We start from the raw sequence: 72,089 nt of genomic DNA, 5'->3' as shown, positions 1-72,089 counted from the left end.
AAAATGTGTCCTAATACTTAATGTGATACAAATGTTGTACTCTAAGCCTAGATTAACCTATATGTATGCTAATTAAACCATTAAAATCAATCTAAACACACTAAAAATAATAAATTAAACAAGAAATTAAGCTAAATGACATTCTTTTCAAAAGAAAAAGAGAGTAATCAAACCAACTCTTTTTTTGTAGAAATCCACTACTAGAGAGTATGGACAATGGGTTATTCCTAGATTTAGATCTTTGTGAGCTACAACAATTGTGGGGATCTTTCCAGTGGGGTCGACGAGCTTAAGTACACTGGCTTCAAGAGCTCCACACCTCCATGGGTAGAACTTTCTGTCACCATCTCTCACGAGCATTGTCACACCATCTCGCTAAACTACAAGTCCCCGTCCCTCCTCTCACCTCAAATCACTCATAAAAAATTACTAACATGCATTAGGGAAGGTAATTAGCAAGAGGGTTAGCCAGAGCAAGGCTTAATTGCACAATGGGAGAGTCTCGGGAGAGTATATTGCATTCTGGAGAAAGTGACACATATAAGGCCATAAGTGTCCGCACACACTTAAACTATAGCCAATCAGGTGCACTCATAAAGTGACATATATAAGGCCATAAGTGTCCGCACACACTTAAACTATAGCCAATTAGGTGCACTCATAAAGTGGCCTATATCTTGTACAATGCTTAATCTCATATCATATGTGTGAAGTACATTCATAGGAAATTCATTCTAGCTTGTCACCACCCACTCTTGGAGTGGGAATCGCCATAAGTATTTTGTCTAAGTTGTACGTTTGGACAACCGTTACTTCATAGATTGATCATACATGCTTTTGGTGTCTCTTCATTCACTATTTGATGTAGAACTATAGTGGCCACTCCTGTTAAGCCCAAAATGGGGTTAACATTCCTAGAACACTCTCTGTCCGAGGGATGTGAGACACGTTTAGGATCCTAGATGAGCTTAGAAGCTTCTATTAGGATCTAGAAGCTTTTAGACCTAGATAAGCTTATAAGCTTCTAGACCTGGAAGGACCTGGAAGCTTCTAAACTTAGAAGGATCTAAAAGTTTTACATTTGGACACCATTTCTTCATAGATTGATCATACATGGTTTTGGTGTCTCTGCATTTGCTATTTAATGTAGAACTATAGTGGCCACTCCTGTTAAGCCCAAAATGGGGTTAACATTCCTAGAACACTCTCTGTCCTAGGGATGTGAGACCCGTTCAGGATCTGTTAACCTATGACGGACAATGAGACGTACTATGTTTTACGTCATGTAATTAGTTTAATTATTCTGAGTCATGGGCCAGGCTTGTCGGCACCATATGCAAAGGATAAAGGGATCGGGTGATCGCCGATGAGAGGCGCACCTTGAATATCAGTAGGATAAGGGTTAGGGTCGACCGGCCATGTATGGGCGCCCAAGTGTAAACGGCCAAGTCACCTATAAGAGTCAAATGTAACCCTAAAACCCTCATTCTCATGTGTTGTGAATACAAGAGTGCTCTTGCCTTATCTCTTTGGTTTCCTTCTCCTGCGTGTGTGTGAGAGAGAGAGAGAGAGTGAGAGAGCAATCGAGCACTGTGTAGCGGCACGGCGGCGGAGAGGCGGTAGAGCGGCGAGACGGCGGCTCCTTCTTCACTGCGACGCGGGAATCCTTCAAGGCGGCGGTTGAGCGGTGAGTGACACACCCTTTGCATTCTATTTGAGCTTCCTTCCCTGGCTTGCAACCATTCGTGGCTCGCATACGGTGTTCGGCAAGTCCCCAGCTACGACCTGTGCGGCAAAAGCGCACATTTTTTGCGTCGCTGCCGGGGAATTGCCCTACACCAAGCTCCTGTTTGCAGCTCGGGCTGCTGCGTGAAGTTTAATTTACACTGTTGGAAAGCGACTGTGTGTTTGTTGTCTCGGTCTTTTGATATATATATATATAGGAGAGTGAGCCTCCATAGCTTTCTTTCAAGTGAGAGCTTATGGGAAGTCGTGCCCTATATGTAGCCCACTCCCCAAGGAGTAAAGTGAGCATGTGGGATAAAGCCCTCACCCTTTCCTCCACAAGCAAATAGGCTTTTGCCCCTTCCCCCATAGGGAAACGGACTGTTTTGAGGACCACAGGAGCTCTGGATAGGCGAACATGGTGCTGTAAAGCACGCTAGGATCCTTTGAATGATACGCTCGTTTCGAGCTATCACACGCCCTAGTCCAAGCTCGACCGTAAGTAAGGGGGTCAAAAATGAGTTAAAAACAATCTAAAAACAAGTAAAAATGGGGTGCGAAATACCCAAGAAACCACTTGTGTGGACTTCAAGGGTAGCTACCAACGCACGTAGGATACCCACGTCACATGCATCTACGCTCTGGTCGGGTGCTGGAGTCTGAGCCACTAGAAAGCGTTTCGATTTACGCAGGCTCACACCATCCCTCCACGTTAACATCTTGGCCTTCCGCTGGAACCCAAGGAAGTGCAACCCAAGATCCACGAATAGCGGCTAGTGACTCGTCCTCTAACTCAGAAGCCATGGAAGGACACCCTACCAAGAACCCTGAGGAGACAAGCCAAAACATGCCAGTGTGGGTCCCACAACCCGGATCTAGCATGTTTAGTCGTCTAATAGAGACCTTTAGTAGAGCTACACGCTCTGAGCATGCGACAAGCAAAGTAAATGAAGAAGGAGGGGTAGTAGATTCACCATTCACATCTTATGTAGACCCTACCCTCCCAAAGAGTGTCCATGTGGATATTCTACCCACTTCGTTTAATGAGGGCCCTACTGAGCTACCAACTTCCGATGCTCTCCCTAAAGTAGAGGTCCCTAGAAGCCAATCCATAAGAAGTGACATTGCGTCCACTTCAAGAGAACCGTTTGGCACACCAAGTCTAGATGGGATATTTCTCAATGAAAATTGGGAATATGATCTACACATAGAGACTCTAACTGACCTATACACGGGTTACACATACCATGTGGGTTGGTTAGAAGTCCTACGATCTACATCTAGCGCCACTAATCTAGAGGAGCAACAACAAATGATATGTGAGGTTATTCATAGAATTATCCAATTTGAGAGGCAAAATAGGGGAGTGAACTTAGTTTCCACTGGCCCTATGAGATTTTTGGATACGGGCAAGGCCAAACAACCAACCCTATCACAATTGGAATCGGTGAGTCCCATAGACCCTTCATATGTTGTTTCGCCTGGAGTCTCAATGCAGGTTGAGCCCACGAGCAGTAACTTTAGCTTTCCAACCTTGGCTCAACTTTCCATTAGGGAATCCATAATGCCTACCCCAATGATGAGCATGACAGAAAGCGCACCTGTTACCACTGTAGTTAGTACGACGCCGCTACCTAGTGGAACAGTACCTATAACAGTGCGTGCCAGTGCCTATCGACCCTATGTACCTATCTCTACTCATGCTCATGTAGCTTCTATGCCTCTTAGTATGCCAATGGTGTATGCTCCACGACCACCTTATCACCACCCTTATCCAAGAGGAGCTAGGCCTAGCCATATATCATATCCTACATCATTTGCTAACATACTCAGACCAACGCCAACTCCTATCAGCCAGGCTATCCCAGAAGTGCCTCCACCAACTATGCCTGCTCACCTAGGTGATCTCGCAGCGTTTGCTCAGACGATCGGACGATCCATTGCGGAAAACATGCGGGGCATGTCTGAGAGAGAACCTAGAAGCAAGGCAGTACAAGTGGCTAAGCTCACTCAAAACTTCAGTGGTTAACGAGGATGTTAGGAAGCACATTGAAGTCTTTGAACACGTGTGTGATTCCTTGGAAGAGCACAATGAGCTGCATAAGTGTAAAGCCTTAGGCTTAACCTTGAGTGGGAAGGCCGGAGATTGGTATCGAACCTTAAGCGTTGAAGAGCGCACTCACTACCCCACTCTCAAGAGATTGTTCTTGAAAGAATACATACGTGAGGGTGTGCTTTGGGGAGTAGCATCTCAACTCCAAAAAGCTGAACGCGAGGAAGGGGAGTCAGTGAGAGACTTTATAAGTCGATTGAAGCATCTAAATTCTCGCTGCACTCCCGATGAACACTTCAATAACAACCAACTCCTCAATAGATTCATCCGAGGATTGCGCCACGAGGACATTTACAATGGCCTAGTCATTAGAGGTCTTACAACGTGGGAAGCAGTCACTGCCAATGCAATCCAGTTAGAAGACAACTTGATGATTGCAGGTAAAAATGTGTCTTCAGAAACAAAATCCGTTAGTTCGCAAGTATCTGGGCACGAGCCAATGACAGTAAAACCGATTGCCAAGGAGCCCAAGATATCCGAAATGTCTGTGACCGACCTTACTAAGGCTCTCCAAGAATACTTTAGGGGTAATCGAGCTCCTCAGAATAGCCATATGTACCCAAGAAGAGAGCAACAATGGTGTTCGGTGTGCTTAGGACCACATAGCACGAGTGAATGTCCCACATACAGAGTCAAATTCAATGGGAATTGCAATGCATGTGGTAAGTACGGCCATCAATCTAAGGATTGCCTAGTACTTAAGCGAATGTTGGCAAATCAGGCACCACTAGCCTGGTCAAACACACCTCAAGTACCACTAGCCTGGTCAAACACACCTCAAGTACCCGCGCTAATGCCTGCACAACCTGTCGAGCAACGTCACAGCACATAGTTCCAAGGAATCCGAATGCAGTCCAGTCTGTGGCATTACCACCGCCAGTGTTAGGACCACAACCTCCAAGGATTACCCCAATAAACCAGATGGGTTGTGAGTCACATAGTGCGTGTGGGGATTATGAAGAGGAGATAGATCCCACTGCTCCATACGAAATTGATACGTTTGAAATGATTCCCCAGTACTACATGGAGGATCATTTCGGGTAAGTCAAGCCTGTATATCAAGCGGCTGCTCTCGCCACAAGAGGGCAAAACCTTAATACCTTGGCGAGGAGACCACCTCTTCAATGCTATGAGTGTGGTGGACCGCACCGTGTAGCGGAGTGCTCTAATAGGCTACAGAAGATCGCTACTCAAATGCAACCAAATCAAGGGAGCACATCGGGAATGCCGGTTCTTACATGTAATCGTTGTGGCGGCATAGATCATTTGATCACTCAATGTCCACATAATCCTAATGCACCCAAGATTACGCCATTGAATTTGGTTGAGGTCACCAACCAAGCACGAGGAACCACACCCGTTGTACCCCCGCGAATGTAGTTACACGATCAATGCTTCAAAATCAAAACTATATTCTTGAAGAGAGGGATACTGCATCAATCGCTCAGGCAAAGAAAAAAGAAAACACGGTGGAAGAGATCGCTTAATGCCACGAGCTCCAAGCCTAGTTCAAAGACTAACATAGGGACAAGAGACGACCCCGTGTATATGAATGATCCTGAAGATGATTCCGATTCAATAGAAACCATGGGGACCAAAGCCACTACCTTAAGGGAGGAACCCACTTGGGAGCTCAATGAAGGAGAATCAAGCGAGTACATAAATAAGGGAAAACAGAAGGAAACTTCCTCGGCCCCACAGCCAAGTCAGTTAATGCCCTCTCGACCACCCAAACTGACTGAGACTCCCCAAGACAAGCCACGTGAGCCAAAACCCTCAAGAAAAAGATTGGAACTTACCCAAACCCAGTTGAGGAGATTGAACAAGTGCAACACTTAAGGGGTTTGGTGGAAGAAACACAAAGAGAACTGGAGCCAAACCCGAGAAAAATCAAAATTCCAGACACCATGTTTCCTAGGCAAGTTCAGCCTCACAGGAACCATAAACCGTTAGCTATACCGAGTATCATTCGGGAAGAAGGTGAGGATAGGACATCCGGAAGTGGGCAAACACCCTTCTTGCTAGAAAGAATGTTTAGTGAGGGAATGCCTGACCCCATCGAAGAGGAAGTGATTCCATCTTCACCAGTCTCTAGTCAAGGGGCGATGTCTCGAAAAGTACCGTTGAATGTGTCCAAGCTAATGGATTTCATGTCCTCTGAGATCAGAACCACAATCATATCCAAATTATACGAAGATCCTGAGCTATTCTTAGCTCTTCAGGCATTTCTCAATGGAGAACTAAAGGCGGGGCTACTACAATTTGCAAATATGGATAGACCTGACACGCTTCAAGATGAAGGGGAACATTGGGATCTTCAACCCAACCTAGATGAAGACTCGGTCGTTGAAATACCTGTGAACAAGTTGGGACAGTACTTTGAAGGTGATGAATCTAATGCGACCCTCCCCATTACTACCAAGGGATTATCTCTAAAGGAAATCCTTGATGGTGGTGCTGGAGTGAGCATTGTGACTAAAAACTGTTGGGAATCTATGGGAAGACCTCACCTCGAATTCACAAACATAGTGGTTAAAATGGCAAATGGAACTATTGCTAAACCTATTGGAATGTTAAGGGACCTTAAGATCAAGGTCCTGGGATACAAGGTAAAACATACCTTCATTGTAATGGATTTCTCCAAGCATCCTATGTCATATCAAATGATCTTAGGACGTCCTTTCATGAGGGAAGCACAAATGGTGCATGACTGGTCGAAAAACCATGTCTACCTACAATTCCAGGACTCTGTCATTCGAGTTGATCTTGAGAATGGTCGTGCACATCCTTTAGGAAGCAAGGTTATCATTGATAATCGATCGGATACCACTATTCACTCCGCCCCATTAAGGTATTGCTATACATGTAAAAAAGAGACTGATGATGGGAAAGATTCTCCTTATATGGATGTTCTACCGGGTATGACTGAGTCGGATAACGTGGATTGGGTACACCTAGCGGCAACCATAGACACATGGGGAAATAGAGGCACAAGTTGGGTAACACCTGAGGGGCAAGATATGCCACCGTTAGTGCCAATAAACATGATAGGTGTTATTCACTTGACTCCTGATGGCGAGAAAGCGACAAACTCCACTGACGCTGAAAGTAGCGAAGACTCTGACCCATGTAACTCTAAGTATGATAGGTGTTATGCACTTGACTCCTGATGGCGAGAAAGCGACAAACTCCACTGACACTGAAAGTAGCAAAGACTCTGACCCATGTAACTCTGAGTATGAATCTCAAGAAGAAACTAACTCTGAGCCCGATGGGGGGAATGAATCAAATATTCACCCAAATGTGGAAGCAAGGTGCTCAAGGCCTAGGACAGTGACCTCCTGCAGTCCGAAAGTGAGGGGGAGACAAGTGAAAATCGACCAAGTGAGTTTGAATCTGACAGAAACAAAAATCAAAAACTTGGTAAGAAGAAAACGAGACATAAGCACCAACGCTATCGAGCTAATGTACGCACTGCAATAAACAAGGAAAGATCCACTGCAGAATGGCTTAGTTATGTAGGAGCCATTGACGCTCATCGGAAGATAGCGGATAATTGGGGACAATACCTCCAAAGTGTCATGTGGTGTATTCCGCAACCTCATGACGTCGCCCAATTAGAAATCGAAGAGAACCCGAAACTAAGTCGTACTGCAAGAAGGCGGCAAAACCAAGAGTTGGCTCAGCAACAAAAGGAAGCGGAATTGAAAGAAAAAAGCTTGGCCCAACAAGAACCAGTAGACTTACACCCCGCACCTGAGCATTTCAAATCATTCACCACAGGGGAACGTAAAGTGGTCTACACAAAAGCCCAACGAACGCCTACCAATGGGAGTAGCGGTGTCTACGATGGCCCTGCGGGTAGTTAAGGAGATAGACTTAGCAGATCCAGGTGAGGAGTCTAAACCAGTTTTTATTGCTCAAGACCTCACCAAGGCGGAAGAAGCTGCACTTACGAAGCCTCTTAAAGAATTCAAGGACATATTTGCTTGGACATATCATGATATGAAGGGTGTTCCACCCTCGGTGGTGCAACACACGATTCCAATGATTAGCACTGCTAAACCAGTCCAGCAACGTCCCTACCCAATGAATCCTAAGTACGCAAAGATTGTACAAGAGGAAATTGAAAAGCTTGTAAAATATGGATTCATATACCCTATTGAGCACTCAGAATGGGTGTCTCCGATAGTCATCATACCAAAGAAGAATGGGAAACTCAGAGTGTGCGTTGATCTCAAAAAGGTTAATGCAGCCACCAGAAGGGATCATTACCCCCTGCCATATTCTGAACATGTGCTTGAAAGAGTGGCAGGCAAGGAGGCATATAGCTTTTTAGATGGGTACTCAGGTTACAATCAAATCACAATTGCAGTCGAGGACCAAGCTAAAACAGCATTTATCACGGAGTTTGGAGTGTTTGCCTTTCGCGTCATGGCTTTTGGCTTGACCAATGCACCTGCAACATTCCAATGATTGATAAACACGGCCTTTAAGGAATATCTAAGGGACTTCTGTGAAGCTTTCTTAGATGATCTTTGTGTTCATTCCTCTTGGGACGAGCACTTGATGTGTTTACGAAAAATATTTGAAAGGTGTAGATTATATCGCATCTCATTGAATCCTTTCAAATGCCAATTATGGGTTAAACACGGAGTTATCTTAGGGCATATAGTGTCCAAAAATGGGATTTCCACTGACGAGAGTAAAATCAAGGTCATTCTGGAATTACCCCCACCCACCAACTATAAGGGAGTCCAACGCTTTATGGGCCACGTTGGTTATTATCGAAGATTTATTCTATTCTTCGCCGAGATAGCTCGACCATTGTATAAGCTTCTCATTGAGTTTATTTGGACCGAAGAATGTGATCGTGCCTATGAGCTATTAAAGAAGGCCTTGGCGAGTGCTACAATCTTGAGAATGCCTAACTGGGATTTACTCTTCCATGTGCATATTGATGTATCAAATTTTGCTATTGGTGTGTTAACTCAACCTGGAGAACACAAACTAGACTACCCCATTAGTTGAACGATGCTGAGATGAACTACACCACTACGGAGCGAGAAGGGTTGGCAATGATATATGCAGTAAGGAAATTTTGTTATTACCTCCTTGCCACCAAGTTTGTTTTCTATGTGGATCATCAAGCATTGTTGTATCTGGTAAACAAACCATGCTCCACAGGAAGAATCACACGATGGCTATTGATTCTTCTTGAGTTTGATTTCACTGTTGTTGTGAGACCTGGCAAGAAACATGTTATGGCTGATCATTTGTCTCGCATACCTAATGGTGAGGCTCCTACGGGGGTTGATGATGACTTACCTGACACTTCCCTGTTCATGGTGAGACAATGCCTGAATGGAGTGAGAAGATTGTTAACTTTTTGGTTAATGGCTTTCCACCCAAGGAGCTTTGTAATAAAGATCTAGCTTGAAAGCTAATCAAAGAATGTGAACCCTATTGCCTGATAGCCGGGACTCTTTATAAAAGAGGAAAGGATGACGTTCTTAGGCGTTGTGTCCGAGAGGATGAGTATCTATACATTTTGCAAGAGGCACATATGGGCGTAGCCGGTGGTCACTTCTCAGGAGACTTAACTGTGCGAAAGATCTTACAATCAGGGTATTGGTGGCCCACTATGTTCCAAGATGCATCACTCTTTGTGAAGGGATGCGATGAATGCCAACGATACAAGAAACCCCAGCGGAAAGATCAGATGCCCCTACATCCGATCAAAGTAAACCAACCATTTGAAAAGTGGGGTTTAGACTTTGTAGGTCCAATTAGCCCAGCGGCCCGAAATACACAATCTCGCTATATTATTGTGGCCACTGACTATATGACCAAATGGACTGAAGCGAAGGCGACACGTAAGGCAGATGCAAGGACAACAGCCAAGTTCCTCTTTGAAAATATAATCACATGCTTCGGTTGTCCTTTTGAACTTGTGAGCGACAATGGTACGCATTTTATAAATGAAGTGATTAAGGAGCTCACAACAAATTTCATGATATCCCATCATAAATCTACTCCTTACTATCCGCAAGCGAATGGCCAAGCTGAGAGTACCCACAAGACCTTAATCTCTGTTTTGACAAAGACAGTTGAAGCTCATCGCATGGATTGGGATCTAAAGCTTACGACAGCTTTATGGGCCTATCGTACTGTGTACAAAGTGGCTATTAATTGCACACCATTCAAAATGGTATATGGCCAAGAAGCAGTCATGCCATGGGAATTTGTCATTCCTAGTCTTCGTGTTGCTACTCAAGAGGGTTGGGATGGTAATCCCTTAGCAGAGCGTCTGTATATCCTTGAGCGGCTAAACGAAGAAAGACAATTGGCTGTGTACAATGCCCTTGTGGAGAAGGATAGAAGGAAAAAATGGTTTGATCGCCACCTAAAGGACAAGGACATCAAGGTTGGGATAAAGTCCTAATATATGGAGTGCGAAACGAAAAGAAGAAGCTCAAATATGCTGGTAAGGGACCGTATAGAGTATGTGAAATTACCCCGCAAGGTACCATCAGAGTGGAGACTCTCGACGGAGTTGAAACCATTGGATTCCTTAATGGGAGTAAATTCAAAAGATACTATGACCCCCTAAGCCAAGAGGAGTTATATGCAATCCATCAAAAGAAGGCAGCTAAAGAACAAGCTGAGCTTAAGAAAATACAAGCGAGAGTCGAAGCCAAAGAATGTCAACAGCGTGCTAGGCGACAACGAGAAGCCAACTTGGGAATTATGCAAGTATTTTTCGAGGAGGCAGAGGAGGATTCACTGGAATCTGACCCACCTCTAAGATACCCAATTGAGTTACAGAGTCCGTACGGGGAGGTGCTGTATAATGCATTATTGGATACAGGAGCTCAACACAATTGCTATCATATGGCGTGTGGTGTCAACTTGGAAAACCACCTTTATCCAAGAGTGCTATCCAAGTTCAAGGTATCAACAAGAAGAAAACCCCTGTCTCAGGAATTCTGCACACTCCGGTTGCCTATGATAAGGGGACCGTAATTCAAAGCTTTTTGGTTATGCCTGCTGGTACTATGGAAGGCACTGTAAACTTAGGGCGCAAATGGATGATGGCCACCAAGTGCAATATCGATTGGGCAACTAGACAAGTCACAACGCAAGAACCAACACTAGGTCTGACTGCTCAAAATCTTGCTCTAAGCCATCAACCCTGGACAAAATGTTAGATAATGAAAAATCACAAAATCCAGTGGCAAAACCATCTTTGATTGTTTGCCACCCCTCTAACGCTTCAATGCCAAGAGTGAAAACATGCAGGGTGGTCTCTAAAACTCCGCTTACTATGCCAAAAAACACATACAAATGGGTCCCAAAAGCTTCGTTAATAGCTACTTCCCCTGCTCAATCTCGTTCAGCCACCAAGAAGCCTCGTAAAAGGAAAGCAGCTACCCACCCGAGAAAGGGCAATGTAACATCGCGATGGATCCCTAAAAAATTATTAGTAGCCCAAGGGTACTATGAGGGGAATGACCAGATTTGGGTCCCTAAACATAAGATGAATCCCTCTACATCACCTGTAAAACCTTGCAAACCAATTGTTGCCACCCCAATGACAATTCAAGACCGTGGTAAGGGAAAGGTAACAGAGTGCTCCGCACCACTTCTTCCAGAGTTAGTTTGGATTCCCAAACGATATCGATCAATACCACCTAGCTCAGGAAGGGGGGAGCCACATGAAGCTTCTAGCTCCTCATGCCAGGCACACATTGATATAGAAGTGTCTACATGCTCTACACCTACTCTTGTCAACACCCAACAAAAAATCGATGAGTCCACGTCTCCCCTTGTAATAGTATCGTCGGAAACCATTTCCTCCATTCGTCAATGGGAGCGTACAAGGGTCATAAAAAGCTATCTGCCCACATCACAACCTATGACCCGCTGGACAAATTGGTTCCAAGAGGCTGCAACATCATTGCAAATAATATGATCTACCCAAGGAAAGGGGGAGCATGTACTCACGCTCGACATTCTAATGCTTCCTCCTTAACCTTCTCCCCTGACCATGTAATTGCCAAATTCAAGGGGATGTATATATATAGCTTCATACATTTTTTATTTTTATTTTTAAAAAAATAAAGAAAAAATAAACAAAAAATAGTAAAAAGAGCAAGAGCACAAAAAGAGGAGAAATATCCGTATCCAATCAAGAACTAGATTGACCTGTCATAAACCTACTGATGCTATATCTGTGTTTGCAGATATGGCAGATGCACGATCATCATACACTTCATCCACTCTCACCTTTGGTGAGAGGTATCATCTGTACCTTTCTCAGATATTTCACATGTGCTATCCTATAATTGAAACTGAATGGGATCATATAGATGTACTAGCCAGAGAGGAAAATGTTGAGGAATTAGAATGGCTAATTCGCCTATTGACCATGACTGACCCCTACTCCGTAGAGGAAATATCCCCGATAGCCCAATGCTTTCCTTTTCCACAAGATGACTATCCTCGCATGGTTACATTCTTGATGAGTTTATGTGGATGGGAAAATGAAAAGGAAATATCTGACAATGATGAATGGACGGATGAAACTCATGGCACTACTGAGATTGACTTTATTTATTTGGATGATGCGGATAGAGGCTTAGCCTTAGGGCTAGAGCCAGGACTCTACAACATCCTCTTACCACATCCTCAGTAGTAGTGTGGTGATTGGTAGGTAGGTTAGTGTTTTCAAGTTTTTTCTAGTTTGGATTCCTTAAACGAGTCTTGAATTTTTACCCTGATGTACCTCTCGAGGTATAGTGCTTGTTAGTTGATTGTACAGGTTAAAAAGTCTGAGGTGGGTTCGCTTTCAAGTCCTGAGACTGCCGCAACGTTCATCAAAATATATCTATATCAAATTGCAAGCTGTCTCGTCAAATCAAGGAGATCTCCAATTTCAGGTGTAATTCTTCCATGCCCACTCTCTTTAATTTTTTACTGTTCAATTAATTGCATGAACTATAATGCATGACCACATGGAATTTGTCAATGTACTACTTAGTTTTTGAAGTTGCCTGACGTGCTAGTGTGAATCATTAATAAGTTTAACCTTATTGGATATATTCTTGAGAATGCATGCAGTCTTTAGTTAACCTTGGAATACGATTGTCTTAGGTCTAGGATCAAACCATCTTAATGTTTGACACCTGGCCATGTGTGTGTTGACCTCTAGGACATAGCTTTTACCCCTTTGTCGAAAGGATGCAAGACAAATTATAGTTCAGGAGAGCGAAGATCCAAAAAAAAAGCCTACAATAAATGGCAATACAAGTCTATGATTTGCTTTAATGTTGGCCTATCGCCTTATTGATACTTGGTAGGCGAGGAGTATTCTACTCCAGACCGATGCCTTGGTTGGTAGGGGGTAGCCTTGCCTAAGGTGAACTAATAGATTCCTGGATAATGCCTTGTGTTAAACATGGTACTAGGATCGATGTTAGTTTTGCCTTAGGAAGGTCGCCATTGTGTGTAAAAATTGTCACGTGCATTAAAAAAATAAAGGCAAAAGGCTCCTGTAACTCTGATGTTTCTTGTGTCCCTAGGCTCGTGGTATTAACTTGTCCTTAGAGTAACACAGTGTGGTCATTTGTTTATTTCTTAAGCTTGGTTATTTTCCTTGACTTAGGCCAGTTATAAACCTTGATTAACCTTTGAAACCTTGCTAACTCTTGATTTACTTTTAATAATTTTAAACTCCTGTTAATTTGCTACACTAGCTCATTCATGTGACCCTTAAACTAAGTTCTCATAGCAACATCCATTGTGGTCTAACATGCTTGAATTGATACACTTTATATCTTTTGAATTCTAGCATACTTTCACTCTACTTCCCTGTTTTGCCGACGGTCTACCACAACAACCCTATCGAGCTTACCATACCATAGCTTCCGAGGACGGAATCTACATCAGGAAGGGGGGCATGTTAACCTATGTGACGGACAATGAGACGTACTATGTTTTACGTCATGTAATTAGTTTAACTATTCTGAGTCATGGGCCGGGCTTGTCGGCACCATATGCAAAGGATAAAGGGATCGGGTGATCGCCGATGAGAGGCGCACCTTGAATATCAGTAGGATAAGTGTTAGGGTCGGCCGGCCATGTATGGGCGCCCAAGTGTGAACGGCCAAGTCACCTATAAGAGTCAAATGTAACCCTAAAACCCTCATTCTCATGTGTTGTGAATACAAGAGTGCTCTTGCCTTATCTCTTTGGTTTCCTTCTCCTGCGTGTGTGTGTGAGAGAGAGAGAGAGAGAGAGAGAGAGAGTGAGAGAGCGATCGAGCACTGTGTAGCGGCACGGCGGTAAAGCGGCGACGGCGGCTCCTTCTTCACTGCGACGCGGGAATCCTTCAAGGCGGCGGTTGAGCGGTGAGTGACACACCCTTTGCATTCTGTTTGAGCTTCCTTCCCTGGTTGTATGCTTGCAGCCATTCGTGGCTCGCATACGGTGTCCGACAAGTCCCCAGCGGCAAAAGCGCACAGGATCCTAGATGAGCTTAGAAGATTCTATTAGGATCTAGAAGCTTCTAGACCTAGATAAGCTTATAAGCTTCTAGACCTGGAAGGACCTGGAAGCTTCTAAACTTAGAAGGACCTAAAAGTTTTTAATCGTAGCTTTATGATAAATTCGTTGCAGCTTTATGATCAATCCACTCATTCACTTATCTTAATAGCTTTCGAACACCATTTTTGTTTAGCATATATCCTTCCATCTCTACACCTTTCCAAATTGTCATCAACGCCCTCTACCAGACCACACCAGTGGATTAGTCGTATCATTTACACTCCTCTACTAGAGCACACGAGGGGATTAGTTGTATCATCTAGTTTACTGTAATCATATTTTTTTATACGTTGACATGGGTACGTTTAGGCACTTGATCTATGCAATCTTGAAGGAGATGCAAAAAATTGGGATTCGAGAGAAGCTACTGAAGTTTCCAGAGAAGATAGATGCATGTTAGCATGTATGATGGAGTGGCAACATCGATAACCCTTTTTGCAAGAGCCAAGTTTTAGAGCAAAGGCTCCTTTTTAGTTCATATGTTGAGCTCCACGATAAGATGTCAACCATTGCTTAGGGTGAATCTTCCTACTTCATGTTACTCAAAGGAAGATATGAAGGTCGTGGCCCGTGATAAGTTCAAAACATGTCTAAGAGTTCAAGATGAGACAAAAAAGAAGCTAAAGAAGTTTTGCACAAACCAGGGTACAGATTTCACTTGCAAGGAGCGAAGAATCAAGGGCTAGCTTCTAAATGACTACACAAAAATTGTGGTTAATTAACTCCATGTTGTACGACCCCCTTTATGAGTGAAAATTAAGGAGGGGTGTTAGATATCAACGCTTCACTATCATCTAACTAACTACATAGGAATCGTAGAGTTAACTCGATGTTGTAAGAATCCCTTTATGAGAAGAAGCCTTTTTGTGTAAGAGTTTGTGTAAGAGTGGTACAGACAAGTTTGGCATCATGCCAAATTGAGCTACATGCAAGTGTAGGCAACTATAATTGAGTTAACTCGATGTTGTAAGAATCCCTTTATGAGAAGAAGCCTTTTTGTGTGCGAGTTTGTGTAAGAGGGGTACAGACAAGTTTGGCATCATGCCAAATTGAGCTACATGCAAGTGTAGGCAACTATAATTGAGTAGACCGCACTATGGATTTGGGAGGTCTTCTCAGGACATTATGTCCTAGAGATGTGAGCCCATGGTAGACATCAGCTTACAATTGGTGTATTGAGCAAGTTTGAAAGGCAAGGATATAGGTATTGAAGTACATCAAGGGTACACTGGAGTACGGCGTCACTTATGCCTTGGGAAAGACCTTGCTTGGAATATATTATGACACGGATTGGACATGGAACTAGAATAGTAGGAAATCGGTGATTGGTTACTATTTTATTCTTGGTTGAGGAAATTAGTGATTGGTTACTATTTTACTCTTGGTTGAGGAGATGTGTCTTGCATCAGCAAGATACAACCCATAATTGCTCTTTCTATAAAGCTAAGGCGAGATTGCTTTGCCTCATGTAAGGCAATCTGGCTGAGGAGGATTCTTTGGACATGGGAGTAGTACAAGAGTAGTTAACAAAGTTACACCACAACAACTAGAGTTGCATGGTGATTACAAAGAATCATGTGTTGCACACTTACATAATGAAGCACATTAAGAATCAATATCATTTATGCACAACCTTACTCTTAGTTGACGAGGCGTGTTCTGCATTAGCAAGAAACAACACATAGTTTCTCTTTCTTCTGTAAAGCTAAGGCAACATGCTTTGCCTCTCATGTAAGGCAGTTTGGTTGAGGAGGATTCGTAGGGACAGGGAAGCAGTACAAGAGTTGCACTACATCAACTAGAGCTGACAAAAAATCATGTGTTGCATGCTCGCAACATGAAGCACATTAAGATTCAATATCATTCATGTGCAAGCTTATCACACATGGAGAGGTGTAAGTGGTCTACACCTAAAAGCTTATAGATATGGAAGAATACACATAATGACACAACAAAGAAGGCTCAACTTCAGATTGTACTAACCTTTTATAAAAAAATATGGAAGCTCCCATCTAGATGTGTGATTTGTTTTTCTTCCTACCTCAAACATTATATGGCCCAAACACATTGATTGAGATATATGTTGAGAAAGAGAAAGAGAGAACAAAAGTACTCACCCATTCTCATGTGTTTGCATGATTGAACACATAATTATGCCAAACATTTAGCTAGATTACACAATGATCTTCAGTAAGAATTTTTCTATGCAATAGCCACAAATAAAAAGTCCCATGTGGGTATTAAAAACTAGCACTTCCCCCTACAAAAATGTATAGTATAAAAAAGGCAATGAATAGCTATAACCTTTAGTTTTTTTTGCTGCGAGAGAGAGAGAGAGAGAGAGAGAGAGAGAGAGAGAGAGAGAGAGAGCATCTCTTATTTAAACCTTAGTTTAGTTTGCGGACGCATGCCCACCATCAACATGGCTAGTGGCCTCATAAATGCACACTTGCGGACTTGCTCTCGACATCTTGTAGCCTCCTAAAATCAACAACTCTGTTGTAGGCCCTTCGTAACCTTCCAAGCTACCTCCTCTTGACTCTCCCATGTGCAATATAGGCATGAAACTTATTTTGCTAAAACATGAATTCGTAAATGCGAATAATTTCAGCCTTCAAATCATGGATTAAATTTGGAGCCTAAGGTAAGGTTCACTTTTTTTATTTTATATTTGAAAAAAAAGAACTTTACCTATCTTTGCGTAGAGCTTCAAATGTTGGAGATTCATCATATTGATAAATTAGATCATACATATATACACATGCACATGTATATGCATGTGCATGCACATAAATGTACACATAAAGGTACACACTTATACAAGTATTTAAAGCACACACATGTACACATAAAGGTACAAAACAGATAGACATATTTTTCTCGCTCTATCATTTGATATGATATTTACTCTTTCTATCATTTGAAACCTTACAAGTAGGAAATTTTGAAGGCGCCTCAAATTTAAGATGTTTTACAAATTAAAAGCCTAAAACTACTATTTCATCGCTCTCCACATGTGACATAGGGGATTCCCCATACTCGCGGGAGGGTAATGGCGATGGCGGATGGTGGTGGTGGCTGTGCGGACTCCTTGAACTCCCTTCATCCTTACGAGTGTTTGCCCTGGCTCGTCTGTGCCACCTCCCAAGTGCCAGCTGAATGTGCTCCTCAAATATTGTCTTCTTCAAAGTCGATCCCATCTGCGCAAACAAAACAATCAAGCTCTGTAACTATGTCTAGCAGTGGCATGCATTTCAACCCTAGCTGCAGCGAGTAGGATTCGAACCGCAGCCCACAACACCCTACCAACTCGGCTATAAGGTAGGCTATTTATTTACAATGGTTTATGACCCGTATAGACAGAAACATGTTTCTTGGGGGTTTTTTTTTTTTTGGCATTCCTATTGTAAATTTCACTCCTCAAATTAAAAAAAAACGATTCTAATTTTGTCTAGCCTTGAATTTAAGATTTGAATTTTTGAAGTTTTAGTTATAAAACCATTTAATCTATGCATTTCTTCAATAAAAACCGGTAGGCCTTCTTTCTTTTCACTGGTTAGAAAAAAAGTTTATTTCTAATGCTATTACTATTATCGCATACTTTTATACTTAAACAAAAGAATAAAAAAATTGTGAAACATGCACCCAAAATGTTTTTTTTTTCCAATTTGACTTATCTTATTATGTGGTATTAAGGGGTATTACTTAAGGATGTGTGCAGTTTTTAAGGTTTTGGAGCAGCTCCTTTAAGTTTAAAATCTAGGGAATCAAGGACTAATCAAGGTGGATTTAAGAAGAGATGAGCCATGGATTAGCATAATAATGAAGATAATGAAAAAAAGGATTAAGGTTAATCACACTAGCATAATGACAAGAGCTCAAAGGATGGAAATGCTTCACACACCTTGCATTAGATTGATGTAGGCTGGAGTATAGATCAATGCTAAATGGCATGATTAGATGATGATTAGGTGCAAAACATCCTCCATGATTCTCTCCCTTGATTGTAGGATCTGAATTCCTCCAAGTCTACTTTCGTGGGTTGCATTCAATGCTTGGCTCCATGTGCACCACTTTGGTGGAGAGTCCAATAACTCTTTCCTACTTGGCTCTTGGGTTTTACTTGGACATTTACATGGTTTTATTAACTCCAAGATTCTTACCCTTACATCTTTGGCATTTTGCCTTTCCCCAAATGCGTGTGGATATTGCTTGGTACTTTCCCAACATCTAAGACCTGGCATGCATGTGGATGAGGTGGACCATGGACTCTCTCTCTCTCTCTCTCTCTCTCTCTCTCTCTCTTTGTGGATTTCCGCAAAGCTTTTGACACAGTACCGAGAGCCAGACTGATGCGCAGACTACAGGAGATGGGAGTGCCCACAGAGCTGATTTGGGAAATCATGGCTTTATACAGGACAGTTGTGGGGCAGGTACGTACTACCCAGGGTGTATCTGAGATGGTTCACTCCACTATTGGGGTGAAACAGGGCTGCCCCCTTTCCCCCACCTTATTTGGGATGTATGTGGATGAGGTTTCGGACTATGTAGAGCGGGAGGGTGACAGAGGAGCACAGCTAGCAGGGACATGGATTCCGCTGTTATTGTATGCTGATGATATTGTGCTGATCTCAGATTCTCCAGAGGGGATGCAGCGTCATTTGGATGCATTGCACATGTTTGCAGAGGACAGTGGATTGTCTATTAACCTTGGTAAAACCAAGGTGATGGTGTTTAACACCACAGCACAGTGGGTTAGGAGGTCAATGCCCACCTTTACATATGGTCAGGAGATAGTGGAGTATACAGATGCATATACTTACCTTGGTGTGGTTTTTAGTGGCCCACTATTTTCCTTGAGGAGAGCAGCGGAGACCAGATTGACCAGAGCTTATGCAGCATTGGGGAGACTAGAGAGGATGTGTTCGCAGGTTCAATTTCAGGAACCTCGAACAAAGCTCTGGCTCTTTGACACTTTGGTCACTTCAGCCATGCTGTATGGAGTGGAGATATGGGGACCCTCAGTGGATCACCACAGCCGAGCTGGTAGCACTGATGGATGGAGACGTATGGAGAGGTCCTTGGTTTCTATGATTTCCCGGATGATTAGGGCCAAGGCCTCCGTACCACATGATATTATCCGTGCAGAGATGGCTGCCTCCCCATTGGTAGTAGAGGCACTCACTCGATCAATCTCCTTTATACATAGCACTTGGGCTCTCCCTAGAGACAGATATGCTCGCTTAGCCCTGGAGTCTTCACGACAGTTGGCATCACAGGGAGACGGATCATGTTGGTATGCACAGATGACAGCTTGGTTCCACCTGCATGGCTTTAGTATGGACAGGCTACCTCCATTTCAGTACTCCCTGGATGCACCCTCCCTCTCTCTCACACGGGCAGAGATTACCAGACTTATCAGGCAAGACTTGACTCAGCTGGACACTAGGAGGACATGGATACAGCCGACACACGAGCTTGGTACGAAGATGGCTTTCTATAGAGATCATCTTCTCTAGCTCACGAAGGATGGGTTTGTGATTAGACCCAGCTACATGGATACTCATCTTTCTCATGGGGTACGGTGTGCTATTGGTCAGATGCGCACATCCTCACACCAGCTAGAGATTGAGACTGGCAGATTCAGAGGAGTACCAGCTGAGGCCAGGATTTGTCAGCTGTGCCAGATGGAGCCAGAGACAAAGTTACATTACATATGTCACTGTCCGGTATATTATGAGCAGGAGGAGGTCTATGTTGAGCAGCCCCCAAGATTCCTTATTCCAGGTGCAGAGGATATGGTCTACCGTTTACGGAAGGCCTTATATGGTCTCAAGCAGGCACCGAGAGCATGGTACCAGCGTATTGACAGCTTTTTCATTCAGACTGGTTTTCAGAGATCGGATTCAGATCCTAATCTCTACATCTACAGAGAAGGAGGGCTGGTTACTCTTATTATTCTTTATGTGGATGATTTGATTCTCACTTGGAGCCACAGTGCGCATATTGCTCGCACTAAGGAACAGCCTGGCCAGGAGTTTGAGATGACAGATCTTGGACTTCCTCATTTCTTCCTCGGCTTGGAGATCTTCTAGACTCATGATGGTATTTTTGTGTCTCCGTAGAGATATGTTTGTGAGATTTTAGAGACATTTGGCATGGCAGATTGCCGCCCCAGTTCTTCCCCCATGGACCCGGAGCAGAAGCTGTCCTCAGAGGCAGCTAGTGACTTTATAGATGGTTCTAGATAGAGGACCTTGGTTGGGTCTCTCATTTGGCTCATTCATTCGAGACCTGACATTTCTTTTACAGTGGGCATTCTCAGCTCATTCATGGCCACCCCTTTATTGGTGCATTGGCAGGCAGCACAGCGGGTATTGGCATCATGTATACCCAGGGGATTACTCTTAAAGGATGGTCAGATTTTGATTGGGCTGGAGACGTCGACACACGGAGATCAACATCTGGATTTTACTTTACTCTTGGATCCGGAGCTATTTCATGGAGTTCTAAGAAGCAGCCTACAGTGGCATTGTCTTCTACAGAGACTGAGTACCGAGCGGCATCGGCAGCTGCTCAAGAGGTGGTTTGGCTTAGACGAGTGCTTGGAGAGATTGGGTTCCCACAGACGGCGCCTACCTTGATTCGTTGTGACAACTAGAGTTGCTTGGCAATTGCCAAGAACCCAGTATTCCATGCTCGGACGAAGCATATTGAGACACAATATCATTTTGTTTGAGAGCAGATTATGGCACGGGAGATTCTCATTGAGTATTGTCCTTCCAAGGAAAATGCAGTGGATTTGTTTACAAAGGCTCTTCCACAACCCTCCATGGTTACTCACTTCAGCTCCTTAGGCTTTATTGCACACCCAGGATCTGAGAGGGGGTGTTAGCATGAATCATCTCCTCGTTGTGAGCCCCATCACTGAGCTAGTGGGGGACATAGGAGCTCTGATTATTTTTAGGTAGCAATGGCTATTTTTCTATTATTTTTTTTAGGCACCTTTTATGGGCCTTTTGGCATTATTTGTTTTTTGCCCTCCTTTGTCCTTTTTCGAGGACCAGTCGGCCAACTTCCTAGAGGGGGTATATATATGCCCCCATGCTCTCTCATTCATGCGTTCATTTCCTTTTCTTCTCCATCCACAAGCCCTATCCACAGAGCCACACATTGCTCCACGCAGGGCTATTGTACTTGCTTCATATATTCAGATTTCTGTGTTTCTCTCATTCTCATTCTCATTCTCTTGTCTCCGTACCGCTTCCGCACGCACTCTGACAGCTATGGCTGAGAATGACCTATGTAGCTCGTGCCCGACTCATCCTGGACTGAGGATTACAATGGGCTCACGGCGTAGGACAAATATCATCCTAAATGGTACTAATACTGTACGATGTTGCACTGATGATGATGCGCTAGTTTGTCACCATGATCTATAGTGCAGAGTGCATGTGACACCTCCCGTATCCAAGCGCGTGACTGGGTACTGGTGGCATTGCCTTCCAACATCGCGCTCCATTTTAAAGATGTAAGGCTACTTGGGAGAGGATTCTTCCAAGTAGACTTTGACGTAGAGGAGACAACCTCAGAAGTGCTCAAGGGAATCCTTTTTCTTTGGGCCTAAGGAAGATATTCTTCCTACCCTACACCAGCTACTTTGACCCTGTGGAAGAAGACCGGAACCGTTACCCTATTACACTTAGATTCCGAGGTCTCCCTCATGCTTATTGGCCATGGTTGGAGGCCATTGGGACAGCCTTTGGGCTGGTCCTACATATAGGTGCCCACCATTCTTGCTTTTCCCACTTTTGCTGCCCAGGTAGTCATTGCCTCAAGTGAGGCTGTTCCGAGGGTTATGGTGTTGGCTCGTGTGACAGTGAGTCCTTAGTGGATTTTGTGTTGCTTCTGGTGTCATGTGCATGCTAATTCCCAGGACTACTCCTTGAAGGGCAACAAGATAAAGAACAAGTTTTGGACCAGATTTAGGAGCTAGTGTAGCTTGTATGAGTAGGGAACACCTTGTGGAGGATTCAGGAGGCTGTGGAGATCAACACATAGATATTATGTTTATGTCGGCTGCAGCAAGTGATGGATTATCTGTCCATGGACCTGGCCGACAGCAGGTCGGCCAGTTCATGAGGTGGTCCAAGGCCTATATAAGGCGCCAATAGCTCATTGCTTGATTCATCCAGTCCTCCATGGGCTAAGTCATAGATTAGACACTAGATTAGGTATTGCTACCTTTTAATGGGGCAGCCAAAGGCTTGCCATGATGTACACCTTTTTGTACTATATGAATATACTGAAACTCAGATCTCTCTCTCTTCTCTCCATATCTCTTGCTTGTGTTTTGCTTCAGGTTGTTCGAGGATGGTGTTTAGGGTTGAAAGAAGACTCCTAGAGCTTCTGCATGTGACATTGTGTCACATGCACTCTGCACTGTAGTGCATGGTGACAAGATGGCTTTGTCACTCTCTTCTTTCAATGGAACAACAAAGACGAGAGGATGAAGCCAGACGATGGGAAGAGAGTGAAATAGCAATGAGTGAAGATAATCTTGAGCTACTGATACTTGGAATTAATCAACTTTTAATCAAGGCTAAGAAAGCTTAACAAAACCTTAATGAGAATAGAGGTGCAGGCCTAGATCTACACTTTCGCTACACCATTCACAAAACCGATGCCACCAACACGTTCAGCATCATCGAAAACCCCCGGGCTCAGGGGATTCCGCCCAATTTTGTGCGAGCTCGCGGACATTGCATTTTTCCCAAAAAAAAAACAAGCGCTGGTTGCAGCGATGAAATCCCACGTTTCTTGACGTAATCATTTGATCCCTCTGGTGCGTAGATTCGCCCTAAGGTCTTCTACAATCTCCTAGAAGGGCTTGCCCAATGTTCAATGGGAAGCTCTCCACCACAGCATGGTTTTCTGCCATAGGTGTTTATGGGTAAGATGAGCTAAACTCACTAATAGGGATTCAAGATATTGCAAAATGATAATGAGATGAAAGGAATGACATTGGCTCTGATACCATGTTAATTTAAGTGGATTTGAAGGTGAGATCTATGGTGTGGAAGAAGACATAGTTATATATATATATATACCGTCATAAGGCCAGATGAATCTGAACTTACGAATAATTTTAAAAGAAAGAAGAGAATCACCAAAAACAAACAAATTTTAAAAAAAACGATCCACCCATCCTCGCTTGTGCTCCTTCCTCTCCTCCCTGATCATTGAGTGCTTCACCTTTGCTGGCCACCCCTAGTCTCATCTATGAGGAGAATGGCAAAGGTCTCATGCTTCAGGTCACTCACTTTTGGATCACTACCACTACTGCCGCTGTGCCCCAGGGGCACCCTAGACCCACGCTAACAAGCAGTGGGAGCTCATTAGCAGCATCATAGCCTAGCATATCAGGCACAATGCAGTGAGGTCATCGAGGATACTGTGACCCCACCAGAACCCCACCGGCTGAGAATGTTGGCTCAATCTGGATGGACCTTATCCCTACCCTCCGGGGTTTCTTGGAGCGCTTGATATGTGACTTAGAGAGCATGCAGTAGCATCGGGCCACCTTTTTTCGCATTCGGAGCCCCGGGTCCCTTCTTCACTCAAGGATAGGGTCTCAGTATATCACCTGAGGTTAGGTCATCATGGGTGCATTGATTCACATTCCGAGGTGTGCTGCACCACTTAGCAGTGGATTCTGCATGGGAGACTACTGGGAGCTCGGCAGCGTGGACAATTCAGAGGGCCCCATGTATAGTTGCCATACAGAGTTCACAAAGACCACAAAGGCCCATGGTTTCTCTATGGCTGGTTTAAGGTTGTGCTATCAGTGAACTCTTGGAGATGAGTTGCTGGTCGTTGTTGCTTGAGGGGATTTTGAAACCTTTTCACATTAATTTACGTAGTGTTACTAGCTATTTTAAAGGAGGTAATGGGGAATGAGATGAGAAAAAACCTGAGATACAAGGGCATAAATTGGTAGCGTAATAATTCCACAAGCCATCTGTACCAAAATCCTGCAATTTTGCCATGAAAAATGTGGTGCAATCTCAGTCCGCTTTACAGTCCTGTTGCTTGCAATCTCCCTGCTGTAATTCTCACACAAGTGTACTAATAATCTCACATTATTCATCATGCGAACTAATCTAAGTAAAGAGGTAATGTTCTGAATCTCACCCGATGATGAGGCGTCCCATAAGTAAATATGGATGTCGATACAAACAATTATTTGGAGGGAATGTAAACTGGAAAGCACGCATGGTGACAAAGTGAGATTAGCATGTTCTTAAACACAGAACTCTGTGTTTGTGAAAGCAAAGAGTACTGTTAGACAAGGACCATCTCCCTTCAAACTAGAGTTATGAGCAAGCAGGACAAAGTTCCTATGTAGATGTAAAGAAGGGCAAACTCTTAAAAATTGATAAATCAAAAGTTTTTGACTTGGATCTTACTGCAGCCCAAAGGTTAAAAGATATTTCCAATGCGTTCTGTCATCACAAACAATTGTCTTTATAATGCAGATTCCCTTGATATTTAAAGAAAACTGATCAAGAAATTTTTAAAACTTTCTATAGAGGTTTCTTGATGCAAACCTGAAACATTATCAAGTGAATGCATAGAAGGATAAATCGTGGACGGTTGAACCAGAAAAGCTTGTCATTTGGCTTCACATCTGGCATTCCTGATATTATAGGATGTTCTCTATTGATCTGAATTGCCATCTTTGTGATGATATGCTGCAATTTCATACCGATTGCAAGGACAAGCTGCTCCAGAGAAATACTTGTTGTAAACAAAGATCTTATGGAAAACAAGGACTTAGGCCAATCCGCTCAAACCATGGGTCTTGAATTAGATAATGTAGAGAAAGTGGAAGAAGTTTTATGTTGGAAACAGTGTAGAACTGCTTACAATTAAAGGTATAAGGGTAATCGAAATGTGCATCGCCCAACCTAAAAAAAAAATAGAAGGGTGGGTTGTAGGATCAGGCAAAAAGTGTGGCTACTTTCAATGCTAGTAATATGCCTTTGGTACAAGAAAGAATGAAAGTGATCAAAAGAAGACTCACCATCTACATTGATTAGCATCCAAAGGATTGCGTATCCCCATAGTCCAGGACTGTTAAAACGAAGGATTAAACCTAAGGCTCATCCACAACAAAATTGCATAGAAGAGCTAATACTTTTGCATATGTTAACTCTTTGTTTGTTTGTTTCTATAATTAGCTACAAATTTCTTCATACCAAAGTCAGAGTGCTATTTTGTTTTCCCCCAAGAATAACATGTCCATAAAATATACCCGAACAAATACAAGTAAAGACAACCAATGTCAAAATTATGGGGAGTATGCACAACGGAAGCAATAGTTGATGGCAAGATAGAGCAACATATATGAGAGAGAGCAAGAACACAAGATGTATAGAAAGCTTCTATATTACCTTCTATTTCAGCCACTCCAAAGTTGGCTTGACCTTCTCCTTTTGTGAATATGCTACTTGTGTTGTTACAAAAAGTAGGCCTCCTGTCCTTTATTTAGGATCCACCAAGGGCTAGGGTTGGGTCAACCCTAGATTCTTTTTCCACCCACATGTCCACTTTATTTGGGATGTGTTCACACCTACATGATCTCTTTCTCTCACCCTTTACCATTTGTACATCATATATTTCAACACTCTTTCTCAATGCCACCATGGGACAATACCAAATATGGAGCATGGTGAGCATTGGACATACGAGAACAAAATGACCCTCTCTCAACCATAGGATAGATGACAAGGTAGGTAGTCTTTATAAATTAGGCTTTTACAAAAGTGATGAGTTATAGAGAAATGTGGTTCACTCCCAATTCTAGTAAACATGCTTCACTCCTCAACTAGAAGAGTTGCTCGGCATGTGAGGAACTTACAAAATTTCCCTTAACCTTAGTAACATCTTTGGTACCATCGCTTCCATAGTGACTTCGTGCACCACCCTTGTTGCTCCTTCGCTTTGATGAAACTATCTTCTTGCAAAAGACAATCCTCAAGTGGGATTCGGATGTACCATTCTTCATTACATTGGCTTCATTGGTTGCATCTTCGTGCTTCTCCAATTGTAGTAAAAAGGTAATTGCCTGGAATAGGGCCTCAGTTACTGCTAGTGGGGCACCCAGCTCAGCCCGAACAATCTCATGTGGTACTGATAATTTACTCCGAATCATACGGGCGATCATCATAATCAATGGTCTCTCCATTTGCCTCCATCCCTCATCTGTCCCTCTCTGAGATCTGTGATGTATACTGGGCCCCCAAATTGGAGCTCCGTACAGGAGGGTTGGTGTGACAAGCGTATCAAATAGCCACAATTTGGTGCGTGGCTCCTGAAACTGTATGTGTGCACACTGCCTCTCAAGTTCCCCCAAGGCTGCATGCCCTCGAGCTAATCTAGCTGCTGCTGCCTCCTTCAAGGAGAAACGCGGTCTTGTGAAAGTAACTCTCAAGTAGACGTATGACCTGACGTACTCTACCGGCTCCCCTCGGAAAGTGAACTGAGGCTCTGATCTCGTCACCCATGCCTGTGTGGTGTTAAACACCATAACCTTGGTTTTCCCAAGGTTCACTGTCAGATCTCTATTCGCACAGAAAGCCTGTAATGCATCCAGGTGTCTCTGTAATCCCTCTGGAGAGTCTGAGATTAGAACAATATCAGCAGCATATAACAAGATGGGTATCAACACCCCTGCCAGGCATGCCCCTGGGCCTCCCAATCTGTCTACATAATCAGAGACCGCATCAATGTACAGTCCAAAGAGGGTGGGCGATAGCGGGCATCCTTGCTTCACCCCTATCGTGCTGGTCACCCTATTAGATAGTCCGCCTGGAGCTCGGACTCTGCCTGTGTCACAGACTCATACAAAGCATATATCCCCCACTGCATATCCTCGGGTACCTCAATGTCATGCAATCTGTGCATAAGCCTGGCACGTGGTATGGTATCGAAGGCTTTGCAGAAGTCCACAAAGCAGCAGTATATCCTTCTCTTCTGTGCCCTGCCCTCTTCAATAAGTGCCCGAAGTGTCAGTATGTAATCCAAGGTAGTAAATCCTCTCCTGAAGCCAGCTTGTCCATGTGCTCGATGACCATGCCTCTCTGCCCATCGGCTCAGCTCCGACTCCAATATAGAGCCTATAGTTTGGCCAAGTAATGACCAATCATGATCGTCCTGTAGTTGCCAGGTACCATGGGGTCCTCACTCTTAAAGAGTGGTACAATGATATGCTCTGTCCAGCTTGTTGGAAAACCCTCACAAATGGCACGATTAAACACATGTACGATGAGCGGCCGAAGTGTCTCGTGCATATGAGAAGTGCTCTCCAACTAGCCCATCATGATCCTGTGCCTTTCCATTCTGTAACCTGTCTATCGCATCTAGCACCATCCGCATAGTAAAAAAGGTGCTGCTAGCCGGTCTAGCTCCCAGTGGAGGGGGAGTGGGGGGCTGTGATCGATCTCCTGGCTACACATTGGGTCACCCTCCATCATGGTCAAGTGCTCACCCCTTTGGTTGCCCGCCTCTCTTACACCAACCAAAATATATTGCCCACTTATACTCACCCCTTCTGGTCACTTCCTTTGGTTGCTTCCTACGTCACAAACTGGGTCGACCCATAACCTCCTCCTCTTTGCCACCTACTAAGTCGCCTCTCTTATGGTTTCTCTCTCTGGTTACTGCGGTTGCACCTCTTTATGGTTCCTCTCTCTGGTCACCTCCTTTAACCTCATCATGCTACAACTATGGGCCGCCTCTCTTACGAGCTCCTTCCGAACACTCTGGTCAGCTCCTCTTGTCCAAGTCCAGTAAGTCGACCTTCACAGCCCTGAACTGGTTGCTCCTATCAAGTCCATCTGGTCGACCCCCTCCGTCGCCCACTTCTGATCGCCTCTTTCCCCCATCTGTGCATTGCTTGCTTGCATGCGTTGACCTGACCTACAGAAGTAGAGCCCACTACTGCTGGTCCCCCTAATAACCCAATCTTCCCTGTCTGCCTTCTCCTCTGGCCGACCTTGCTTTCCTATAGCTTCCCCTTGCACCTATCGCTTCCTTTCCCCTTCTCTGGGTCGACCTGCATCACTCATTACCTTTCTGACGATTCACCTAGACAGTGAATCGACTAGGGGCAGCCTGTAGTCACCCTAGAAGGCTGTGGTGAAAGTGGAATTCCCAGTGCTCAAAGTGGCATTTCTTGGACGACCAAGTTAAAATGGCATTTTCGAGACAACCAAGTGTGGAATACCTCTTGGCAGTTACCAGATGTGACACCTGTAAAGAACAAGAGAGGTGGCCACCTACCCAACGGATACCTTTGACCACTGACCACCGACGCACCAGCTAGCATGGCATCTACTGCACCAATGGCGGTATTCCCAGAGATGCCTACCATTTGGATGGTCTGAAAGGTCGCAGCCTTCTGATGTACCAAGAGGCCACCCTTGGGACTTCGTGGGGGACTAGTTGGTGATTAGTGTCCACTTGTCTTATTAACTGGGGTTCACGATAGTGGAATTTCTCTTGATTGTTGTGTTTACAGGAGCGGGACACATAAGTCGTGTGTCTCCCTACCTTGTGGGACAGCTCCTAGAAGGGTATACATTGTACTTGAGTAGAACCCATTATTGTGATGCTTCAGTGCTTCCACTGAGTAGTGTGCCTAGGAAACTAAGTCTGCTACAATCGGGACATTCCATGAGACAATCCCCAGTGCTAGGAGAAGAACTTACGGCATAGTCACAGGGAATGGGCACTTTTAGACTTGGAAATGTTGGGGATGGCAGCATCTTCCCGTTCCCATTGGACCCATTCCCGTCCCATGTCACTCTATAGTCACAGGGAATGGCCATTCTTAATCTTTTCCGTCCCCGTTCCCCGTCCCCATTTCGCGTCCCATGTGACTGTGGCTTACGGGCCCTAGAGGCCGCTCCTTAGCATGGGAGGTTTTGGGTGTGGGTTTGGATGGGGAATAGTGACAATTTGTTGCACGCCTCAATCGCTTTGAGGTGAGCCCGGATGCTTGGTGACAACTAGGTCCACTCGGCCGTAGCGTGAAAGTGGGCCTCACTTGGGTGAAGCGCGTCCTTGTGGATGTACCTGAAGATTTCCTTCTTAGCTGAGGTGGAAAAGACAAAGGGGCTTGTGCTTTCTACTCTCTTCAGCCGGGGTGGTGACTGACTAGATTATACCTGGCTCTGTGCTTCATCCAGTGAGAGTAGTGGGTTGCGCTCAGGGAAGCGCTGGTGTACTGATCCCTCCAGCGCCCCCCCCCCCCTGCCTTCTCCTCTGGCCGACCTTGCTTTTCTATAGCTTCCCCTTGCACCTATCGCTTCCTTTCGCCTTCTCTGGGTCGACCTGCATCACTCATTACCTTTCTGACGATTCACCTAGACAGTGAATCCGACTAGGGGCAGCCTGTAGTCACCCTAGAAGCCTGTGGTAAAAGTGGAATTCCCAGTGCTCAAAGTGGCATTTCTTGGACGACCAAGTTAAAATGGCATTTTCGAGACAACCAAGTGTGGAATACCTCTTGGCAGTTACCAGATGTGACACCTGTAAAGAACAAGAGAGGTGGCCACCTACCCAACGGATACCTTTGACCACTGACCACCGACGCACCAGCTAGCATGGCATCTACTGCACCAATGGCGGTATTCCCAGAGATACGTACCATTTGGATGGCCTGAAAGGTCGCAGCCTTCTGATGTACCAAGAGGCCACCCTTGGGACGTTGTGGGGGACTAGTTGGTGATTAGTGTCCACTTGTCTTATTAACTGGGGTTCACGATAGTGGAGTTTCTCTTGATTGTTGTGTTTACAGGAGCGGGACACATAAGTCGTGTGTCTCCCTACCTTGTGGGACAGCTTCTAAAAGGGTATACATTGTACTTTAGTAGAACCCATTATTGTGATGCTTCAGTGCTTCCACTTAGTAGTGTGCCTAGGAAACTAAGTCTGCTACAATCGGGACATTCCATGAGACAATCCCCAGTGCTAGGAGAAGAGCTTACGGCATAGTCACAGGGAATGGGCACTTTTAGACTTGGAAATGTTGGGGATGGCAGCATCTTCCCATTCCCATTCCCGTCCCATGTCACTCTGTAGTCACAGGGAATGGCCATTCTTAATCTTTTCTGTCCCCGTTCCCCGTCCCCATTTCGCGTCCCATGTGACTATGGCTTACGGGCCCTAGTGGCCGCTCCTTAGCATGGGAGGTTTTGGGTGTGGCTTTGGATGGGGAATAGTGACAATTTGTTGCACGCCTCAATCGCTTTGAGGTGAGCCCGGGTGCTTGGTGCCAACTAGGTCCACTCGGCTGTAGCGTGAAAGTGGGCCTCACTTGGGTGAAGCGCGTCCTTGTGGATGTACCTGAAGATTTCCCTCTTAGCTGAGGTGGAAAAGACAAAGGGGCTTGTGCTGTCTACTCTCTTCAGCCGGGGTGGTGACTGACTAGATTATACCTGGCTCTGTGCTTCATCCAGTGAGCGTAGTGGGTTGCGCTCAGGGAAGCGCTGGTGTACTGATCCCTCCAGCCCCCAGCCCCCAGCCCCCCCCCACCCCCCCGCCCCCCCCCCAAACACACACACACACACACAGGTGACTCGTGCTTCTTGGTGTTTATGGTTGTATGTCTGTCCCAATGAAGATACCTAATGGCTATCCTATTGGGTATCTTCATTGGGACCCCGGTGAGTGGGAGTGGGTTGATGCTGGCAACTCCATGAAGAGCTTTTTTTTTTCAACTACATTGTGTGTAATGCTCAGCTGCTCTTACTTGGACAAATCCAGAGGACTCCCACACATAGACCACATTGGGAGGCGCATGACATTATGCCTCCCATCCACAGGACATTCTGGTGTAGACTTTGGCATTCATATATGAGGAGCCAGATCTCTTACTTCTTCTGGCTACTTTTTAATGGTGGGCTCCCTACTAATCAGTGGAGAGATATCTTTGGTGCTGGTCCAGCATGTCCCAGATGCACAGCACCTTCAGAGCTAGTACATCATTGTTTTGGGAGTACAGAACAGCACAGAGGATTTGAATATCTTTAGTCCAGTTTATGTTACCTGGGGTGCTATTGCTTGGCTGGCCCAGTCTAGCCCACATATATTCTTTGAGGGCAAGGATTCTAATCCTTTCATTTTGGTATGTAGAGGTGTGGCCCAGAGAGGCGCACTTCACAATATTCCGCAATCACAATATGCACCACCCTCGCAGAGCATTGACACTGTCACATGCACGCCCGTGCCATGGCTAATCCTATGCAAGAACTGTCTTAATCCCTGACTAATCATCAATAAAGTCATTCATCAGTGTAGTGGCATTATGTACAACATCGTCATCAGCAGTAGCATTAATGTCATCATCATCATCAACACCATCATCTTCAGCAGCAGCATCAACATGAGAGTGCATGAAGGAACGCCAGCTGGCAGCAGCCTTGTGCAGCAGGCAGCTGGTTTCCCGGGCATGGCAACAGGTGGCACGACCAGCAGGCAGATAAAGCACAACATTTAATTCAGCATTTATGCAAGGGGGTCTTGTCCACAGCAGGCCGACAGCAAGGGAACTGTCCGATTGGTGTCCCAGACATATATATAAACATAAGTCATTTTCAGTCATAATCATTCAATTCATAAATCATTTCATTCATTCCCTAGTCAGTATAAGTCATGTAGAAGGGCTAGGGTCACCCCTATGGGGCTCACCAAAGGCCTAACACATGTACAAGCATTCATCAACCCTTTGGACCATATATAAATAAAGAAAACCTTGACACCGAATCTCTCTCTTCTTCTCTCTCCTCTGTTTTAATCATGCTTAATTAGCATCAATGTTCTTAATCAAGCTTAGGGCTGTGGATCAGTACAACAAAGGCTTCCATGCATGCAACATTGGTATCAGAGCATTCACGCTCAGCCCACTAATAAGCAATGTCCCAAGGAAGGTGCTTAGTTTGCAACAAGAATGCAATAGGTAGCAGAAGGAGTGGTCTGCAACCAAGCGAAGCTAGAGGAAGCATTCTCTGAGAGTATGTACGCATAACCAGTACACCATTAAGCTCTCAGATTAGTCCAAAGGCCTAGCAATAGGCATGATCAGTTCCGGCAGGTGACCCACTGCTGTGTTAAGGATAAGGGAAGCAAGCATGGGGACAGCAGTTGAACAAATGCACAGTTCTTCAGCAAGACTTGGAAGTAGAGATCAAGAGTGAAGGTGTTCAGACAAGAAGATCAGTAAAGTCAAAGTCAGTAGCAGTAAGTCAAAGTCAATAGAAGTCTAGGGAGGAACATTAGTGTAATCGGGCACCAAATCTGACAATCGTGCACATAACTGTTTTTTGGGGATCAATCGCAGCAAACCTTGTTTCCACAAAGAGAGCAAAGAACCAGAGATCCATGCATGATTGATCATATGTAGCAGAATAGGGCACAACTGATCCCAAAATTCAGCACTAGTGTCAGACCATCCCATCCAGGGGATTTAGAGCGTCCCAATCGTGCCAATGCAGCAGACAACTCATCCTCTGTAAATGGTAGCTCAAAATCATGTGCCTCATCCAAAGATAAAATGGGTTGGACTTACCCAAGGAATACATTTTTGGCATCCATGTCAGTAGAAGAAAAAGGGCCAGGGGAAGCAAATAAGTCAGTATAATAATTGTGAACAACATCATTAAGCTGCTGCTTATTTTCTATCTAGGAACCGTCCGGCCTTTGGACCCGATGAAGTGAGTGCATCCGACGGGAGGTATGAAGGCTTTTAAAAAAATCCTTAGAGTCGCACCTCGTGTCCTTCATGGCTTTCTGACGTGAATGCAATTGCCATTTGCGGAGCTTACGACGATCATTGTCAGCTAGACACTGATAGGCAGCTTGAAAGCAAGAGTGCTCATCAGAAGACAGAGCGATGCTGAGAAATATCCGTGAGAGATTGAATTTGATTCTTAGCATTTGCGACATGTTGGCGTAAGTCTCCCATATACCATTTGCCATAATCTCGAATGACATCCTGCATGCCCATAGTAAAACGGTCCCATGCCCAATCTGCATCCAGTGAGGCATGTAATGCAAGACAATCAATAAGCCTAACCACCATAGCTTTAAAGGCTTGATGTTTGATGTAACTATTATTGACCAATAACAAGCGCTTGCATGGTAGTGGTACATCATGCACTGGGAGACCAAAAAACAAAGTCATACAAAGGAAAATGATCCGATAACCGCAGACTGAAATCCAAGTTCATCTCACAAGTGAAAGCATCAAATTGCATTACACGCAGCATATACCATCGATCCAGTCGAGCCCAATACTGAGTAAATGCATTGTGATGAAAAGTAAACCCAATACGAGCAAGCAATAAATGTTGCCACAAATCACAAGCATGTAAAGAATTAGTCATCTCACCCAAGCTTGACGTTCTGTCATAAGCATATGTGATCGCTCCGTACTATTGTCCCTAGGAGCAAGGGAATTGTTAAAATCCCCACAAAGAAAAGCATTGCCCATCCAAGGGTAAACAGCCAAATAATTCCACATAGCAGCCCTGCGAGCCGAAGTTTGAGAAGCATACAACGAAGAAAATTCATATATAACCCCAGCAATCATGCACTGGACCACAAGGAAATGACCATGTGGGTCATTATAAGCAACCTATGGATGTAATTCATGGTGTATCAACATAGCTACACCAGAAAAAGCTTGAGAGCCCGCATAAAAGATACAAAATCCCGCAAAGTAACCTTCACTGCTTGCCAAAGAGTGCTGGTTGTGTTCTTGTAAACAAACAATATGTGGCTTAGTCGTATTTATGTAATCCCAAAGTAGCCTCCATTTATTTATATATTATAGAGACCTTGGACATTGTAAGTAACACATTTGACCGGTATATACATATATACAAGAGAGAGAATTCTGATAGATCAAGCCTCAAACTGCATGGCGGCACCAGGCAACCTGTACATCCATAGCATGTACATCCTCAATCATACAATCTGGAGCAGGATTAGGAGCAGGAGTGTCAGACGAAATGACATGTATAGAAGTCTGAGATAATGGATCAGCATGAACTACGGCCGACCAAAGCCGGCCTACTCCAAAACCATCAACTCCCAGAACTTCCTTTGAGGAAGAGGCTGTCTCTGTCCAATTGCGACTGGCCATGGCTTTGGGCCTAACTATCTTCTTAGGAATCTGCCAATTCAATGAAGGGCCTTTATCCCCCCTGTCGATGATAAAGGGGCTTTCACCCCAATTTGCAGTTTGTTCCTTGTCTTGGAGGGGAGGGGGGGTATTGGGCATTTTAGCCTTGCCTTTTTCAGCAATAGTGGGGGACGAGCCAACCCCCAAACCACGAGTTTTTGGCATCCCAGTGGGTCGTGACATAGAATCATCATTTGGATGAGCAGCTGTAGGAGGAGGTTTCAATAAAACTTGCGGGAATTCAGATTGCATATGGCCAAACTTTCCACACTCAAAACATGAACCCGCAAAATTACCCCATTTCAATTTAAAGAAAACCTGCTGTGAGAGCATACCCATCATGTCCACTTGCAAAGCCACATGTGGGGGAGTGGGTTTGTCTGTGTCCCACAACACACAAAAACGATTAACATTTCTAGTAGAACATGGCGAGCAAACCACTTTTCCAAGGGCTTTTGCTAGATACGGCAATGCATGCCTGCAATATAATGGTAGATCAACTACCTCAACCCAAACATGACATTTGTGGCGTATAAGACTTTGATAGTCCTTGGTAGGCAACCAAGGATATACATGCACCAATTGCGTCCCAGAAAACAAAGGGGATTTTTCCAGAAGCTATTGTTTGTATCGAGTGTCTGTAAATATAACCTCATAGAAGCCTCTGGCCGCCTTGTAGCATCCCACAACAACACAGCCTTTAAGCAAAGATTTAAGCCATTGTGCAATATCTCCAGCATCACGCATGCGTCGTCCGAGGAAGAATAATACAACAACTCGCTGAGCCAAACTCATAACAGGTGCACAACACTTGCCCTGGAACAGAAACATGAAACTCGGGCATAGGCTCATCTCCCCATGCTTGATTGATCTCAGAAAAACCCTCGTGCAAAGTATCAGCAATGGGCTGCAGCTCAGGATTAGCACAATAGTCTTGTGCTTCATCAATAACGACCTGACGACGCTTGAGATCACGTCTCTTATATTGCTGAATTTCCATGACTTGAAAAACCCACACACAGAAACACACATAGAAATGCTGCTGTACAAAACACACACACACACACACACACACACACACACACACACACAAGCAGTGGATAGTGATGGGGAGAAACAGTTAGGGTTAGGTCATGTGTGGGAGAGACATACACAGAGAAACAACAAGGGAGAGAGAGAGAGAGTTGTGGGGATAAGTCAACTCATGAGGCATGAGTGTGTGACTCCCCTATCACACATGTATATTGCACTAGTACACATAGTGCACTTAGTACATTAAAAGTACTAAGTGTACTATGTACTATAACTTATGGGCTTGTACACACTATAAGGGTGGGCATAACGCCTTTACCCCAACAACCTCCCACTTAAAGGCAAAGTGCCCTTAAGTAAAGGAAAAGAAAAAATCAGCATGTACATGATAATATACAAGGCCATATCAAGGCTGAAACTGGCCTCATCCAATGCCCATCAAGTGTCTGCAATGAGCAAACCGCTCCGGAGGCAAACTCTTTGTCAACAGATCAGCCGGGTTGTCATCCGTATGAATCTTAACAAGCTGAATTTGCTTGTTCTCTATCACCTCTCTGATGAAGTGATACTTCACATCCACATGCTTCGTCTTTGCATGAAAGACAGGGTTCTTTGCCAACTGAATGGCACTCTGACTGTCACAATGCAACAATGGAATATCCCCTGTATAGCCCAAATCAACCACTAACCGAGATAGCCATAATGCCTCCTTGCAAGCCTCTGTGGCTGCAATATACTCGGCCTCTGTAGTAGATAAGGCAGTGCACTTCTGCATCCTGGATATCCATGACACAGCACCTCCTGTGAATGTAAACACATAACCGGTAGTAGACTTCCGGTTATCTGGATGACCGGCATAATCCGAATCCGTGTAACCATGCACTAATGCATCCTGTTTGCCAAAGCAAATGCACATATCCTGTGTGCCCTTTAGGTATCTCATGACACCTTTCACTGCTTCCCAATGCTTCTTGCCAGGGTTGGCCATGTATCTAAAAACCACTCCCACTGCAAATGCAATGTCCGGCCTAGTAGCAACCATGGCATACATGAGACTGCCACAAGCTGAAGCATACGGAATCTTGGCCATATCAGCCCTGTCTCTATCCGACTGTGGGCTGTCCATAGCACTGAGTTTCACATATGGAGGCAAAGGAGTACTAGTCTTCTTCCCCCCGTCCATATTGAACCTCTGCAAGACTTTGCCAATGTATTCCTTCTGAGACAAATACAACACATGCTGATTTCTGTCCCGAAGTATCCGCATACCCAAAATGTGATTTGCATCACCCAAATCCTTCATATCAAAGGTTTCATGCAGCCTCTTTTTCAATGCATCCATCTCTTTACGAGATTTCCCGGCAATCAACATATCATCAACATACAAAATGAGAATCAAGAGACTGCCATCCAAAGCTTTCTTGGTGTACAAGCAGTGATCTATGTCACTTCTCCTGAATTTCTGTGATTTCATGAATGTATCAAATTTATGATACCATTCTCTTGGTGCCTGTTTGAGCCCATAAAGACTCTTTTTCAGCTTGCATACAAGCTTCTCCTTTCCACTTACTGCATAACCCTCTGGCTGCTGCATATATATCTCCTCATGGAGATCACCGTGAAGAAAAGCAGTCTTCACATCCATCTGAATCAAGTCCAGATCATCATGCGCAACCAAAGCTAACACAGCTCTAAGTGTGGTCATTTTGACCACTGGAGAGAAGATCTCCTCAAAGTCCACACCATATTCCTGCTTGAAGCCCTTAGCCACTAACCTGGCTTTGTATCTTGGCTTTGCATCTGGTGCAACTTTGAGCCTGTAAACCCACTTGCATGGCAAAACCTTCTTGCCTGCAGGCAAATGCACCAACTTCCAAGTTCCATTTTTATGCAGAGAATCCATCTCTGACTTCATGGCACGCTCCCAAAGAGCCTTGTCTGCCCTCTGTAAAGCCTCCTTATAACATGAGGGCTCCCCACAGTCAGTAAGCATCAAGTAGTCAACCCCTGGAACAAACCTGTCAGGGGCTCTGGAGGGTCTTGTGGACCTCCGTACCCAATGACCATCATTTGCAGGTTGCTGTCCAGCCTGCATATCACCCATTGGTGGCTCCTGTTCCATGTCATAAGGCTGAAATATCATGCCCGGTATCTCCTCTAATTGTGGTATATCCATAGGGATATCTTCTGCCATCTCTGGCTGTCCATTTGGACCATTTTCAGCACCATTTAAGGGCTGGTTTTCCTGCTGTAATGGCTAATTTACAGCCCTTTGTTGTTGTCCATGATGTCCATCATCATCAAAGATGACTCTGCCAGGCTCCTGTTGCCTTGCAGGCTCCTTATACATGCATGTTTCATCAAAAATGACATCATTGCTGCGTATGATCTTTCTATTCATGGGATCCCAAAGTCTATACCCCATTTCACCTCTGTCACCATATCCTAGGAATATGCATTTGTGAGACTTGGGATCAAGTTTGGTGCGCATTTCCCTGCGTATGTGCACGTACGCAACGCAACCAAACACTCTCAAGTGCTTGTATGACGGAGGCTTCCCTGTCCATACTTCTTTTGGCACTTTCCCACCAAGCCTCGTGTTAGGTGACCTGTTTATAAGGTGAACGGCTGTCATAACAGCTTCAGCCCAAAAACCATGAGGTAATGCAGCATGTGACAACATAGAACGGACCTTCTCCTGTATGGTCCTGTTCATCCTCTCTGCTGTCCCGTTTTGTGGAGGATCATAAGGAGTAGAGAGCTCCCTCTTGATGCCTTTAGCATCACAAAAGTCCTGAAACTGTTTGGACATATACTCTCCACCATTGTCGGAACGCAAAGCCTTCAGTGTTTTGCCAGTTTGATTCTCAACATGAGCAACAAACTTCTGAAACACTGAGAATGTATCACTCTTCAAACGAAGAGGATAAACCCACACCTTGCGTGTGGCATCATCTATAAAAGACACAATATATTTTGCCCCTCCCAAAGAAAGCTGAGGCATCTCACATACATCTGTATGCACAAGCTCTAACTGAGCATCTTTCTGTCCAAGAGCTTTCTTGTGGGGGCACTGTAGTTGCCTACCATATATACAATGCTCACAAAATTGAAAACTTGAAAACTTTAGAGAAGGCAAGTAACCCAAACGAGACAATTGCTCCATTCCCTTGACACTCATGTGTCCCAACCGGCTATGCCACATAGAGATTTCCGGCAGCTCGGTTGCATTTACATTAGCATGGTGACAAACACCTGCATGCATGAAGTAAAGAGTGTCCACCTTAGAGCCTCTGGCAACAACCAGTGAGCCCTTACTAATTTTCCACTTTCCACTACCAAATGTGGTAACATAATCAGCATCATCAAGCTGTCCAGTAGAAAGCAGATTCTTCTTGATCTCAGGCACATGCCTGACATCATGGAGCATAAGCTGTGAGCCATCTGAAAATACAAGCCTCACATCACCTCTGCCAAGAATCTTGCATGCATGGTTATCACCCAAATAAACCACTCCTTCATTGCCAGCAGTATACCTGACAAACAAGTCTCTGCAACCTGTGACATGAAAGGAGGCACCTGAATCAATGATCCATGAGTGCATACCATGACCACCTGTAAGAAGTGAATGGGCATCAAGTGAAGACGTAAAGAGGACCTCATCCTCACTGCCACCTACATGTGACACATTGATTTCTTCAATCTTGACTCCACTTTTGCCCTTCGGCTTTACATCTTTGGCTTCATCCTTGTCTTTGTCTTTGCCTTTTCCCTTTTCTTTTTGATCATTTTTCCATTTGTAGCATTGCTTTTTAATGTGTCCCTTCTTGCCACAATAATGGCATTCCAAATCCTTTTTGGAGCGAGACTTGCTCCTTCCCCTTTCTTGGCTTTTCCCCCTTTGCTGGGATCTCCCACGTGCATTCATTGCATTGGACTTTCCAACAGAGTTGTTTTTCCTGTTCATCTCTTCTTGAAGAAGAGCACCCTCAACATCTGCATATGACAGCATAGCATTCGAATTGCTAGTGGCTGTCCTGAATGTGTCCCAACTCTCTGGCAAAGTGCATAAGAGAAAAGTGGCTTTGAACTCATCGTCCATTGCCAACTTTTGATTAATGACCTGGCTGACAATACCATTAGATTAATGACCTGGCTGACAATACCATTAAACTCATTTAGATGGGCTGTCATAGACGCCCCTTCCTTCATCTGAAGACCTATGAGTTTCTTCAACCAATACACTTTGCTTGAGGCACTTTGTTGGGCATACAAGTCCTGCAATCTCTGCCACATTCCCCAAGCTGTCTTCTCTTCACGAATGCTGAAAAGTAATGAGTCTGACACAGACAACATGATAGTAGATCTTGCCAGCTCATCCATGTCTTCCCACTCTTCAGCAGTAAGAGAAGCGGGCATCACACCCCTTTCTTTGATAGGCTTGTGCTGCTTTTTTTGGAGCAACACATTGTAGCACTGGGTTTGCCAAATATCATAATTATGCGAGCCTTCAAGCTTCTTGATGTGAAGCAATGAAGAGCTCTCACCTGTGGTTGCCATAGCAAAATGCAACCTGTCAATGCCTGACTCCCTGCAAAATGTGCAAACACTGCACCAAAAGCACACAAAGTGCTCACAGTTTTTCTCCCAAGCTTTATCTCCCACTGCGGAAGCACAAATGCAACTTTTCTCCCACTTTATGTGATGAAAACACCAAAATCTGGTTGCTGCAGATTTTGGACAGCACCTTAAATGTGCTCTTTTGCCCTTCCAAAGTACTGTACAGCAGTACCAAGTGCTGACCAATGATGTACCAAACCTGTACCGGCAAGTACAGCAGCTGAAATTGAACCTTTTGGTCACTCAAAACAGTGTACAGCCATGCCAAAACTTGCACAAAGCTGTGCCAAATCTGTACCAGCAGGTACAATAGCAATAAATGCTCTCCTGGCTGTCCAAATGAGTGAAAATCAGACTTTTACAGTCCTGTACACTGCATACAACAGTTCCGAACAGAAATTGGGCAAAAGCCCCTTGACTGCAAGCTGATTTTTGAGGATTCAAGGCATAAATGTCTTGCCTGCTGCTTTGCCAAGCTCAACAAGCATAAAAACTTGAAAAGCCCCTTGATTTAAGATCAATTTCTGATCATACATGGTACATTGACGCACATGAAGGCATCCAGAGTGTTCACGATGCTTCCCCCTGGCCACATATACATCCAATACATGAAAGCCCCTTGATTTACAAGCACATTGAGTGCTTGTAAGGCATCAGCACATTATCCACAGCATCAAATGCGATTGCCTGCATGCAAATCAACCAAATCGGCACAAAAGCCCCTTGATTTGCACTGCAATTTGCTGCAATTTTGCCCAAATGTGCGATTTTTCACATCATACAGCATGTATGAGTGCTTAATTGCACAATTACATCAAAAGCCCCAAATTTAGACATCCAATTTCCTGCAAATTGATCCTGATTTTGACCAATTTCCTGCAAATTTATCCTAATTGTGACCAATGTCACCCAATTTTGCCAATTTTGCTCAAAAATTGAGCAATTGGGCACCTGTACCTGCTCAATTGTTGATTGTACTTGCTCAATTGCAAATCCCAAAAAAAAATTGAAGCAAAATACCTTGTAATTTTTTGATTTTTCTCTGATTTGCAGGCGAATTTGGTGCTGATGCTTGATGCTGATGCTGATGCTCCTGCAGATGTGCAGGTAGGGATGGCTGGGTGACAAACTCCTGGTTTCCCCTCTTCTGCAGGCCTTGAAATCCGAAGTTCAGAGATGAAAAATAACTTCTTCACACAGAAGGCGTAGAGTGAATCTCCGCTGGTGAACGTCTTGTGGCCGGCACCGCTTTGGACACCAGCACGGGCGAGATTCTGTGGCAGGGAAGCACCAACGCGACCGTATATGGTGGCTTTGCGTTTTTTCTCTTTTCTTCGCTTCGCTTCTTGCGCTTGCGCTTCACGCCCAGCCTGCGACCTTCCACGCTTACGGCTGCTGCCTTCGCCACTCGCCTAGGTGGCCAGCCGACTCCTTCACGTGCTGCTTTCGCTCAACGCTCACTCACGCCTAATGGTTGCTACTAGCCTTCGCCTGCGTAGTAGCCGTCTCATGCCCAGCGCTACACGATTTCAGTCGACGCTTGCTGCTTTCACTTTGCTTCGCCGTGCGCCTTCTACACGCCTGAAGTCGACGGGCTCCTCTTCGCTTGTGTTTCTTACTCGCTCACGTGGTGTTCGCCTGGCTGCTTAGCCTACTAATGGCTGCCAACGCCACAACCTGTTCCTTGTACTCATTCAAGGCCAGCCCAAGTCGCGTGTAGCGTCAACAGTAGACCTCGTGGCTGTTGGGCAGCCCACGCTGGTTGGCTGGGCAGAGAAAGGCAACCAAAAAAAAAGAACAAGGCGACCCTCAGATCAGAATTCAGCACGACCAGTACGACTGCATCAGGGAGAAGAGGGAGGGACCAAAGCTCTGATACCAGTTGATGGGGAGAAACAGTTAGGGTTAGGTCATGTGTGGGAGAGACATACACAGAGAAACAACAAGGGAGAGAGAGAGAGAGAGTTGTGGGGATAAGTCAACTCATGAGGCATGAGTGTGTGACTCCCCTATCACACATGTATATTGCACTAGTACACATAGTGCACTTAGTACATTAAAAGTACTAAGTGTACTATGTACTATAACTTATGGGCTTGTACACACTATAAGGGTGGGCATAACGCCTTTACCCCAACAGATAGGAGAAAACGCAGAAAGGAAGCAGTATATAAAGTAGGCGGCAGATTTTGCAGAGAGTTCAGAAGCAGCAATAAAGAGGCGAGCAGCATGCTTAGTCTTCACACAGGTCGTGAGCGAGCAGCTATCACGCAGTCGTAGGCACACGCGATCAGCTACCAGATAGGACGCAGACGCATGCGAGCTCCTCTACACACACACACACACACACACACACGTAGACACTAAGCAAAGAAGATTAATGCTAATCCTATGTTTAGCAAAGACATAGAAGAAAAGGAGAGATAGACCTAATCTATTGTATATTGCCAAAACATGCTATATATACAATGATCTTGTTGATTCACAGCTTCATGATACATACCAAAGATCCTTGTAGTCCTCTACTTGCAATCGGACAAGAGAAGCTCTTGTTGACCCACCATTGTGTCCTTGCTGCCTTGTCGACTCTAACAAATGGATCCTCTTGATTTTTGAATGATGATCCTAGTGAATACCTAATGATCCTATTTATAGGATGTGGAGAGCTCCACGTCCTTGGGAACTATCGGGCTGACCTAATCTTCCTTCACATAGGATTTGGAGAGATCTACCTCTAGAATCTGCTCTTCGGGTTCAAGTTCGGGTTGTGGTTCTAGTTTCTTTGCCAATGGATGCTCTTACAACACGATAGAATCCTCTACTCCCTTGGAAATCCCTGTGGCACTAGAAGACACTGAAGAGAAGGAGAGATAGACCTAATCTACTATATATTGCCAAAACACGTTATATATACAATGATCTTGCTGATCCACAGCTTCGTGCAAATGGTCTTGTTGATTCACAACTTCTTGATACATACCAAAGATCCGTGTAGCCCTCTACTTCAAAACGCACAAGAGAAGCTCCTGCTAATCCAGCATTGTCTTTGCTGCATTGTAGACTTTGACAAATGGATCCTCTTGATCTTCGAACGATGATCCTAATGAATGCCTAATGATCCTATTTATAGGAAAAAGGTATGAATTCGTAATCAAGTTGGTTTTGCCTATTTTCCCCACAAAACATAGTCCAAAAAGTCATAATTTGTGTCCAAAATTTTTTTTTTTTTTTGGAAAAACGATCCTTCTATTAGTTAATGAGAAAACGCCATAAGGCTACAAAGCTCACCTCACAAGGAGGGATAATAAACACAGTGAACACCTGAGCTCCACCCCCGTGGCTGGCCGCTCTCTGGGGGGGGCTACCTAGTAGTACATGCGGGAGGTGAGAAGAGCCAAACTGGAGGCCTGTAGTGCCAAGTGACATCCTCGCCCCTCGCGATGAGGAAAGGGCCAGGCTGCCAAGTGCGGAGGAACGCCTTGCGGCGACCTCTCATGCGATCCGAGTCGCCCTGAAGTTTCCCACAGTGTCCTCTCAAGGTGTGAATGATGTCCACCCAGAGGGCCTGTATGACCTCCGCCGGTGGAGTCGCCTGGCGGTCTATGGCCTCCCTACATCGGGCTCTCCATATGTGCCAAGCCGTCATGCTGCTGATCATCTCCCATCTGTGCCCGTCCCCCTCCTGGGAGGCTGCCGAAGAGAAGTCTGGCGTCGGAACCACCGCCATCGCCCTGTCAGAGACCTGGATGGTCACACTGCCAGGGACGTCCTCGTATCCAAGGGCCGGGCCGCTGTCCGTGGCCCAAGCCACCGCACCCCACGTCACCATCATCTCACCTGGCGAGCCTGCAAAAACCATCCTGAGAGCGTGCTGCCAGACCTGCTGTGCCTGTGGGCAATCCCATAAGCAGTGCCGCTGCGACTCCTGTGCATGGCCGCACGGAGGGCAGGACGCTGGGTGTCTGCCAAAAGCTAGCCAAGCCCCCACAGCCAGTCCTCTATGCGCTGTAAGCCAGAGAAAAAGCGTCACCTTCCGGGGCCGGAAGCTGGCCCAAAGGCGCTGCCAGAAGTCCCTAAGGAAGGCAGGGGAGAGCCCCTGTCGCCGCCAATGCTCGGCCGCCGCCGGGGTGCCCGCTATCCTGTGCCTCTGGATCCGCCGCCCCAGCCTCGCTGTGTACTGAAAAAAGGGGATGCCTGGGCTGGTAGGGGCCGAGTAGGGATCTCACCAAAGCCACTCACCTGGATCCCACTGAAGGCGAATAAGAGGCTTGCTGTCCCAAGCCCATAATCTCCAAGAAAAGTCCTCCCCTATCGAGGCCGGTGAGGGGTCTACATGCTCCCACTGTCTCTGATGAAAGCCAACCACCCGCACCCTCTAAAAAATACAACCTTGGAGCTCATCCAAATCTAGTCGGGTCCCCTGAAGCTGGCCTCCCTCTCCCACCTCGAAAGTGAGTGGGGCGACTCTCTCTGCTGAGCCGTAGACCGCTAGAAGGATCTCATGCCGAGTAAAGACGCCCATCCACTGTGGAGGTGGAGGGTCCTGTACTGGAGTCCGCCACTCCCGGGGGATGGCCGCCTCAATGTCCTGCCTCATCAACTCTCTGCCCCTCATCCCGCTGAGTCTCCTCTCCTGAGTCTCTAGAGGCAGCTGCTGAAAACATATCCAGTCGTCTAGGGACTGGGCTGGGTCGGAGCTCAACGGGCCCCACGACACGTGAGATCGCGATCCAACCATATGACCACTGGGAAGTCGGATCAAGGGGTTCCAGATCAATGGTTGCCTCAGGCGCTCCTCATCGGTGCCCGGGGGAGTCTGGAAGAGTGACGGCCTCAGATGCTCCCATGCCCTCAGAAGGCTAGCTGCAAAACGCTCCTCGAAGCCAAGGCCCACTCCTGTGGATCGCTGCTCTGTAAAGATCCACCTGATGCTGGGGGTCCAGGGGCCGCTAAGAGAAGGAGTGCGGCTGAGAATCTTGGAAACAAGAAACTCCTTCCACGGCTTAGCGCCTGGTAGGAGGCCACGAACCACCAACTTGCCAAGCAAAGCTCGGCTTTGGCAAATAGGATGAACTATGCCCAGGCTGCCTCTCTCCCTCGACTGAGTGATCACAGCCCATGCCACCTTGGCCTTGGCGGGCCGCCCGTCGCCACCGGACCAAAGAAAGTTCCTGATGAGCCTCTGTACCTGGCCAATGCACGCCCGAGAGAAGGCCCAGCAAGAAGTGATGTACCACATGGTAGCAAGCAGAACCTGGTTGGCCACAACCACTCGGCTAGCCAGAGATAAACGAGCGGTACTCCAATACAGAAGCTTCTTCCGAATGCTCAAAAGAAGGGGGGCTATCTGCTGCTCCGGAGATATGTCAATGCCCACATAGCATCCCAAATAGCGCACTGTAGTGCCGGGGGGCAGCCACTGAAACCCATCTACTGGCCTCCAAGTCGGGGGGGGGGCACAGAACTGACCCACAACCCACACGACTTGTGCCAGTTGATCAAAGCGCCCGAAGCTCTGCAAAACCTGTCCATGGCTGAGGCGAAGCAGCGGAGGTTCTCCTCCCCTCCCTGAAGATAGACAGCAGTGTCATCCGCAAACTCCGAGTCTAGGAGCTCCTCCGAGGTGCGGATGGGGAGCTGGAGGCCCCGCAAACCTGTATCCTGTGCCGTCAAAAAAGTGCTCATGGCCTCCGCCACAAAAAGAAAAAGAAAGGGCGCCAAGGGGCACCCCTGCCGCACCGAGCGCGAGAGTTGGAACCTCTCCGCGCACGCCCTGTATCAGCACCTGGCTATGAGCCGATGTGTAGAGTGCAGAGACCCCACGGATCCACTGAAGGGGGAAGCCCATCCTCTCCATAGTGCCTTCCAAGAAGGCCCAGTCCACCCGATCATATGCCTTCTCGAAGTCGAGGAGCACTGCCAGATCCTCCTGCCGAAATCTAGCCAAAGCCGTAGCCTCCCAGAAAGAGAAGATGTTATCCAGGATGCTCCTATCCTGGATGAAGCTTGTCTGCGTGGAGTGGATGATGTCTGGAAGGTGAGGCTGAAGCCGCCTGCTGATCGCCTTAGCTAGGATCTTGTAGGCCGTGCCTAGCAAGGTGATCGGTCTCCACTGTCTAACCTCCAGTCTGTCTCCTCCCTCTTTGGGATCAAATGAATCAGCCCCTCTGCCATGCTGTCCGGCATGTCTCCCGACTCCATAATCTCCTGAAATGCCAATCTGAAACCCCTATGCAAGAGACCCTAGTACCTCTAGAAGAAAGCCACTGAGAGACCGTCCTCTCCTGGGCATTTGCCCCGGGGAAGTGCCTGAAGAGCCTCCTCTAGTTCCGTATCCGAGAAGGGGGAGAGAAGGGAGTGCTGCAAATGGGCCGGCACAACCGGTCTCATGAAGCTCTAGACTGCCTCCCGAGCCAGCAGAGAGCAGATCCCGAGCCAGCAGAGAGCAGATCCCTGTAAAAATCTGTGGCTATCGCCCGAACCCTGGGGGGATCCACCACTACCTGGCCATCAGCCTGCCGAAGACGCCTGAGACCCTCTCGTCTAAAGCGAGGCCCTGTCGCCTCAAAGAAATCTCGAGTCACTCTGTCTCCAGCCTGTGTCCAAAAAGAAGCCCGAGCATGGAACGCCAATCTCCTATACCAAACAAGCTCATGCGGGCTGAGTGTAATCGGGTCTGCAATAGGTCCGTGAGCCCCAGGTCACTGAAGTGGTGAGAAAACTCCAGTATCTGATCACGCAAAACTTCCTCTACAGAGTTGCAATCCTATGCTGTGTCTGGGGCAACACTGAGAGGAAAGGAGAAGGCCACCATGCTGCTCACCACTGAAGGAGAGGGATGGCACACCACGCAAACTTGCAAGGGCGCGACCAATGTCTCGAACGGGCCAGCATCCAGCTGGAGACACCTGAAAAAATCATAATCCACTGGGAGCCCCATCACTCGCGGGGGCCCCCCAGGGGAGGCTGGAGAGAACTCTGTGGGTGGCGGGCGAAGCTAGGATCGCCATCTCCACCGGCCCGGAGTGGCGGTGGAACAGCTGCTGGACTGAACTCTGGCCTACCCAGCTGCGTTGCCCCGGGGCAGTAGGTGGTCTGGCGGAGTATCCTGGAGAGGCCGAGGGAGGGATGGTGGCTCGCGGAGAGGAGGGGGGAGAGCGAGGAGAGGATGGAGAGGCATCTGCCAGAGGATAGGTGTCAGGGGGGGCCGCCGGGGGAGGCGGGAGGGGGGGGGCTGGGGGGGGGGGGGGGAGAGGGGGGGTGGAAGGAGTGCTCTCCGAGTGAGGGGAAGAGGAGCCGGGGGTCGCAGCATGCGGCCCGGGATCCTCAGGAATCTACTCCATGGAGGGGGCGGGGCCCCCCGCGGGGGGAGGCGGGAGCGGGGTCTCCACGTGGGGGGCTCCACCGGCGGCCTCAACGGGCACTGAGTTTGAATCCTCGTCCATCGGGGTGGGACCTGCTGGCCGCCTATCCCTGACTGGAGCATAAGTGCGGGTAGGTGCCTGGACGCCAGCCGGAGTCGCCTGTCCGCCAGCCTGTGCTGCCTGCTGGCGTCTGCGACGGTCCCTGCGGGCCGGGCGTTTCCGCCGGCGAACCTCCTGCCATCCGCCAGCCTCCTGGGTCTGCGCGGCATCCTCCGCCGGGGCCTGCTCATCAGATGATGGCGCCTGCTGAGACGAGCCAGGGATGTCCGTTCTCTGAGGTGGATTGCCACCCCTCGGGCCTCCTGAAGGGGGTCCAGAGGCGGCAGAGCGTGAAGGATGAACCCCCTTGCGGGGACAGGCGCGTGCGAGGTGGCCCATCTCCCGACAGCTGTAGCACTGGCCGGGGAGGCCCGAATACTCCACGCGCTGTATGAGATGTCCTCCAGAAAGACAAGGGAGGAGGATCGTCTTCGGGAGGGACTCCGGTGACGGAACCACAACACGAATGGCCGGGAGTCTTGCTGCCCGAGCTATCACTGAAGCCGCTGTCTGAGGCGTCTCCACCACCTGTCCGAACGCCTTGCCAATGGATGACAAGAGGGGCAAGTACTCCCTGCGGAGTCCAGGAAAGTAGATAGTGATGGGGAAACCTGTCGCGCCTGCTAGCGGGTCAGAAGCGGGGTCGAAACCGTGAGTCCATCGCGCCAGGAATGCCCGGGATGAGCGGAGGGCAATGGGGCTCCGAGCCAGCACCATCTGAGCTGCCCGGGGGGACTCGAAATCCACCTGGTAGTAGCCACGTCCCAAAAAATCGACGCTAACGATCTTGGCAGGCACGCCAACGAGGCTGCCTTGCAGAAGGTCGCGAAGCTCTCTCCGCATAGGAAGCTACCCACTATCTTGCATACCAAGGAGGAGGCCTCTAGAGCGGATACTGTGGAAACAAACAACTGATGATCTGCAGCTGTGAACTCCAGACGGAGACCGGAATCGGCAGGGGTAGTCGGAGCGGCTTCCATGGAGTCCTCCAGAGGGAAAAGGCCAGAAACCGGGGTCACCAACGGGAGGGACACAGCCCTACGAGGAAACGGAGAGGCGGAGGGTTAGAGGATAGCGGGGGCGGAGGGGGGGGGGGGGGAGGGGGGAGCTGAGGTGGGGGGGCTAGCGGTGGGGGGAGGGGCGAGACGGAAGGGGAAGGCGGGGGGGAAGAGCCGCGCAGCGGAGGAGAAGGCGGGGGGGGGTAGAGATGGCGGGGGAGAGAAGCGAGGCGGAGGAGAAGGCGGGGGGGTAGAGATGGCGGAGGAGAAGGCGGGGGGGGAGAAGCGAGGAAGGAGGCGGGGGGGAGAAGCGAGGCGGAGGAGAAGGCGAGGGAAGAGATGGCGGGGGAGGAAGCGAGGAAGGAGGCGGGGGGGGAGAGATGGCGGGGGAGGAAACGAGGAAGGAGGCGGAGGAGGAGAAGGCGGGGGGGGGAGAGACGGCGGGGGAGGAGGCGAGGAAGGAGGCGGGGGAGAGAGGCAGAGGAGAAGGCGGGGGACAGGCGGGGGGGAGAGGGGGGCCCGCGATGGCTAGAAGCAGCGGGAGGGGAGAAGAGGCGGAGCTCGCAGGAGCAGATTTGTGTCCAAACTATGGCCAATAGGTGTCCCAACCAATGGGCGATGTCTTGGGTGCTTCCGGGAATCCGTAGGGTTGCAAAACCGCTCTAAATCTGCCCATATATTTGCTAATGAGAATATACATGTCTATGAGCAACGGGATTAAGTAGCCTACAATTGCTTTTTCTTCTACAGAAGTTGTACGCTCAGTACAAGAAGGCGGCATGCTTTTCCTCATACAAGACAGTCATGTGAGGAGGATTCTTGGGGACATGGGAGCAATCGAAGAGCAGCCAACAAAGTTGCAGTGCGACAACCAGAGTAGCATGGCGATTGCAAAGAATGCTGTGTTCCAGGCTCGCACAAAGCACATCGAGATCCAGTATCATTTTGTGCGCGATCTTATCATACATGAAGAGATCGAGTTGGTCTACGGCCCATGACTACGGAGAATCGTGTAGGTCACCTACGGGTGGACATTGAGGAGGGGTGTTGGATTTCAATGCTCTGCCCTCATCTACGTGACTGCATGCGACTGTGGCTAAGCCACCTTTATGAGAAGAAGCTATTTTGTGTAAGAGTAGCACAGATGCCTGGCAGACCCACTCCACGGGCTAGATGAGCCTAGACAGCTTCTAGTAGGATCTAGAAGCTTCTAGACCTAGATAAGCCTAGAAGCTTCTAGACCTGGATGGACCTAGAAGCTTCTAGCTCTAGATGGACCTAGAGGCTTGTAACCGCCTCATGGGCACTATATATAGACCCCATTAGGCAGCTTCATCATCTATCCACTGATTCCACTCATTCCCTTATCTTACCTTCCTAGCTTTCAAGCTCCCTTGTTCTCTAGCATTCGGCCTTCCGTCTCTGCATCTTTCCAGATCGCCATCAGCGCTCCTTACATGGGTGTAAAGAATGCCGCCATCAGTTGTATCGTCTTGTTTGCAATGATCAGATTTTTTCTTCTCCATATCTATCGCTCTAAGTCTTGTTCTGTGGTGATCCTGCTGTATTGTGTTAACGCAAAGTCTGTAATTTCTTACACAATGAGCAAACACCTCGAGAGCATCGTTGTGTGCTCCTTGTCTATAGGCAGGTGCATGCCTAGCAGCTGTTTGTATAGGTTTCTTTTGATGCAGAAGTCCATAGATGTCAAGCACAGGCATTTGAAGAGCCATATAACCAGGTCACATGGACTGGTCCATTTTCACAACAGAGGTGCATGTGTAGGCCATAGGTTGACTTTGGGCTTTGCTTATACCAGTGAGTTGACAGCTTCTGTACTTCTGCGGCTTCTGCCCCTGGTTTCCCAGAAGAGAGCATGAGGTATTTAAATAGATGTATGGCTTCCACTTAAGGGTCTACTTTATTTCTTTTTACCTATGATTATTGGCAAGTTTAATCCTAGGAGTATTTTTCTCTGCTTGCTTGTACCTGTGATATTAAGCTTTTCAGCCAGTGGTAATGAAAAAACGAAGACAAAGTTTGGATATGTCATGGCACAAACCTGATGCCGACAATGTACTTGAAGTCATATTGCAATGACCTTAGAATATATTTGTGGAAATCGAAAGCAGCATTTCCTGGCATATGGTTCTTGATCATGTTCAAAGACAAACATCAGCATTACACAAGAACATTCCATTACCGTATAAGATTCAAGAAGACAGATTCTATATTTGTGGAAATCAAAAGCAGCATTTCCTGGCATATGGTTCTGGATCATGTTCAAATGACAAACATGAGCATTACACACGAACATTTCATTAACGTATACACATGAAGTAAGCAATAAATAAGGGTCTCTTTTCTGAAGGAAAAAAAAAAAGAATTTCATACTTGAGAGGGCATTTAAAAAGATAGTGATGAGTTTCCCCTATCTTGCATAGCTAGCACATGCTCCAACTGCTGTTACAAGATTGTGGATCCTGGCTAGGCCCTTGAGTAGAGAATGAAAGTAGACTCTGATTGGATCTATGACAATATTCATAGTAGGTGATGTGTGCCTCAGCTACCCTGGTCTTTCAATGAACCATCAGTGGTAATCCGTAAGTAATGGTCCTTGTAAAACATTATCTTTGTTGAAAAATGAAGGCACTCAATCAATGTCCCATGAGATATGAAACTAGAGGATGTTCATCTAAAAGGTTTGATTCGGGTCCCACCAAAGTGCCTATACAGCTCTAATTCTATGTCAACCGCCACCCTCTCGGCTAGACCAGATGCTTGGTTCTGATCGTTGGTATCATCCCATTCAATCCTCTCTGGCTCCCTAAAACAGGCAAGATAGGATTAGCTTGGCACACTAAAATATGTCTTGGACCAAGAAAGGGCTTGTGCATAAGGGCATCCAACAACTGAATGACGGCATTGCTGCACTGAGATTTGAAGAGCTTCATTTTCTGTGTACCATTACTCAATGGGTCTTTGGTCCAGTGTTTTGATGAGGAGAATCTTTTGCTGCTTGTGCACTACCCCCCATAGAGATCAAAAGCACAGGAATGATGGGAAACAAAGAAGTGGGAAACGCCACTCCTCAGGGTCATGAAGAGGAGTGTTGTTTAGAATTAGTGCAAGGTCTACATTCCTCCCAAGCAAGTCCCAAGCAAGTGGCATGGCTCCACGTGTTTTTTCAGGATCGTGTCGTAACGAGTACAAGAGGCTGATTCTCACAATCGGAATAAGATACAGGCTCGTATGTTTGTTGCAAGAGAGGCATGCTTCTCTTATGAGTGTAGGATAGGCTAAGGGCTTGTGTCTTTGATGAGGGCATTGAAAAAAAAAACATTGCTTTATATAATTAGAGATCTATGATAATGTTGCAATTTTCATGTGATTCAGCTAGTGTGAGTTTGTGATTGATTGGGTCATGCGTGAATGGTTGGAGTAACTTTTTGAAAAAAGGATGCGAGGATTGTCTAGCTCCAGTTTGGTCACCTTCTTTGGAATGTTAAGAGGAGTGCCGATGAGGATAGAAACGAAGATCTTTCCATGAGAGCAAATGTAGTGCAATGCCCATGAAGTGGTGTAATGGGAGATGTGTAAAGCATCCCCATAATATCCTACAAGTAAAATACAAAGTCAAATGGAGAGAGAGAGGGAAGCTTTTAACATTGTAGGAACAATCCCCAGAGAATTAAACGATCTATCGGATGGGAAGTGAGATTCGAACACAGGACGTATTTAATATCAACTCCATGAACTAACCACTTCTGCCATATTTGGGCAGCATTTGATGAGAGAAGCTTTAAACAACATAGGAACAATCCCAAGAGACCGAAACCATCTATCCAACGGGAAATGAGATTCGAACATAGGACATGTTGAATATCAACTCCATGAACTAACCACTTTTGCCACATACGGGCGGTAGAAGGGTTAGCCCATTTTTGTTTATTTACCCACACACCCGATGAGAGAAGCTTTTAACGTCGTAGGAACAATCCCGAGAGAGAGAGAGAGAGAGAGAGAGAGAGAGAGAGTATACCTTAATGAATCCATGACGAAGGGTGTGGTAATCTATTTCAGTAACTGAATTGTGAAATTGTTGGAAGAAAGCAGCCTAGAAAACCAAAAAATCTCCCATCAACAATCAAGTTTTAGAACAAAATAGAGATCTCTATAGAGAGTGGGAAAGCAAGAAGTAAAAGCTTTTGATTTTTCTTCTTTTTAACTTAGTGCTATGGTTTTGAAAAGATGGGACAAACAAAAACTAAATGTAGAATGAAAATATAGAAGGTTAACATAAACTTGTAATTTTCAACAAAAGAAACAACTTTTTCTAGAGGAAAAAGAAAAGGAAGCTTAATGAATACCACATAAGCTAGAAATGGGACTATCCTCCATTTGCTTGCTACATGTGCTTGCACAAAACTCGTCTCCCTCGTAAGTCTTACACCACCTTATCAGTAAAACAAACACTTGTGAACGCTTATGATTGTGCAAACAATGATGAGTGTCATTAAAATATCGACTCATAAATATTCATCTAGTCAAACATTCTTAATGAGATAGAGAGAATTGGTACAAGAAATGGTGCAACCACCATGCTGAGTGACTTGTTAAATTCTATGAGGTGAAGTCCATAATAAAAAAGACATTTGATATGTAAGATTATAATAACGAGGGTACTGGAGTGTATCTAGACTCTTTTTTGGTGGTCTCAAGAGGGTCACCACTTGAGAAAGAAAAAAAGAAAGAAAATGTTATCAACATTTATGGAAGGCCAAAATGACCTATGAGACAAAATACAAACCATGAAGGTCTTAAGCCAAATTTATTGTCTAGTAAACAAAAAGAAGAAAGATTCAACTAGTCAACTAGTGTAGCTACGAAATGTCCCGCATCCAATACATTTAAAAATCATCATTTGGATGTGTTTCTTGCTTTGAATTAGGCTTTCAAAAATCCTCAATAAGAGCTTTTGCTTCACGGATTGCCCTCCATTTGTCTTCTAGTTGGGCTACTCTAACTTTGGCTAGTTCCACATTCTTTTGCTTAAGTTATATTGGAGTATCTAGAATGCGTCTTTAATTATTGTGGAACTCCAATCATGTCTAGTTTAATGAAGAAGGTGACTAATGCATGATTACCTTGTTGTGAATACATATTTTCGTTTCATCTTCCAATCAATACTTACATAGCTTCATGTAGTCTCTCTAGAGAGCCATACGTCTCTGCTCCCAACAACGCACATTAGCCTAGACACATGTGGTTCTTATGTTGCCTACTTTTTTGTACACACAAGGTGTTGAGAAGCATGGATTGAGGTCTGCTAATGACAATCAACTTTCTAATGAGATGTTAATCTTACTCTAATGACAACACAATTAACAATGCTAATCTAAGGTAGATGATACCTTAGTGAACTCATGACAATGAGTGTATGCTAATTAAATTACACTCAAGTTAATTAGACTCTAAGATAGATTAACTTGGACACATAGAGATAAGTGCAAGTATATGCTCATTGCTTGAAAATGATTCTCTTTTATATGAGGAGGTACACATTTTGGTTTGCACATCAATGTGGGATAATTCCCTTTGCTCATGTGGCTTCATGCTAGAGTTTGCTCTTGCTTGGGTACTCATACTCACTCCTTACCTCTTCCTTGTGTTCAATGGCACCATATTTCTCAACACCCCTTCTTGGTGCCATTTTTTAAAGGCTACTGCTAGGTAACTTAGAGCCTCTTTTGGCTTGGTTACTCTCTAGCTCACAAGTTATTTTAGAGATGGTCAGGTTGATTTTCACTCCCCCAAGGTGCTACTTTGACTACTCTCTAGTGGTTGAGTATTCTCAAAACATATTAATTTACTTACTCATTTGGTGGCTTTTACAACATATAATTTTAGGTTAGGATAGTGGTTAGTAGCTCGTTTGTTGCTTAGTGAAACTACTTGCTTGAGACCTTCTTGCTCTTGCTTGATGAAGATCCCGTATTGCTTCCTTGGCTTGATGTAGATGTGGTAGCCTTCTTGGTTGCTTCGACCTCGACTCCACTTTTTTCTTCTTCTTCTTGATGATGATGTTGCCCTGGTTTCTTAGACTATTATGTCACTTGGTGTTGCCTTTTTCTTGATGTTACCATTGGTGTAGAACTCGTGCTCTTTGCCACTTATGCTTTTGCTTATGCGCATGCACTGGTTGCAGTGTTTTATAAGAAATTTGCTCTTCATTTTTACACACAGAAATAAACTCATGGATGCTTGCTTATACTCGTAGCTTACAAATTACTCGTAGCTTACAAATTTTTGGTGAGAAATATTTGATGATGTAGACGTCAATGTTGTAGACTTAGTTGATAATGCCCAATTTGGAGAATATTTCATCAATGGTGCAGTGTTTTGGCATACAATGTGTGAATGTGTGTTAGGCATGTGAACAGTCCTCATTATATGGCTAAGGTTTCAAAAGTCGATTTTTAACCACAAAGAAAGCAAGTGGCTCGCTGTAGGTCGAGGTAAAGAATGGAACAAGGTGGCCACTTAATTGGTAGCGTGCACATCCGATGTGGTAGGCGAAGAGTGACACGGTGCAGGCAGAAGTGGCACTGCAGTCGTGGTAGGGCAGAAGGCTGCTTGCACGTGGCACAACACTGTGCACTTCTGTAGATTTTTTTCTCGATATTCTGATTACGATATTGCTGAGAGGCGGGCATCACGTTGCTGCTATATCTCTTCATTGATGCTTGCTTGCTCTCAGCTGCTTGTGCTGGAATTGCTCGTTTCTCTTCAGCTGCTTGTGCTGGAACTGCTCGTTTCTCTTCTGCTACTAGAACTGCCTTGCTGCTGAACTTTTGCCATGTGTTTGAGCTATGGAGATGCGTTGAAGATGAATTTGCCCTCTCTTCTTTTCTCTCTCTTACTAATGATAAACCTTAATGAAACAAGGAAAAGAAAGAAAGAATAACCTAATTCTATTTTAATCACACACCAATTACTTACACAGAGAGTTTGTTGAGCTTGGACTAGAGCTTCACCCTCTCTTCTTCTCTCTCTTACAAATGATAAACCTTAATGAAGCAAGAAGAAGAAAGAAAGAATACCCTAATTCTATTCTAATCACACACTAGTTACTTGTTAATACTAAAGAACTAAGCTAGGGGAGCGAGACCTAAGCTCTGATACCATGTTGGGAAGCATGGATCGAGCTCTTCTAATGACAATGAACTTCCTAATGAGATGCTAATACTAATCTAATGATAACACAATTAATATGACTAATCTAAGGTGGGCGATAAGTAAGTAAACTCATGATGATAAGTGTGTACTAGTTAAATTGCACTCAAGTTAATTAGACTCCAAGATAGATTAACTTGGACACATAGATACTTGAGATAAGTGCAAGTGATATGTTCATTGCTTGAAAATGGTCCCCTTTTATATATCAGGAGGTACACCTTTTGGTGGGATAATTCCCTTCCTTGTGCTCAATGGCACCACAAGGTCTACGTAGTACATTGACCTTGTCTGTCCTTTTGGCAGCTAGTCTTCTTGCTTTTTTTCATGTTACCTTCTAGTCTTTCGTAGATGTTAATAATATCTCTTCTCTCTCTCTCTCTCTCTCTCTCTCTCTCTCTCTCTACACACACACACACACACACACACACACACATGATAGATAGATAGAGTCCACCAACTGAAAGTGGGCCAGATGTATATATGATAGATATATAGATTCCACCATCAATTACAGGCGGGCTAGATGTCCAAGACACTATGGCCCAAGGTGGACCTTGACGCCTACCTACGGAGAGTAAATATCAAGAGAGCCTCTTTGAGGCCCTATATTCATCCATCATGGACATTCTTGATGGATAATGATGATATTGTATCCATTTATATGGTAGTGATGTGTGGACGTAGCTGATAATGAGCGGGGTACTTTTTTCCTCTTTAGAAGGTTTTTCCTTGATCGTATGTATGCACTTTTATGAGTGTAAATAAGCTTATTATGTCACTTCACTCATTCTTATTAATCTGCTTTGAGTGTTGTGCTTCTATCTATCTCTCTTTGCTTGCTGCATCTATATGTGTGTTGCTACCTTAATCTCCACTCCAACAATCGGTATCAGATCTAGTTCTCTTGGCTTTCACCCCCTTGTCATATTCTCCTTGAGTTGCTATTTTGATTGTCTCAGATTGAGCTATCCTCTTAGGTGAACAAGTTAATACCCTATAGCGTGATGTTAATTATGTTAACAAATTGAGCTACTCTTTTGATTGTCTTAGATTGAGCTATCTATCTTAAGTGGAAAAAGTATACCCTCCTACAGTGTGATATTTCGGAGCATTTCGAATGCGTTTCGAGGCTCGTTCGCACGTTGTAAGGTTTTTGCAAACATCTCAAGGGAGTGTCAGTTCTCGAACTACTTTTGTTCGAATTTGGATTTTCTACATTGCAGCAGGAGCATTTGGTGTGCAGACACCAAGGTTTTGCATTCACACTTCAACTCATGATGAAGGGTAATCCCGATACCCTGACGTTTGATAAGTTGGTTTGCAGTAAAATCTCGGTAAAATCAAACTAGTATGTGTCATTGCTAGTCAAAAAAGTAAAGGCAAAACCTTTTCTCAGGGCGGCTATAAAGCCAAAGGTAGAATCAGCCCGGTTTTCTCAAAAGGATGTCACGAAGCGAGTTAACAATTTTAAGAAGAAGGAAAAATGCAACCACGGCTAGAAAGATGCCAAGAAGCGGTAATAAGCCTAAGAAGAAAGAAAAATGAAACTAATGTCAGAAGCCAATTCATTACATCAATTAATGCATAAAAAGTTTGGAGGAGGAGAAGAAGAAAGATTCAGGCATGGCTGTTGAAGCATCAGCACCAAATGCTAAAAAGAAGGGGTCAACAAACTATGTACAGAATGATTAGGCATTCATTGTGCATTGTAGTTATGATTCTTATGTCCATGCTGTATTCATGTTAGTGACAAATTAGCACGTCTGGTAGTTTGAGAGTGGTGCTAGCAAGCACATTACTTCTTAACGTGATTTATTTTCCTCCCTTGAGTCTTCTCCTTAAGAAGGCACAATCACATGTGTAAACAACTCCTCATATTCAATGAAAGGAGTTGGTAGGACAATCACTCTCTTAGAAAATCTTGTTGAAGCTAGGTATTAAAAAGAACTTTTTGTCACTCTCAGCCATTGCTAGGACAAGCCTAGTTACCTTTGTTAGCCTACACCTTCGGTGTTGTTCTCGTGTTGATGATTTAGGATTGTTTTCAAGAGGGGATGCTTATGCTCTCGTGCTTGAACAACAATGCAATAAGCTGGATGATAAGGTGATAAAATGTATTCTGTGGGATATAACTCAGAAAGAAAAGGGTATGAACTCTACCATTCGGCCACAAAATGGATTTTGGTGAGTAGAGATGTTATCTTTGTTGAGAACTTGACTCACCCTATGCTTTTGTGCAAAAAACAACAAAATATACAAACTCTATCATCCAGCGCAAAGCGGATTTTAGTAGAGATGTTGTCTTTGTTGAGAACTTAGTTTAACCTATGCTTTTATGTAAAAAATAACAAATTGTATGCTCACATGATATCTTTGAGCTCAGAAAGCAAAGGATATAGACTCTACCATCCGTTCATAAAGTGGATTTTGGTGAGTAGAGATGTTGTCTTTGTTGAGAACTCAGTTCAGCCTATGCTTTTATGGAAAAAAAAAACAAAATGAATGCTCACAGGATATCTTTAATACACTCTTACCTTTGTACAATGCTGGGTAGCCATATGTGGAGCAATTGAATGCTCAATAAGGTGCTGCAAATAAGTCCATACCAGCTGAAAAATATCTTGAATTTTATCCCACGGATTGGCTTATTAATGAAGCTCACAGGAAATCTTTGATACACTCCTACCTTTGTACAATGCTGGGCAACCATATGTGGAGCAATTGAATGCTCAACAAGGTGCTGCAAATAAGCCCATACCGGCTGAAAATCATCTTGAATTTCATCCCATGGATCAGCTTATTAATGAAACAATTGTAGATGATGTAGTGGACGAGGAAAAGATAATCATACAAGCATGGACAAATTGTTGATGATGCAGTGGGGATGAGGAAAGGGTAGTCATATAGGCATCCAAGAGTATGTCAAAATGGCTAGTGCAGACATTGCAGGACATCAAATTAAATATTCCTTTACCTAGCAGGACATGTACAGGTTCTCATCAGACATCTTATTCTTTTGTGGATGAAGAGGAAGTTGTTTCTTTTGAGGAAGCACAAGAAAATGATCATTGGATGCAAGTCATGCAGGATAAGTATGACTCAACACTTGGTATTTATTAGATTTGCCTTATGGTAAAAAAGCCATTGGTACAAAGTGGGTTTATAAGCTTAAGCGTAAAGCTGATGATGCTAAAAAGGCCACTGGTACAAAGTGGGTTTATAAGCTTAAGCGTAAAGCTGATGATGCTAAAAAAGCCATTGGTACAAATTGGGTTTATAAGCTTAAGCATAAAGTTGATGATAGTAGCATTGATCGCTACAAGGCAAAGCTGGTTGCAAAAGGAATATCCTCAAGAGAAGGGCATAGATTATGATGGGACCTTTGTATATCCACATCTCTCATGAAGTGTATTATTTGCATTGGCAATGCATCATGGTTGGAATGTACATAATTAGTTTGTGGATATCAAGACTATCTTCTTCAATGTACATCTTGGTGAATGTACGTCTCGTATGAAGTGTATTATTTGCATTGGCAATGCATCATAGTTGGAATGCACATCAGTTGGTGGATATCAAGACTACCTTCTTGAATGGTGATTTGCATGAGGAGGTATATGTATCTCAACCTCATGGTTTTGTTAAGAAAGAACAAGAGTCTAAAGTATACATGTTAAGCATAGCTTTATATGGCCTTAAGCAAGCTCCCATAGCATGGTATGATTTAAAGGGGAGTAAATATTGTTTTTTGGTCATCATTTTACGTTAATGACATTTTGCTTCACAGGACCTAATGAGAAAACAAGATTTCAACCTTCAAAGTTGAATTACATGAGATGATAATTTTGGGCTCTTTACATTATTATTTGGGATATAATTTATGCAACATGATGATGGTATTGTGATATTGCAATCAAAGTACATATAGAAGCTGCTTACATGATTTGGTCTTGAAGAATGTAAGGTTGTTTCTAGCACCAGTAGAGATAGGTGCTAGGCTTAGTCTCCAAGATGCAAGTGAATCATTTGATGCATCACTTTATCAGTAGGATCTTGGATGCCTAACCTATATATGTAATACGAGGCTAGACATTTAGTTTGGGTCTCCCAGTTGAGCAAGTTTATGCATAGTCCCAACAGTAAGCATTGGCAAGCTGTTAAGTGAATATTTTGATTCTTACATAGCACTCAGTTCCTTGGCCTATTCTATGCTAAGGGGAGTGCTATTCAACTATGTGCTTTTAATGATTCTGATTGGGCTAGATGTTATAACACTAGTGGTTTGTGCTTTCATCTCGGTGATTTATGTATATCATGGCTCAGCAGGAAGTAGCCACCACAAAAGACCACTTTGAGTTGTAAAGATGAGTAACAGGTAGCTTTTACAGTGATTGTGGAGTGTGTATGGCTCAGATGCCTTTTGGTAGATCTTGGTGTAGTCCCCCACTTCCATCTTCACTGATAGCTAGAGTGCATTAGCCGTTGAAAACCGAGTGTTTCATGCTCACACAAAGCACATTGAGTTGCATTAACATTATGTTAGGGAGAGGCTCATTACATGAGAGCTTAGCTTGGTTTATGTCTCTACACACAACAATGTGGTAAATGTGTTCATGAAGGCTCTCTCACGATAGAAGTTTGAAGCTATTCACAAAGCTTTGGGCTTATTGTCATTTGCCACATATTCACATCATCACTATAGGGAGGGATTTGTAGTCATTTTATATGGTAGGTCAACGAATAATGGGATGGGATACTGTTTTCCTCTTTAGGAGGTTTTTTTCCCCGAGTGTATGTACAAACTCTCATGAGAGTGTATAATGACCTTATCATGTCACTTCACTTGTACTTCAATCACTCTCATCAATCTATGTACTTTGAGTATTGTGCTTCTATCTATCTCTCTTGCCTTGCTGCATCTATGTGTGTGTTGCTACCTTGATCTCCACTCCAACAGATGTCTCCCTATTGTCATCCTCGTTCTACCCACCTAAGCCCAAGATGTATTTGTATGTTATTTTCACATGTTATTAGGGCACAAATAGCTAGTTTTATGTTATTTTCTTTTAAGTTTTCCAAGATCCAATATTCTCATGGATTCATTGTACTACCTTTTAGTCTCATAGATCCATTGGGTCTGTTGAAGATTGTCATTTTGTTGGGATGACAGAGGATACCCCATACATGTACTCCGATTTGTCTCATAGGCCGAGTTCGGTCTTTTGGAAGACGTTAATAAAATCTTTCTTTCTTTCTTTCTTTCTCTCTCTCTCTCTCTCTCTCTCTCTCTCTCTCACACACACACACACACACACACACACACACACAAGATTGTGGATCCTAGTAGGGTCCTATAGAGATTGAAAGTAGACCCTAATTAGATCTATGACAGTTATAGGCATGCAAGTATGCTATGCATAAGAATGTATTGGTCAATCTTCCTTTCATTTAGCTTGTAGTAGCAGGCGGTCATTTTGGGCATAGACATTACGTCCCTAGACCAACTGAAATACCATAGTCTCGATATGGGCACGGAACAAAATCCCCAATCTCTTGTATCTAGCCTACTGGCCGCCGCTGGTGTAGACATCAATCTCCTACCATGAGGGGCCACTTCCCATGAAAGTCCCTTGCCTACCACGAGGTGTCGTGTCCATATCATGGAGCCCATCCATGGGTCCGAAAGTGTAGAGTATGCCCAACTAGTGACACAACCTGTGTCATACCATACTTGGACAACATGTGCAAGCCATAATGCCTCTGTAAAACAACAAAATGCCATGAGGTGATCTCACCACCTCTATATCCAAGAAATATCGTAGCTCACCTAAATCCTTCATCTCAAACTTTTATATCTCTCTATCTACCTTTTTCACATAAAGTAAAAAATTTATATTGGATATCTGGATTCCAATGGTAACAAGATACTTCTCGATCTTGTTTGACCATGATGTTTTAAGTCATACAAGACGTTACGTAACTTGCATACAAAATCTGTGTATTCATTACTCTTATAAACCGGTGGTTGCATCATGTATACTTCTTCATATAAATCACCATGCAAGAATGTATTCTTATTCATCTGATATAAAGACCAACCCATCCATTTGATATAAAGGTCAACCCTTTGCTGTAGCCATAGAATGGACATGCTAAAGTTAGTTGCCTAGAGGCCAATAGATGAGCTTGACCTTATACACCCACTTTTACATTCTATTGTCTTCTCTCCTCATAGTCAATGCCATAGGTCTACGCATAACCCTTGACAACCAATCTTTCCTTATACCTACTCATTGATCCATCCAAGTTATGGTTGACCTTATACATCCACTTATATCCAATTATCTTCTTTTCTGACTCCAATGTTGCATTTGCATTCACTGCTACCATCTCCTCATCCATGGCATCTTCCCATTTTTTTATTTTCAAGTGCCTGCTCAAAATAAGTGGGCTCCAACTCTTGTATTTCTTTAACCACATAAGCCTAATGATGGCTTTTATATCCATTATATCTCAACCTATCAACAGGGTATCTAACCCTCGTAGACATGCATAGACTTGGATCACTACCGTGTGCCCTCAAAACAACTCTAGTTCTCCTTCCACTAGAAGTAACTACTAACAAATTACCAAGCTCCTTATTAAGGTTTTGCTCGGAGCCACTAGAGTCACCATTCACATATTGTGAGTGACTTGTTGATAGATCAGGAACAAAAGACCGAGCTACCTTTTCCTTCCCTTTGTATGATACATGTACCTATATCTGTCCTCAACTTGCATGACCATGGACTAACATTGGATCCATTGCTAGAGGACTATTTAGGTCTACTAAGAACCTATGATTGCTTCTCTACATGTGGGGCATCATCATTACTTCTTACATTTGCATCTTTATTGTGTCTTTATTGGTGCATACCAGCTCCTCACCTTATTAAAGATAACATCTCTCACATCTCATGAGCGGTAGGGATATAACATCTATAACCTTTCTGCTCCAAAGCACAATCAATGAAGATATATTTCTTTACCTTTGGATCTAGCTTCGTTCTCACTTCATCAAGAACATACACATATATAATACACCCAAATACTTTCAAGTGAGACACATCTGGTTTTATACTTGTAAACTTCTATTTAGGCATCATACCATGAATAACTGCAGTGGGGTCCTATTCATATTGTAAACGATTGTTACTACTTCTTTTGTCCAAAAATAATATGACATATTCTTGTTAGACATTAAAGCATATACCACTTCTACAGTTTACCTATTTTTTCTTTTTTACAACACTATCTTATTTTGTGGAGTGTACTTGCATGCATGGTTGTCACGGTACGAAAATACGATACCGTACAATACAATACCGTACGGGAATTTTTGGTACGATATGAAATTTTTGGATACCGTACGATAAAATACGGTTTTTATTTTTTACACTTACAACCTATGGAGCTTCAAGCTTGAATGTGAGAGAAGGTTGGGAGGGAAGGAGTCTACAATGCTTGAGGAACCAGAACATGGATATGTGTCTCTCCCGATTGGATCTCCCGATTGTCTCCAAAAAAGAACCTGGATGGGTAATGCAATACCAAAGGTCTCCCAGTGTAGCGTTTATGACTAAGGGACCGTCCTTGCACAAATACGAGGAGTGCATCTAGGGTGATAAGTTTAGGGACTCCTCTCTAGATCAAAATGGCCATGTCCAAATCTTCTCCCTCGTACATAACTTGAGAATCTAATTGTCTAGCCTACCTATACCAAGGATCCCCAAGTGATGTAGCAAGATTCTCTCATCCTACCAATCAAGTGTACACTATCAGTCTACCTCACCAGATTTTTAAGGTCTCTCAACAACCCCATATGGAATACTGAGTGGACATGAAAGTTGCGAAGTATTGCAAGCATTTGGGATCTTTGTAAAGCAGGGTTTCTATATTTTTTTTTAGCATTTGGAATTTTTTTTTTCAAGGAATTTTTTTTTGGAAAAAAAATAAAAATAAAAAATCGTACCGTATGATATCGTACCGTACGAACCGTACCGTAGGAACCCATTCGTACCGGTACGAGAAACAACTATGCCTGCATGTAAATTGTCTCTTAATTCCCTGCTTTCTCAAGAAAACACTGAACTCATTGAAAAAATACTCTCCCCCACTATCTGATCTCAAACACATACCTTTCTTCTTCTCGACCAAGGCTTTAATCTTTAAAAGTGAGCAAACACCTCACCATGAAATAAACCCAAACTTTCCTAATGTGATCATCAATGAATGTAACATAATACCTGCAACCTGCAAAATTGTTGCAGTCTTGGCCAGTCTCCTTACATCCAATGGCTTTGCACTAACGTGCTTTTCATGCAAGAAAGCATGTTTGCATTTCTTACCAAGCTGGCATGCTTCACATACTTTATGCATACCACCAATCTTAAACTTCAGTAAACTTATAATAATATTTTGAGCCTAATAGACTTTAGTCCACTACATATTCACATGACCAATGCGCTTGTGCCTTTTGTCAATATTTGTAATGATACCTATCCCATACGTAAACATAGTTATCTTCACCTTGGAGTATTCACATCCAAAGTAAATATCGTGCCATTTTTGTTATCCTTTGCAACTAAGCGGCCGCACTGATTTTTGAATTTTTCCTAAAACACCCTTGAGGATTGAATCTCACTTGCGAACCCTACTCAACCATTTGTCCAATAGAAACCATGTTCTTTTTAATATTTAGAACATGAAGCACATCTGTCAAGTACTTCATTTTTCCATCCTCTATAGACAATGACACTTTACCAATATGCGCAATGGGGTGTGCAGTATCATCACCTACTTCTACATAACTTGGTTTTCTCAAATTTTTACATATATGTCAATCAGATTATGGTAGTTAGAGGTGCTAGAATCCATATACCAAATCCTCCTGATCCTGATATGTATAGTATCGTGGAATTGAGCATGTGCTGTATCATAAATAGTTTCTCACTTCATCACCATGTTTACTTGATGATTGCCTTGTTGTAACTTTTCACTTTTGATATCATTCTATGTTTTATAGCAGTTATTTACCATGTGTCCTAGTTTGCCACATTAATATCATGCTATGCTATTAGTATATTGATTTATTTGCCAACCACCTTGGTCTCTCTAGTTTTAGAGTGGCCTCTTTTACTTATTTGTATATTTTTTATTTCTTTGCTAACCACTCGGTCTCCTTTGCCTCTAGAGTGGCCTCTTTTACTTATTTGTATATTAGATTCATGTTGTTGTTGTTATCCATGATTTATGTTTCCAAAATGGCCTCCACCTTGGCCTATAGATGATAATGTGTCTATACCTCTACTTGTATTTCTAGAGGAACCTACTCATATGAATTTTTAGAGGACCTCTCCCAATATTTATCTCCTCATCACAGATGAGAAGAGCAATCAGTTCATAAAAACCAGAAATTTTCTCTCGAACTTCAACGGAGGTCTGAAACTAGCTGTATTTCTCACCAAGACTATTCAAGGTCACTGACACCATATCATCATCATCTACTAGTGATCCAATAGAAGCAAGGGAATTTGCAAAGCCCTTTAACCTTCATTCATCTTCTGAGCTTGGTATTTGTGCCATACATCTTCACCAAGAAGTCCCAAGCCTCGTACATCTTGTATATGCACAATCATAGAATCTATCACATTGACAAACAACCAATATAGTATCTTTCTAGATCTTTTATGCCATGCTTTATATGCATGTATCTACCAAGGTATGACATTTTCTTCACTAATCTCTGGCTCCTTTTCATCACCTATGATGAAATCCCAATATCCTTTTTCTATGAGAAAATTGGTCATCCTAAACTTCCACACTTGGAAGTTAATCTTGTCCAGCTTTTTGCTCATAATCTGGGATATGACTGTTAGACATGATTAGCCTGCAATGGCGCTTTCAAAAAACTTTAGCACTTTCAGCATACTTGCTATCTCCAACACAACGGTACTATAAACCTGCTATACTACAACTATATATGAAAATCAGTCACATAAACATACATCTACCACTTAGAATTCCTATAATACTTAGATTCTTTGCAACCAAATTTCTACTACAACTTTGCACCGAACCAGAAATTGGGCATACACAATTAAAATTGATACTTCACAAAGTGCCTACGAAAAACTTGCAGAGCCAAAATGGACCCTAAAATGCTCCAAATTGCGCAAAATTTATGTTTACAAAGTGGAAAAGAGATGGAAATAAACTTACCCATGTACCTCTTCCTTGCTTGCCTTGTTCTTGCCTCTTGCTTACCTCCTTAGCTCTCACCACATGAACTGGAACTCTAATACCATAAAGAGAATACCGAGGAGAGGGAGAGCTTGAGTCCCTTGCAAGCAAACACACACACAAGAGAGAGCAAGACACAAGAGAGATGGATGGCTGAGTTTTCTTCTATCTTCTTCTCTTCTATACAACCATTAACTAAAGAGATAAGAGTACTTACTATAAAGGAAAATACTCTCCTACTATAACATATAATGGTCAGTCCATAGTGTGAACCCGACTATATGAGCTAGCAAATATAACTGTCACACACCTTGTCGTCCACTAGCGACATATCAACCATAATCTCACCAACTATGGTAGTGGTATAAGTGTGGAAGCTATCAATGTTCGCATCACTAGTTAAGCTCGATATCTCAACACCTCAATCCTATGTAAATATCTTGGTCTTTCAATAAACAATCAGTGATAATCCATAAACTTGTAGGTCCTTGTAAAACATTATCTTTGTTGAAAAATGAAGGAACTCAATCCATGTAACATGAGATTTGAAGCTAGGGGATGTTCACCCAGTAGGTTTGATTTAAAAGTGCAATTTGCAAAGGTGAAGATCGGGGTAAGTCCCAAGCAACTAGCATAGCTCCACATGCTTTTTTAGGCTCGTGTTGTAATGAGTACAAAGGGCTTATTCTCACAGCTGGAATAAGATACAAGCTTATACTTCTATGTACAATAAAGTAGGCAACTTTGGTCACACCGATGTTTATTATCTTTCAACAACAAGAAGCCTGAAAATATGGACTTGAAAACACTAATGAGAGTGGTGATGTGACTCAAAAGGCCAAGCTTACCTAAGAAGGGCTACAGATATTATATCCAAAGAAAAAAAGAGTTCCATCTTTAAATGTGCCTACTTCATTTACAAATGCATGCCTATTTGATTTCCAGTTAATCAAATTAAAGAATAACAATTTCCATATTCTAAAAGCTGAAGCATTCTAAACTTAAGGCATGACAAAATCAACAAGACCTACCATGGGCACTCAACTCCTCTTTTGGGTTGGCTCTTTCTTCCCAAGCCTTCCAATGGTTCACCTGAGGGAATTGGACGAGACGATATTTCACAAAATTTAGCATTAAGAAGGTTAGTTTGATGTTATGGGCAATCAACAACCAAAGAGTCTCAGATCACTTACAGTCCACATCCCAAGACCTAGTATCAACAATGTGTATGTGACATGAACCATGACTAACATAAATATCATAATGTGAAGCTGGTGAAAGCCGTCCGAGGGAAAAAAGGGTGAATGACCCTGCACTCGGTTCAAAGATAGATAATTAGTCGAGAAATATGTGAATAATATAATTTAGTTTTCTACTGACTTTGAGCTTGTTTGAGCTAAAATTGTGCAACCTTTGATTAGCTTTTCTAAGGTTTAATATTGCAGTTGCAAAACTACGATTAGTACGTAATTAAACGTAGTTTTCATTATGAAATCATGCCCCAACATTATAATTACAACATTGTAATTACGTGCTCAAACCTTATTGATTAATTAACTGTCAAGAGAAGTGTTCGGAGTTCGTTGCTGTCATCAACACTTTGATGTATGTGATGCTGTTACAGCTAAATTAGAGTGCACTAAGCATTACATAACCTCTTTCTGCCAAGGAAATGCCCACCTTTTGTCACAATTGGGCTTATACGACATGATGGGTTGCTTATCTGTCTCGTCCTGCGAGTGAGGACCATCTGAGACCTGTTCTTGGTCAGTGCAAGGATGTGAGAGCATCCATATATTGGCCTTTACAGAAATCCATCTTAAGTGAATGTTCCAATCCCCACAAGATGATGAGTGAGGAAACTTTCCATCATTGAGCATGTGGAAGAAGTTCCTACACAATGAGTCTTACTCAGAGTGCTCTTTTCTGCAGTAATCCGAACCCCCGTCTCATACTTTTGAAGTCCCAAGTGACTCATGCCCTTGAGTCTCAAGTATCATCCAAGCTTGACCAAACATAGTTGTAAGTGATAAGGCAGCCTAGGACTGCACTTCTTCTTCACCTCAACGGGTGCGGTGCTGAGAGTTCTCTACTCCACCTAGCCACAGCCAAAAGAGACACCTCCAAGATTGGACCCCTAACTCTTTTAATAGCAGAGTGCCCTTCACATGTGCCCAGCCACTCTCAATAGTGTCCGACCACTCTTGGGTCCGCACCTTGTCTTTTTGGCTCCCCTAAACCCCACCCGTGCCTTGCCCAGACAGTCGAGCTCTCTAGGCTCCCACTAATTCCGTTGTCATGATAGTGGGTTGGTCTTGTGACCTTCCTTATACATGAATGTGAAAAACACTAGCAAGATGTTATATACCAAGTTGTGTAAAGGGGAACTGGTTCATGACAACCACTGTAGATGCTGGATCTACTCTAGCTCAGATCCAATATTACAAAAGTGGTGCAAACTGTCTGGTAGTGGTAATCTCCACCCCATTGGGTGACCCTTATATCTGGTAATGGTGCATTTTTAGGGCTCTCCAAATAGGCTCCTCTACAAAATCAAGCTTTGAAAGATCCACACAGACAACATTGCTCCTACCCATAATTGGAAAAGCTTCAAGCTGAGAAAACCTTTTAAACTGAATAATGCTGAAGGGCTTGCTTCCACTTACTGCTTTGCAGCTTTCGGTGGTGGTTTCAGTTGTAAGTGAATTTTTGCAAAGGCGCATGATGGTGGACCACTTGGTTGGCACACAAATTTTCTCAAAGCTACTCTGGCCTAGTGTGAGAGCTAATGATATGAACCCCACCAGCATTAGCTCTGCAGCCAATATGAATAGAGGTGTTAATTGACTGAACATCTATATCTAGAGATGATTGAACATGATACATATATGGTAGTATAGTTCACCTAGAAGATCATGGACAACAAAGCTTAGTCTAAGCTAATTTACCTTCTTTTATCTTTTCGAATGCTGCCCGGAGGGCTGTTTGATTATACTTCACAATGAGCTGCCAAAGGTAAGTGTAATCAAGAATCTTAATCCTCAAATTATCTTCAAAATGACAGCTAAGCCCATATAAAGAGAAGCAGAAAATGAACCACAATCAGAGCCATGATAATATCACATAATTGGAACTTGTGAAGATTGAGATGAAGATGGCTTAATGGAGAGATGAATGGAAAAGCATGATAAGATTTGTGGAGGTTGAATAAGGATGTTGATGATGATGGGAAGCCGCGGTTAAGATGGATTTAAATAAAAATCAGGTTATTAGGGTGGAGAGTAGAGCTAATTTACATGTCCAATGAAGAAGATGCTGCGCTCAACGATGAGGGAGCTGAGGATGAAAACCAAGCACGTAGAAGCGATGGCCCATGTGGGGGTGTGGACCAGGCTCTCGTCTGCCATGCGCCTGCAGTGTAATAGAAAGGATCGATATGAAAGAGGATCAAGAGACACACACACACACACACACACACACACACACACAGGGGGCTGCACACAGAGACACGTTTAGTTCACCGGCCACGCTTTTGATGATTCACCTGGTTTCTGCCTACACACAATAATTATTTCTTTCCTCAGTATCAGGAGCGCCTACAATGCGGTTCTCCAGCTCAACTCTAATGATAACATGTTCCTAGGTTTTAATATCCTAGATAGCCTGCACGCACGCTATCTTGCTAGCGTAGTAGATCATACTACGTAGCACGCTTTGACTCAGTTGCAGGCAACTAATTACGTCCGCACATAATTATATAATCAAACAAAATTCTCACAAATGCGTAATATAAATCGGTTGATTTTTTCTGCACATCGGTTGATCTTTTGTGGTTGATTTTTTCTTGCATGCTTTTCAAGACGTGTACGAAAAAAGCTATTCCACATCTTTTCTGGTTGATTTCTTCTACCGTGCTTTCAGTTTCTGTACATCGTGGTACGGAAGAGTAAAATTAATGATGATGTGATTAACTTAATTCTGATTATTTGTAACGTCAATTTCTTGAAAATCCGACCGATTTTTACGTCTAAATTAATTAAGTTTGACACGAGATTCGGTAGAATGTTCAGCATTAGGTTTACGCTTAAGCTAAGCTAGAAAATGTTTCGATTGTACGTGTGTTTTTTTTCCCATTTTTCTAGAAGGGTTAAATGTGACGCGCTAAAAATACAAGACATGCTTTGGGGCATGCTTTAAAGTTAAAGTAAAAAGGGAAGCAATGGTTAATATGCATTAAAGTTAAAAAGGGAAGGGAAGCAAGTGACACATGCTACCAAGGTTCGGAAAAGACGGGTTCGCTTTAGCCTAGAACTTGTTCAACTTTGGGAAAATCTTTCTCAAATTCTTATGAGAAGGAAATAAAACCCTTTCAAATTTTACAAGTTTTAGTTATATTTTCTAAGTTCACATAGAAAATACCATTTCAAAAATAGCAATTTCCTTCTCATTTAGTGGTGAAAAGGATTTAGTTCCTTTTCCCTAAAACTGTTTTCCCGAACCCTGCATGCTATATGTTTTTGGATGAAGGGATTTGTGACTTGTCACTAGCCCAATGACTTTCGAATTGAGTAGCTAGGTACCACATTTCTCAATATCTTTCAATGCGTACGTGACTTATCGTGTCAACCTTTCACGTTACTGCTTCACACTTTCATATGCAAAAGTATAATAGTTGTTATTTCCTTACTAACATGTTATCTAGTTCAAATTTTATCTAGTTTTTTTAAAGAAAAAAATAAAAGATAAATGTTTTAAATGAGGTTTCTTGGTAAATGAAACAGTAGTCATTTCTTTCTCTTTGTGATAGCACATTTGCTCAAATTTGTCACATTAGCATCTGCAAACATTATTAACTCCAATTTTCTTAGTGTCACAAACTCCTAAATACTATTTTAAAAATAGTGGACAAGATATCCTAAATTCAAGAACTAAGGAGTCTTTGAAAGATTTTCTTAAAAATGGAAGAAATTTCACTTTAAAATTAAAAAGCCATATGCATACGTAAAGTAGTTTTAAAAAGCCTTGGTTTCGGCCATCCTTTTAAATATGCAACTCAAAATACCCTTTGTAAATAGACAACTTTGAGAGCTTTGCAAAAAAATTAGCAATAAAAAAATAGAGTTTGGAGAAAGTCACATATCATGCTAGAGAACACATTAATGACAATATCAATGACAATTGTGGAGAATTTGAAGACATCACCGGATGTTGCCAAAGGAGTGTAAAGTGCTGACAAGTTAGCTGCAAAGAGAGCAGCACTCTAGACACATGATTGCCAACAAATAGCAAAGTCGCTAAAGCCTTTGGTATTCAACCACGAAATTTTTTTTGAAGAAGCATTGTGTCGACATAGAAGGAGAAAATTTCAAATGGGCTAATGGTGGTCAAAAGCACAAGCAAGATTCCCTAAGTTTTGAGGTTATTCAATGTGTCGACTTCTTCTCGAAAGATAACACTAGGGTGTCTCCAAACAAGAAGGATGTTTACAAGTAGAGGCTTAGCCCAAAATAGTATGAAGAGCATCCCACCCATTTCTTGGAGCTTACAAAGGTACATCTTCCTTCTTTTACATAGGTACATCATCCTATAGTTAATTAGTACTATTAAAAAATATTAATTAATACTATTTAAAACTATTTAGTCAAGTGCTTGATAGTCAATGAGCTAAATAGTACTAGTTTAGAACTATTTAGAACTTCACATTGACTATTTAGTACTATTTAGAACTTCACTATTTACAATGAGCTAAATAGTACTAG

The 72,089-nt window shown here is 44.1% G+C and overlaps 1 protein-coding gene across 1 annotated transcript; it reads right to left on the bottom strand.

Annotated features, from left to right (window-relative positions):
* Positions 1 to 17,150: 17,150 nt before the first annotated feature.
* On the bottom strand, positions 17,151 to 70,059 carry LOC147622843 (MLO-like protein 10). The gene is made up of 16 exons (XM_086822483.1): positions 69,875 to 70,059; positions 69,627 to 69,741; positions 69,279 to 69,336; positions 68,997 to 69,145; positions 67,524 to 67,640; positions 67,362 to 67,422; positions 53,181 to 53,266; positions 52,853 to 52,927; positions 50,873 to 50,961; positions 25,533 to 25,582; positions 25,376 to 25,416; positions 25,057 to 25,230; positions 24,916 to 24,951; positions 24,641 to 24,708; positions 24,420 to 24,480; positions 17,151 to 17,646 (listed from the first exon to the last, which is right to left on the bottom strand). The coding sequence occupies exons 2-16, from the start codon at positions 69,735 to 69,737 to the stop codon at positions 17,425 to 17,427; spliced, it is 1,398 nt and encodes a 465-aa protein (XP_086678609.1). The 5' UTR covers positions 69,738 to 69,741; positions 69,875 to 70,059; the 3' UTR covers positions 17,151 to 17,424.
* Positions 70,060 to 72,089: the final 2,030 nt, after the last annotated feature.

This window comes from Cibotium barometz, chromosome 28, assembly GCF_041138505.1.
Source record: "Cibotium barometz isolate CiBa-2024 chromosome 28, ASM4113850v1, whole genome shotgun sequence".
NCBI classification, from domain to species: Eukaryota; Viridiplantae; Streptophyta; class Polypodiopsida; order Cyatheales; family Cibotiaceae; genus Cibotium; species Cibotium barometz.
This window is presented reverse-complemented; position numbering and strand designations above follow the sequence as displayed.

Excerpts from the sequence above, each read along its gene's own strand:
- LOC147622843 (XM_086822483.1), bottom strand. The coding sequence starts at position 69,737 with ATGGCAGACGAGAGCCTGGTCCACACCCCCACATGGGCCATCGCTTCT. Across the intron at positions 25,231-25,375 it reads TTACCCTTATACCTTTAATT|CTTGTCCTTGCAATCGGTAT; the intron begins GTAAGCAGTTCT and ends TCTCTGGAGCAG. Across the intron at positions 24,709-24,915 it reads CTTTTAACCTTTGGGCTGCA|TTTACATTCCCTCCAAATAA; the intron begins GTAAGATCCAAG and ends CGTGCTTTCCAG.